This window comes from Ostrea edulis, chromosome 1, assembly GCF_947568905.1.
Source record: "Ostrea edulis chromosome 1, xbOstEdul1.1, whole genome shotgun sequence".
Taxonomy (NCBI): Eukaryota; Metazoa; Mollusca; class Bivalvia; order Ostreida; family Ostreidae; genus Ostrea; species Ostrea edulis.
Window position 1 is genome coordinate 9,596,925 of NC_079164.1, and position 72,089 is coordinate 9,669,013.

Genomic DNA, 72,089 nt, shown 5'->3' on the forward strand with positions numbered 1-72,089 from the left:
CTTATGTCATGTTGAAACCGAATAGCCAAACAAAGTGGAGATAACGTGATACGCGTGAATACATGTAAATCAAAAACAGACTTTAAGTGCAAAAGGGTCAAGTTTAACACACTAGTCAAATATTACAAGCACTGTAAACTTTATTTTGCGTTTTCTTTTTATAATTTACCATCCATGAGGAATTCAAAACCTAGTTTAAAAAGGGGGGGGGGGTGAAGTGATAGAGCAAACATACAACTTTTGACCCGCCATGTTTTAAGAAGAAAGAAAAAGCTATGTATATATACCATAAAAACATATAGACTTAATTCTATATTGAATTTACAGCACTCATCGATAGTCTCCTATACGGATTGGCAAAAACTTACCGAGATCAACGATCAAATCAGCATGGTGGCAGGGGGTGCAACTTTCCAGAACAGAAATCGGGAGTGCGACAACGTTTTAATCTTGATCACCTAGCGGTTTGACCGGCGGATTTAATAATATATCGTCGACTGACCAGTTTCGGTGACCTTAGTGATAAACCGCGATTTTTCATTAATCACTTGGATTAAATAAATAATTTACACACCTACCTTTAAAGTAATTAAATTCCTTTACTTTCATCCAAAAATTCCAAATTCATTGGTACGTTAATTGAATATATTTTCGTAACAAAAAACACGTCACTTTGTGGTCCTAAAACGGTGACGTCGCCTATTTCGGTGACCATTGTTGATATAGGTTTGCCAAAAGTTTGTAACTGTTAAAACGTATATATACAGGAGGAATGTGCAACTAAACGTCAATGAATAAAATAACATAGTGTAGAATTCTAGACTTTTGGTATACTTATATGAATTTGAAGGTTTGCTTGAAAATGTAATAAGTAAATGGGCTTATTTTGGGGGTGCTCGTGTTGATTTTTTGCGTACTCTCCTTCTAGTAGTTCATTTTCGGGGGGAATCTGAAGACGTACTCTATATATGTTTGCAAACACTACGGCGAAATTGATGACGCAATCTACACCCGGAAACGACAACGCGCATACGTAAACAAAAGGTCACCGATTCTGGTTAGTCACCGAAATAGGGCAGTCGTCAATATACATATTTAGCTCATTTCTTGCAAATAAGCGACTAAATAAATTTATAAAGCGGGTGTTGTGACCCCCTCCCCTTCTTTTTGTGAAATTTAAGCAAATGTTTAAAGCTATTCAACATATTTATATAACATTTGGGATTGACAGTCTGAAATATTAGGCTAGATACAGATGTGTATCATTTTCAAAAAGTCGAGGGGCGGATCCAGAATTTTTTGAAGGGGGGAGTACCATTAATTTTGGTTTAAAAAAAAGGGGGGGGGGGTCCATCCTCAAAATGCATTATTTTTACCCTTTTAGCAAAATTTTCTGACGAAATCGGGGGTTGCAACCCCGCCAATGCAGTTCATGCTAGATGGTTAATGTGAATTTTTACTCGAATGTTTTGAATTGCGCAATAAAAGTAGAGTGCTATATTATATTACTCATGTTATATGCGATACTGAATTGCATACATACATACAGGTTAATGGCACACAGTACCTGCCAAACCCTTACAACATTTCAAGACTAAGAAGGTTATCCTGAAACATACACGAAAACAAGAACTTTATTTCTATCCTAGACTCAGAAATATCCCTGTACATACATGTATGTTGTGCATCTGTATACTTATATTGTTAATATATATACATGTACATGTATGTAGTTTATGAACTCATGTTATAACATCTCTTCAAATGTTTATTTATTGTTAAAAAAATTTCTTTCATTTTTCATCTTTGTCATGCAACAAGGGCAAATGCAAATTAATTCAAGGAAACGGATTAATATAAGTTGTTACAACTTGTTTCCGAATCCTGTGTGCATGTCACTGTCTTATGATATAAAGTTTAAACTAAATATTCCATATAGCTATGAATTAGGTCACTGTGACGTCATGAGTTTCCGAAACGAACTTTTTGCTGACGAAAAGGGCGAGATATTAGGCACTCGGAACTACTCGGATGTCTCGCGCACTCATATGGAGCGTAGCAAACTCCCCGTCGAGGCCTCATTACGTCACCTACGAATAGACCTCTCCTATGTGACGCACCACAATATACAGATTTGTATATTGTGAGTCAGCGATTATCACGCAGACAAATTACACTAAAGAAGTAGTTCGCAGTTAAAAGTTTGAAGATATCAATATTAAGAGCATTAATATAAAAGTATGGATTTTATTTTAAACATAAAATGATCAAAAGATCATTATAAAGTAGGGAGACTCTGTTCAAATTATTGTGTAAAGTAATGAACTTGATGTTTACGTTCTTGTTTTGAAAGTTGTTTACGTTTGACGTTATGTTTTTTCGTCATTCTACAGTAACGTCACAGTATACGCGGCCTAAGAAATCGCTATCCCATAATGCCTAAGTGGAAGAGTTTGGTTTAGAACTGAGCAAACGAACTCTGGTGGAAGTTTGGGAGCGTAGCGGAATCACGCGGCCCGAGGATTGCCGATTGAGATATTAGGGATATTCTAGACCCATTTAAAAATATTTCGGGTATTTAGTTTGATGTTGACGGACTATATCAACTGCTTTGAATACACAGTCCAAGAAAACTTCTTTATGCATCAACATGTTTACATGTGTATCGACCTCGGGATGCAGACGATTTATTTGTATCGAATGAAAGGCCTAGATATTCTTCAGTCGTGTAGGAATCTGTTTTACAACATATATTGATGGCTGGTTCAAGTTGTGACATCTATGTACACCAATGTACGCAGTAGGGCACGAGTCGGTAACAGCTACAGCGAAGAATTTGAAGTTGGAGTGGGCGTCCATCAAGGATCGGTCTTAAGTCCCCTTCTATTTATCATTGTCCTCGAGGCTCTATCACTAGAATTTCGCACCGGCTGCCCGTGGGAGCTCTTATATGCTGACGACCTGGCAATAATTGACACCTCGCTTGAATCACTCAAGGTAGGTCTGGACAGATGGAAGAGTAGCATGGATGAGAAGGGTCTCAGAGTGAACATGGGTAAGACCAAGGTCATGATCGCTGGTACCAACTTCGACTTATTGAGGAAAACAGGCAAACACCCCTGTTCTGTATGTCTGAGTGGAACAGGCAGCAACTAAATCCTCTGCGCACAGTTCAGAATGGGTGCACAAAAAGTGCAGTGGCATAGAGGGCCCTCTCAAAGCAGATCCTCACTACAAGTGTTTGCGCTGCGCTGGTGCGGCAAGACCAATAGATGGCAGACCAATGACGGAGATTGTGTAGCCGTGTGAAAATTTTGTAAATAACTTTTTTAAGTTTTATGATTAAAAAGAATTGAATTTGCAATTGATAAGATTGTATAATAAAGTTCTACTAGAAACTTATGCCAAAACAATGGCAAGCAGCTTTGATTTTATTTAATTTCCAATTTGATGTAATTAGTATTTTCCCGCCAAAAGTTTGGGGAGCATTTGGCGCCTCTTATAGTCATGTGACTTTAGACCAGGGTTGGATTTTTTCATATTGTCCAGTGGGTTTGAATTGTTCAGACGTTTGAGTTTTAGTTATAGTTGGAGTTATTTCGCCATCGTGGTATGTCTGGTTTTTCTTTGTTTTTATGGAAGCAATAGCATCGCAGTTGGCGCTCTTAATTATATTGCTAATATCTAACAAAGTGCATGTTTAACTTTTATTGCAGTTGCACCAAAGAAGCTTTGAAATATAGTTTGCAGCTTTACTTTTGATAAATATCAAGCCTAAAGTCCATAACTTTGGTAAGTTATACTATTTAGACTGTTTAAGCAATATAAAAGTCAACTAAAGCAATAATATAAATATTTTGTTTTTAATCTTATTTTTCTCACTTATTAAATATAAATAAGTTCGGTGGATCACTTTTATAAAATTGTGATTAAAGTGCTTGAATATCATTTGATATAACTTTATGTTAAGTTTCAAATGACACAATATATGTATATATAACATGTATAAAATGTATATATGTATTTGACGTGATGTACATTTTCATGTCATTTTGATATGCGGCTTTCTGTTTGTTACAGGGCATTTCAATTTATACTATTTGAATGAAATATAAACACGAACTTTTAAACAAGGATTTACGCTGTTGTTGTATTTCTATCAACGCATCGTGAGTTACAATTGGTATTGGTGACAGCACGCTTGAAGTAGTGACAGACTTTTGCTACCTGGGTGACATGCTGTCATCAGGTGGAGGCTGTGAACTCGCAGCAGCTACACGTTGCAAGGCTGCCTGGAAACAGTTTAGAGAGCTGCTACCAATCCTAACCAACAGCTACTAGAGGGCGTGTATACTCCTCATGTGTCAGAAGTGTGTTTATGTATGGTTCCGAAGCTTGGACGGTTTCTGCTAACACATTTTCACAAACCAGTTGAGTTGGTCCGTAAATCGACAGAGCTCTGCAATTCTCAATCGGAACATCGCTCGGCTTTTTCGTCCAGTAAAGCAACTTGACGGAAAAAGCCTAGCTATGTTTTGATTGCGGTTTAATTTTTGAAACGACTGGAGTGCACGAACTGCGACACTGAAATACACCATCATCCATGTACATCATGAAGTGTGTTAGTGTTTCGTGAAAAGTATGCTGGCGTAAAAGTGTTGCTGTTCTGATCATACCCTCGTGAATTTTTTCAGAAATGAAACCGGGGATATTCATAACTTATACATCTCCGATTAAATTTCTTCTTATATTTATATCTTACGTTCATTTCTGTCGTAATTCCCAACCATAAAAATAGTCGTATTACATTTATCAAGATTCATACGAACGTAGTTCACATTCATGTTAGATTGATTGTATTTTGTTTAACGTCCCTCTCGGGAATATTTCACTCACTTGGAGACGTCACCATTGCCGGTGAAGGGCTGCAAAATTAAGGCCTATGCTCGGCGCTTACGGCCTTTAAGCAGGGAGAGATATCTTTATCGTGCCACACCTGCTGTGACACGGGACCTCGAATTAGCGGTCTCATTCGAAGAACCGCCCCATTTAGTCGCCTCTTACGACAAGCAGGGGGTGCTGAGGACCTATTCTAACCCGGAAATGGCTATCATTTCAATTGGTAATAGATATCCAACACAGATATATTCGAAATGTAAATATTTTCTTGTATCTGCATGCATTCTATACATGAAAATTGAACGGCAGATTGTACAATACACTCCATGTTCTGAGAATAGATCAAAAACATGTTGTACACATCAAAGAGTCAAGGTCAAGGAATAAAATCATGTCAAAGTTAAGAAATAATATCAAGTCAAGGTTAAGGAAGAAAATCATGTCAAGGTCATGCCATCAGAATAATCTGTTCAATTAACAGAATGACATGTTTGTGTCAGGAAAATAACTTCTTTCTGCGAGTGACTTCAAATTCTTAATTAAATGTCAATTAGCTCCATGCATGCCCTGATCTTGAATCAAGGTCATGTTGCCAAGGTCTAGGTCACTCATTAATGAGATGTCAAAATGACAGTTATGTACACGTGTATAGGCAATACCTCTGTGGAATGGCGACATAAAGTGTCCCAACTCGGAGGGGATATCGTCTTTCTGTTAATGGTTACCTCCCTCTTCATAAGTCAAAGGTTATTGATTCGTTACATCGCACTAACGGTACGAGATCACAAATCCATAACCATCGCACTAACGGTACGAGATCACAAATCCATAACCATCGCACTAACGGTACCAGATCACAACTCAATAACCATCGCACTAACGGTACGAGATCACAAATCCATAACTATCGCACTAAGGGTACGAGATCACAAATCAATAACCCTTGACTTGTGAAGATGGGTCACCTCATGATATTTTAACCCATATGAAATGGAAAAAAACCATGTCCAGTTTTGCAAAGTCTGTTTACTGATGTGCAAAAGAGCAATGAGAAAAATTTCAAATTGGTCCATTGAAGATGAGGTTGAAAATAAAACAGGTGAAATTATCCATGCATGCAGCACTAAGCATAACCTAAGTTGTGTGTGTGTGTGGGAGGGGGGGTATTTGATATCATTCATTCACAAATTAAATTTGTGAGATACTTCGCCTATTGGTTACATCATCTTTTCTTATGACTTTGTCACATGCATAACTTCATGTCAACATTCGAACTAACATGAACTAGCCTTAAGAATGTGAACAAGTCTGTCCTTGAGTCCTTCATTAGAGGTCATGCACTCAGATAAGCTGTATTCTTATCTTTTCTAAATTTTCTGCACCTTTTCCGCACTGCACGAGCTATTTGCATGTACCTACTACTCAAACTGTCTGAAATTACATAATTTTCTGCTTTCTGTTATCTATCTAACAACCATTCAATTTCTCTGCCACTATCCTGAATAGTAAACAATGTCTGACAAATGATTGCCCTTAAAATCCTAACAGTTTTATTTCATGTAACAGAAGGGACTCCATTCATCTTCAATGCACGACACAAATAAATAGCTTTAAAAAGTTTTTGTGGACAGGCTCTTCAGCTGGCGGGGCCGGGGGCGGGTTTGTCCTGGTCCTCTCCGGATTTTTTGGTGATGTCTGGCTTCATGGCAGGAAACAGCAAAACCTCCTACAAAGCACAGACACTTCATCAGGTACACGCGAATTAAAACACAGTGCATTACATTTCATCAGGTACACACAAATTAAAACACAGCGCATTACATTTCATCAGATACACGTGAATGAAAACACAGTGCATTACAAAGTAGACACTTCATCAGGTACACGCGAATTAAAACAGCGCATTACATTTCATCAAGTACACGCGAATTAAAACACAGCGCATTACATTTCATCAGATACACGCGAATTAAAATACAGTGCATTACAAAGTACAGACATTTCATCAGGTACACGCGAATTAAAACACAGCGCATTACATTTCATCAGAATACACGCGAATTAAAATACAGTGCATTACAAAGTACAGACATTTCATCAGGTACATGCCAATTAAAACACAGCCCATTACATTTCATCAGGTACATGCGAATTAAAATACAGCGCATTACATTTCATCAGATACACGCGAATTAAAACACAGCGCATTACAAAGTACAGACACTTCATCAGGTACACGCGAATTACAGTGTATTTAATATTCATCTCTCTTAAAACATTCCTATTAAAAACCACATTATACATGTAGCTCAACAGTTCAAAACAAACCAAAACACCTTACTGTTTCTTAAGTTTAAAAATCTTATCATTTTAGAGATGAAAACAGAAAAAAAGGAATTGCTGGCTCTCAGAATACAATGCTTTTCCGATTATAAACTCTCATTATACCACAGTGACTGACACTATTTGCACTATTTACAGTGATATGATGACTGTTTTTGAATCTAGTTCCTTGTCATGATCTCTATATCAACTACAGGAAGTTCAACACTGCAAATAATCAAAGATAACAGACTGGGACAAATATCCTGTCTGTACTTTGTAAGTCACATGCTGTGTGGTTCTCATTGGGGTGCTCAAACTAAAAAACTGCCATATAACCCCATCATCTCATCATTGTATGTACATACAGATTTTCTAGATGAAACTATATGGATGGCTAAAGAAATGACCCTTATTGTTTTCTGAAGTCCACGATCAAGGTCACCACATATTAACATACTGTAAGGAATTAATACCAGATAATATACGTTACATGAAGAATCTCCAAAAGTTGAGGACAAGTCCTAAGGCTTTTGAAGTCAAAAGGTCAAGGTCATTGAGCCACATTGTTAGTATCTCAGCATCAAGGTTTCAGAGGCCCATGGGCCTCATTGCTCACCTGAGTAACCTTGGGCCATATTTATTGATTTTCCCTATATCTTTGCATGTAAAACGTTGATCCCTATTGTGGCCCCAACCTACACTGTAGGTGATCAGAAAAGCTCACTTGAGCTTTCAGCTCAGGTGAGCTAAAACTTGACAAAATCTTCATGTATCCACAAAGCCGCCTGGAAAATACTAGATTCACCCTGGTTTTCTCTCGTCATTGTACATCAAAATTATCATAATGAATGACAATGCTACCCATAATGAATGCCAATGCTACCCATAATGAATGGCAATATGAATGGCGATGCTATGCTTAAAATACAACAAATTCTTATGCCTCTGTGCTACACTGTACTATTTTCACCCATGTAAGTAGATGTTACCACTCAAGTCACACGGTGTGAATATGCACATATACACAGCATGTCCATATCAAATACAAAGTTACACAGCATTCTGTTCAGCGGTTACTGAAGTTACACAGCATGTCCTTATCAAATACAAAGTTACACAGCATTCTGTTCAGCGGTTACTGAAGTTACACAGCATGTCCTTATCAAATACAAAGTTACACAGCATTCTGTTCAGCGGTTACTGAAGTTACACGGCATTCTGTTCAGCAGTTACTGAAGTTACACGGCATTCTGTTCAGCGGTTACTGAAGTTACACAGCATTCTGTTCAGCGGTTACTGAAGTTACACAGCATTCTGTTCAGTGGTTACTGAAGTTACACGGCATTCTGTTCAGTGGTTACTAAAGTTACACATCATTCTATTCAGGTTACTGAAGTTACACGACATTCTATTCAGCAGTTACTGAAGTTACATGGCATTCTGTTCAGCGGTTACTGAAGTTACATAGCATTCTGTTCAGCGGTTACTGAAGAGTACCAAATAGTATATGGTTGAGCTTCTAAGTTCAAAAGGGGCACAATGCTAAGAAAAAATGGAATAAGAATTTCCTGCAAATATGCTATCTACACTGTATGTCCATATTAACTACAGAGTTGCATGAAATTCTGTTCAACAGTTTCAGAGGAGTTGCACTGACAAACTGTTTCAGTAGTCCATGTTTATTTAATTTTGGCAAAATTTCTGTTTAAAAGGGCATGAGCCCACCCTATTTTTTGCCTTTTTTTTGGAAGGACAGATGGTCCTTTACTTAAGAAACTTTAATCCCCTTTACCCAAAGGAACTGTGTGTCAAGTTTGGTTGAAATTGGCCTAAGATTCTGGAGAAGATGATTGATTTAATGAATGTTGTTTAACATTCCTCTTGAGAATATTTCACTCATGTGGAATCCCAGTTAAAATAGGTCCTCAGTACTGCTTTCTTGTCATAAAAGGCGACTAAATGGGGCAGTCCTTCGGATGAGACTACAAAAACCGAGGTCCCGTGTCACAGCAGGTGTGGCATGATAAAGATCCCTCCCTGCTCAATGGCTCTAAGCGCCGAGCATAGGCCTAAATTTTGCAGCCCTTCACCGGCAGTGGTGACGTCTCCATATGTGTCAAATATTCTCCAGAGGGTCTTTAAACAATATTCAATCACTCATGTCGGTGAAGGGCTGCAAAATTTAGATCTATGCTCGGCGCTTATGGCCAGCAGGGAGGGATCTTAATTATACCACACCTGTAACACGAGACCTCGGTTTTTGTGGTCTCATCCAAGAGGACCAACCCATTTAGTCGCCTTCTACAACAAGCAAGGGGTACTGAGGACCTATTCTAACTCGGATCCCTACGGGATGGAGAAGATAAAATTGTAGAAAGTTTACAATGCTATCAAAAGACAATGGACAAATTTTGATCAGAAAAACTTACTTGAGCTCTCTGCTCAGGCAAGCTAAAAAGGTGATTCAAGTCTGCTTTTAGAAGAACCATTTATGGGACACGATTTTTAACATGTCTAACATCTTAAAAGATTTCTTAGAAGCTACTACCTACATGTGCAGTAAACTCGATGCATCTCTTTTGCAAATCTACCCTATTATTTGTGAATTATTGTAGAAAAGTCTAGAAATTAAAGTGATCCTGAACCGTTGCTAAAATGTTTGCATCGATCAAGAGCCACTGGATTTCTTTCAGCAATGTCTACAGAGGTTGAAAATATTTCTGACAAGTGGATTGAAAATCTGATCTCTCTGAAAAATTGAATCCAAATACCAGAGAATAATTTATGATTTTGAAGGGGAAAAAAATGTGTGCACACTTATACATGTAATATATTGATGTGTAGGGCCTATTGATTAGTTATTTGCACAAAAGTTCAGAATTTATCAAAATATGCAAGATAAATAAAAGTACAGTGAAATTGATTACCCGTCACGGATGAATGAATTGACGTGACCTACCTGTGCACAATGGCCAATAAATCAATAACATACAGTGCATTTAGTCAAGCGTATCTGAATTAAGTATGTAGCAACAAAAACAAATTTGAAATCGGCAGTATTTATACTGGATAATATTGGGTTAATATTTTCAATTTGTGATAAGCATGATAAATGGAAAATAAATGGAAGCTAACAAGAGGAATCTCTAGTAACATGTAAACACTTGAATAAAGCCCCTATTATTCAACTAAGTTATCCAAGTAAACTTGAAATCCCTTATTAATACCAATATGTAAAATATTATATCTCCAAATTACATATACAGTGAAACTTCTCCAAACCGGCCCCTCAGAATACCGGTTCTCCCTGAATATCGGCCGATTTTCAAAGTCCCGACAGAAATCTTAACATTTCCTTACAAAGAAAGTCTTACAAAACCGGCCACCCCTGAAAACCGGACATCCGCCACTTTTTAAAGTACATTTGTTAACAAACATGTGTAATTTACCCTAAACATACCAGCCACTTTTTGAAGACAAGAAAATCTTGGGCAAAGGTTAATTAAGATCATCCAGGTGTGCAAATTGACTGACCCACCAGCCAGGTATGAAATTATCCATTGGAGGTGTGAAAAACACTAATGGCCTCTTTAATTTCTATTGTTTACCTGTGTGGTCAAGGGTGTTAATTGACACTTAGCTAATCCAAGAGACCCTTCCAAATTCTGTACAAAATGTAAAACACAGTTGGGAAATTATTGAATGAATATTGTATCAAACGCCATATTGTTTCACCATACTTTCATATGGATATAAGCGGTAGTTAATAAAGAACAAACCCATGACTGTTAATAATAATTATTAAAAGATAGATTAATTTTCTTGGTTTCCATAGACTTAAAATTCCAAAGAAATATTCAAATTACAATTTCATATTTACTACTGTACTTTTTAAAAATGTCAAAACAAAATTGTTAATGACATAAGCGATGAATGTAAACAGAGTTTTTATAGGTAAGAGGAATTCCAATAATAGGCCTCTGTGTTTTCTTAATGTATCCTGTTATAGATTTTCAGTTTAAAATTAGATGATTTCAGCGAGAATATTTCTTGTAATTCATAATTATCTTTAGGTAAAAGCGGACTAATTTAATCTCCACCGATAATTGATCATAGATCACCAGATCAAGGTGAACAGTACCTACTTTGTGAATATTGAGATAAAATGGCTATAATTGCTAAGTTTTTTCCGGTCCGAGAGCCGGCCGGTTTAGAGAAGTTTCACTGTATATAGTGATAGTAAATTACTAAGCAAAGAAAGATAACTCTGATTTCCCATGATGACACCTTAAGCGACCTCAACAACTTTGCTAATGTTACTAAAATTAAAGCCTCGTTAAAACCTCTACTTACGCGGTACACAGTTTAGTTCAAGATATCTAAAACTGATGTAGTTGTTCAATTTAGCCTGTTTACATAATGGCTCCCAGGAATTTTTTTTTTATAAGAAAATAGAAATTAATTCACCACCAGCAAAACACAAATAGAAAAATTATGGAAGCATTTTGGAATTTTGTGTTAGTGATGATACAGATGGTAAAACAAAACCAGTGTCCAACATTTAAAAAACGCAGACTTTATTTTACTGACATGTCACAACTACCACTAAACTTGACATTTTCGTTTTTATTTATTTTCTTTTTAACAAATGACATGCATCGTGATGTACATATCGATATCATTAGCGTGATACATATCGATACCATTAGCGTGATACATATATATTATTACTACAGTAACTTGATCCGAAGAATTGGATCACGTCGAGTTGACAGGCGCGGATCATCAGATCACACGAGACGCAAAGCGTCGAGTTTGATCTGATGATCCGCGCCTGTCAACGAGACGTGATCCAACTCTTCGGATCAAGTTACTGTAGTAATGATAAATTTATTATATACCCCCTTCTGCATTTTAAATCCACATTTATAAGATAATAAATGTAATCCAAATTATCAAAAACACAGACATACCATGAAAATATGTTTTGTGTACACAGTTTTGTTTTGTGACGGGGTCAACATTTTCCACAAATAACGTTGCGTTTATGCATTGTGACGGCATCAGTTTCAGAGGATACTGATACGGAATCAGAAAACCACAGTGTGGTGATCCGGAAAACCGGATCACACGCTGTGACATCCACAATATCAACGAACGATACATTGATGGGTATATAATAAATATCTATATCATTAGCGTGATACATATATCATGAGATCAGTGTATCACTGAAGCCCTACTTGTGGGTTACAAAAATTTCACAGAAAACCACCATGGGTTGAACACGTGAATTTATGAGTCTCGCCTAACAACGACAACAGGATAAAGCACAAGTTACGGAGCGTGAAGATCGTCGCTAAACTCAAATTGTATCGGAGACATCATAATGAAAACATGCAGTTACAGACAGATATAAAAATTCATAAACACCTTGTGCATACACTGACCCATACCAATTTACATCAATTTGAAAAGTCAAGTCCTCTTTAAGGACTTTTAACATGAACCTTGCCAAGGTTTGGAAGCAAGGCCATTCACAAATGAGCCACATAAAAATTCTCAAATCATCAAAATTTATCAAAGAAGTGTTGAAAATTCCTTTTCTTATAAAACCAAAAGTAGACACTAATTTTACACGTAAGTGATACCTTGATATTGTTGGAGTCTGTGAGGAACATGGTCAGTCTGTCGATTCCCATGCCCCATCCTGCTGTGGGAGGGAGGCCGTACTCCAGGGACGTACAGAAGTTATCGTCTACAAACATAGCTTCATCATCTCCAGCTGCTTTGTCCTGAAATGTCACAAAAATTCCTGTACCGTGTCTGAAGTACTGTTCATTCACTGACATGATGGACACAGCTGAAAATTAGTGCTTAATTACAGCAGAAATCTTAAAAATGCTTTATATGTTCTATCTGAAGAATCACCAGGGGGCATATCCATCACTAATACACCCCCCCACCCCCACCAGGGGGCATATCCATCACTACTACACAAACTCACCACCAGGGGGCATATCCATCACTACACAAACCCCCCACCAGGGGGCATATCCATCAACACACAAACCCCCCACCAGGGGGAATATCCATCACTACTACACAAACTCACCACCAGGGGGCGTATCCATCACTGCTACACAAACCCCCCACCAGGGGCATATCCATCACTACTACACAAACCCCCCACCAGGGCACATATCCATCACTACTACACAAACCCACCACCAGGGGGCATATCCATCAACACACAAACTCACCACCAGGGGGCATATCCATCACTACTACACAAACCCACCACCAGGGGGCATATCCATCACTACTGCACAAACTCACCACCAGGGGGCATATCCATCAACACACAAACCCACCACCAGGGGGCGTATCCATCACTGCTACACAAACCCACCACCAGGGGGCATATCCATCACTACTACACAAACCCCCCACCAGGGGGCATATCCATCAACACACAAACTCACCACCAGGGGGCATATCCATCACTACTACACAAACCCACCACCAGGGGGCATATCCATCACTACTGCACAAACTCACCACCAGGGGGCATATCCATCAACACACAAACCCACCACCAGGGGGCATATCCATCACTACTACACAAACCCACCACCAGGGGGCGTATCCATCACTATTACACATACCCACCACCAGGGGCCGTATCTATCACTACTACATAAACTCACCACCAGGGGCCGTATCTATCACTACTACATAAACTCACCACCAGGGGGCATATCCATCACTACTACGCAAACCCATCACAAAGGGGCAAATAAACATCTTTTTTACTCTGAAAACACAACTCAAAGCAAATATATGTGAAAGCTCCATACCTTTGCTTGTTGTTCAAACCGTTCCCTCTGAACGACTGGATCGTTCAACTCCGTGTAAGCATTACAGATTTCCTTCTTACAGACAAAGAGTTCGAATCGTTCCGTCAGTCCTGGTATAGATCTGTGCCTATAAAATGAACAACACGCACATCTTAGTAGAATTTAATGTCTGTATTTCATATCTATAGATAGAAATCTTTCCAACTTCATCTCAACAAGTAAGACTGTCAATAAGCTTACCATTTGGCCAGAGGACTCATGACTTGCGGATGATCAATGATGTACGCAGGATTTATACACTCTGCCTCAATGAATTCACCCACTAACTGTACGAATGAACAGAGAATTATTCATAATGATCACAACATTGCTTTACACACCATCGTATATTGAACTCTGTAAATGTATTCATGAAAACTTTTTTTTAACGTGACATACCTTGTCCAGAAGTCGAGCCACTGTCCGTGGGGCAGGACATTCAACCTGATGCTTAACACATAAATCATCCAAAAATTTACGAGTGCCTGAAAGAATTATTCAGAGCTCATCAGTTATCATGCTCAATTCAGGTCTAGCACATATATCAAATGAAAACTAAAATCATGTTTTTATAAGAAAAATTACATTTGTTGTATGGGAATGCAATTTATTCCCATCCTCAATTAAATCCAAAATAGTGGGGAAATCTCTGTAGTTATAAAGAGAGGAGTAATGTATTTCAACTTTTTAACATAATAGAAAATTTACAAGTCCCTTTATTTTTTTAAGGAATTTTACAACCAAACTAAGCTAAAACATGTATATCAACCCATACATCCATTTTTTGGGTATCAAATGTCCTTAATCCTGAACAATTATCCTTAAATAAAATAGGTAACATTTTCATATACAATGCTATTGTATAGAAAAGCACATTCCATGTTAATTAAATGTTTGAATTGCACTTCTACCAACCTTCAGATTCAAACTTCTCGGTGTCAGGGAATGTGACCCCTAGCCTCTCCTCCAGGCCCTTCAGCATGCTGATGCGTTTGAAGGGTGGGGTGTAGTCCACCTCCCATGCCGGCCCCTCGGCACCCTCAGGATGGTACGTCACCTTGTAGCCTCCAGTGATATGTTTAACCATACCTAACATAAACCACATATTCATTCTGTATATGTTAAAATCTTCATATAAAAAGCATGATGATAAATCAAAAGTGCATCCAAAGGACACTCTAAACATTGGAATTTCAATGAACTGAAAAGTTTTCCATGACACACATACTGGTAGGTGGATTCAAGCTTCATCTTAACACGGGGAAACTTCATCTACAGTAATCCCATGCAATTTCTTTTCTGGTCCAACAGTTTTTCACAGATAGGAAATTGTATTTTGTTATGTACGATATTGTAACTAGTGTAGTTTCAGATAATGGTCGTAATCATAGAGATCAGGCCCATATCCTTATAACATCATCAACTACACGTAATCAGAGATCAGGCCCATATCCTTATAATATCATCAGCTACACGTAATCAGAGATCAGGCCCATATCCTTATAACATCATCAACTACACGTAATCAGAGATCAGGCCCATATCCTTATAACATCATCAGCTACACGTAATCAGAGATCAGGCCCATATCCTTATAACATCATCAACTACACGTAATCAGAGATCAGGCCCATATCCTTATAACATCATCAACTACACGTAATCAGAGATCAGGCCCATATCCTTATAACATCATCAACTACACGTAATCAGAGATCAGGCCCATATCCTTATAACATCATCAACTACACGTAATCAGAGATCAGGCCCATATCCTTATAACATCATCAACTACACGTAATCAGAGATCAGGCCCATATCCTTATAACATCATCAACTACACGTAATGACAACTAGTTGTTCACTGAAAGTTATTTCCTCGGTATCAAGCAGTCAAAGTGTTCTGTTATCAAATAAGTGCTACTTCAATCACAGAGAAAAACAAAAGCTAGTAAAATTGAATAGCATATTGAAGCCATTTTATGGTAGACAAGATGTCTGTTAAACAATGTGTCACCACTTCCAAGCAGGGGATAGTTCAAACTGTAGCAAATTTATGCCAGAATTATCAGGTAGTATAGATACAATTTCGTTCAAATCATGACACTCTGGACCTGGGTAGTTTCAAAACAAGGGTTTCAAGTTTCAGTCACTTAAATCTGACCTTCACCTTCAATTCACCAAATATGAAACCACTATCTTGAATACTTTGAAAGTCATGACCAAGGCTAAAGCTGCAGAAAGACAAAAAGACAGATAATGTGTCCCCTGACCAATCTCAATATAAAACTAATCCTGAGTATTTTCGAGACTGAAATATGAACATGATTTAATGCAAGCCAGTGACAAATCAAGTCTTCTAAAATGTTGTGGCATATTTATGTAATTATGTGATTTGCTGAAATGCCTGTGTAACTTCAGAGGGTCTCATAAGCATTTTAATCAATAATGTTCAGGCCCATATCCATACACATCATTAGTTACACAAGGACATTTCATTACAAAACTGTTCTGTTTACCACTTCCTGTCAGATTACCTGCAATAAGAGATTCCGTGATTGTCATCAGGTCATCGTAATCTGCGTAGGCCATGTAAAATTCACACGTTGTGAACTCTGGGTTGTGGGTCAAATCTATCCCCTCATTCCGGAATTGCCGTCCAATCTCATATACTCTATCAATACCACCAACTACCAACATCTACAATTAAGAACAAAGCAACTTTTATCACACTTATAATTTTTGAATGGCATAGAATGACAAAAATAATTTTCTTTATACCCCCTCCCAAAAAAATTGGGATATTTTTACATTATCCTTTACAAAATTCTGTCTCATCCACTTAATGCGAACCAAACACCGACTTTCAGATTATATATTAAAGAATTAAGAAATATTTCTCAACATTTTGTTCATGTATCAACTGCAAATTAGACAGAAAACGGCATCAAAGCATATATCACAGTGCTGTATGACCACTGTACCAAACAAAACTAAATGATACGACCGCCTTACTTTGAGATACAGTTCTGGGGCCACTCTCATATACAGGTCCATGTTGAGTTCATTGTGGTGGGTGATGAAGGGTTTAGCTGTGGCCCCTCCTGGGATCATGTTCATCAGAGGAGTCTCCACCTAAAACAAGTGTCAGACTTAATGACAGCTAAAATTATCCTGACCACCATACAGCTAAAAATAAAGTGTATCTGCCATTTCTTTCACAGCTTAAAATATCGGCAATTTTTTCCACAGCTAAAAATATCGGTAATTTCTTTTATAGCTAAAAAAAAAGACCTTTTTTTTCACAGCTAAAAACATCAGCCATTTCTTTTACACCTAAAAACATCCGCCATTTCTTTTACACCTAAAAACATCCGCCATTTCTTTTACACCTAAAAACATCAGCCATTTCTTTCACAGCCAAAACATATCAGCCATTTCTTCCCCAATCATTTCTGCACTCTAAATCTAGCTTTAATGTCAGCCACTTCTTCCCCAATCATTTCTGCACTCTAAATCTAGCTTTAATCTGGAGAAAGATTTACACGAGGGCCATTATATTTACAGCATAAAAGAGTGCTCATTATGATTTAATTTGCAACAATCATTTGAAGCATCAAAATTTACACTGTACGTTCATTAAACTGATTAAAATTAGATGTTAGATCCGCTCCCCTCCATGAGGATCTAACATCTAGATGGTACATTCTTGAGATTATGATCACGATCTAACATCTAGATGGTACATTCTTGAGATTATGATCACCAAGAAATGTATCCTTAACACATGTTCTTGTGATTATGATCTGGAATTGCTACTACAGTTGAATTTCAGTATCTCGAATACCGATATCTCAAATACCATGGATACGTCAAAGTGATTCGGAAGTCCCAACCACTTATTCTTTAAGTATTTTACTCTTGAATCCTCTGATATCTCAAAGTATTTTCGCATTCCCATCGATTTCAAGATAACGAGGTTTGATTGAATATAACATGAATAACTTTCATCATCCTTTCATGATTTTTGATGAACCTGTAGTGTAATATACCCAAAGAAAGATAACTCACCTCCAAAAACCCCATCTCGTCAAAGTATTTTCTGATATAGTTGATAATTTTGGCCCTTGTAATGAATTTTTGTCTCACGGGTTCATTAATGATTAGGTCTAAATATCTCTGACGAAATCTAGTCTCCTACAAAAAAAAAAAAAAATCATCACTCCGAAAGTTAAGTAAATGATTAGGTCTAAATATCTCCGACGAAATCTCGTCTACTACAAATAAAAAAAAATTATCACTCCAAATGTTATAAATGATTAAGTCTAAATATCTCTGACGAAATCTTGTCTCCTACAATAAAAAAAAAATAATCACTCCGAAAGTTAAGTATAAAATGATTAGGTCTAAATATCTCGGATGAAATCTTGTCCCCTACAAACAAACAAAATTATCACTCCAAATGTGAAACACAAAAATAACTCCAACCATGAAACAAAAATTTCAAAATAACTTCCAACTGTCGAACAAAAATCAGCTCGCAGATTAGGACAAAATCCATATGCAACAAGTTATGTGTACTTTATTGCAGACTTTGCACGTGATTTTCTTTTGCTTCTGAAGTCAATTCTAGAAAAACAGTTTTTAATTACAGTGAAAACTGTCTAATCTGAGAGTTTATTGTAAACTGTCCACACATTTTTGGTCCAGAGCGTACAACTCTTATCATCAAAAATATTCCGTATTCCAGAGCTTCCAACTCTATCATTAAATTTACTGTCTTGCGTAATCCACAATTCCTTCTGGTTCTAAGATTGTCCAGATTTCACTGTTCGAGAGAACTGACCTTGTCCTTGACCCCGTAGTAGAGGTGAGGAAGCTGATGCAGGCAGGGTGAAAGAAGAACGATCTCTGTTGGGATGATGCTCAGTTCCCCTTTCTTTGTTTTGCCTGAAAAAATACACAAAATTTGCCTTCTCGATCTGCTTCTTGTATATACAGGTGACTCTCGATGGCTCGAACTACGATGTCTCGAAGTGAAATCATGGTCCTGATTTTTTTCTCTATATAACAAAGCAAATTTACTATCGATCTCTCGAGAACGTTCAATCTCGAGAAGTAAAGTTGGGTCCCGTAAAACACATTTCATTGTTTTTCACTCTCGATCTCTCGAAGTGGTGGTAGCGTATATCGACCATTACCCAAGCGTGTAATACTTTCCCCCTTGGACCTTACCTGGAGGTTAGTGTGGCTGTGGTAATTAGGTGTTTACATGGGTGAAACATCACCTGTGCTTCTTTGTGGAGGTGACACACTTGAGTATATCATTGGCTAATTGGTCAGTTTACACCTTACACAGGGGTCTAGTGATGAGTAGAATTATATATAATCTGGCTATGAATAAGATCTATAATTTGTTTTGACTTGACAACAAGAGAGTTAAGTTTTATACATTAATTCAGAGATTCCACAGACCATTAAATTTCTTGAGATTGTTCTTTGTGTAAAGTTACTCTGAAGCTTCGTTTTACTCATTCGTTAGAATTTTTGCTTTGTGTAAAGCGACATAACATTGTGCTCTGTTTAGTTAGCGATAGTAAAACTTTATTGGAACTTGGTTTTGTATGCCTATTTAGCATGATTTAAGAGCAAACAAATATACAAACTTTGAAATCTTTTTATTAATGCAAAATAAGGTTCTTTATTTTAATATTGAATTAACTACCTGACAAATATGAAGGAAAACATGTCAAAACGATATGATCTTGTTGGTAAACATTTCCGGTTACTGTAAAATCTTAACCATATCGGCGGACATTCAATTTCCGAATTTCGATCTCTCGATTTCTTGAAGTTTTATCAAGGTCCCTCGAACTTTGAGTTATCGAGAGTCACCTGTATATTGAGAAAACAGTTTTGACCTACTTAAGCGGTTGTTGTTCAGTATTTACAGTTTTGACCTACTTAAGCGGTTGTTGTTCAGTATTTACAGTTTTGACCTACTTAAGCGGTTGTTGTTCAGTATTGATCACCTTCACTTTACAGTTTTGACCTACTTAAGTAGTTGTTGTTCAGTATTTACAGTTTTGACCTACTTAAGCGGTTGTCCTTCACCTTTCTGATTCCACAATACACACTACTCATTAGTTCAGTGCATTGTAACTTCTGAACTCATAGCACCCCTCCTCTTTTTGTCTGCCATCTTATGGCGTTTCTCACCTGGATTTCCTTTGATCCCTATTACATCGCCCCTCTTTTGTTTCTCTGATTATCATATCGCCCCTCTTTATTTATTGGTGTTTTTTTTTACATGGTTTTCCGGATTATTTGCCCCTCTTTACTTTATGGTTGTTTTCCTGATTATCATATCGCCCCTCTTTTCCTCTGATTATGTCGCCCCTCTTTTCCTCTGATCATTATATCGCCCCTCTTTACTTTATGGTGGTTTTCCTCTGATTATTATATCGCCCCTCTTTACTTTATGGTGGTTTTCCTCTGATTGTTATATCGCCCCTCTTTACTTTATGGTGGTTTTCCTCTGATGTTTATATCGATCCTCTTTACTTTATAGTGGTTTTCCTCTGATTATTATATCGCCCCTCTTTACTTTATGGTGGTTTTCCTGATTATTATATCGCCCCTCTTTACTTTATGGTGGTTTTCCTCTGATTGTTATATCGCCCCTCTTTACTTTATGGTGGTTTTCCTCTGATTGTTATATCGCCCCTCTTTACTTTATGGTGGTTTTCCTCTGATTATTATATCGCCCCTCTTTACTTTATGGTGGTTTTCCTGATTATTATATCGCCCCTCTTTACTTTATGGTGGTTTTCCTCTGATTATTATATCGCCCCTCTTACTTTATGGTGGTTTTCCTCTGATTGTTATATCGCCCCTCTTTACTTTATGGTGGTTTTCCTGATTATTATATCGCCCCTCTTTACTTTATGGTGGTTTTCCTCTGATTATTATATCGCCCCTCTTACTTTATGGTGGTTTTCCTCTGATTGTTATATCGCCCCTCTTTACTTTATGGTGGTTTTCCTCTGATGTTTATATCGCCCCTCTTTACTTTATGGTGGTTTTCCTCTGATTGTTATATCGCCCCTCTTTACTTTATGGTGGTTTTCCTGATTATTATATCGCCCCTCTTTACTTACCTGGTTTTCCGCGTACTCCCACTATGTCGCCCCTCTTTACTTTGTCGTTCGCCTCTATAAATGCCTCTTCTGATGAATAATGTCTACAAATATAACGAAAATTAATTCTACACACACTGTAAGGATGCAAATGATATGAAAGATCTACCTTTAAATTTGTAATTGTACATAATAATTATATAATAATCAATAATTCATATACCTCATATCCCCTCACTTTCCAATCATATTTAAATCAAAATACTCAATCATTACCTCTGCACACACAACATACATATAAATATCTATAAACAGTGGTTGTTTGTTCCTTATATAACTGGTACCGATAAATGGTACCATTCCCAATTCAAAAAAACATTGATTTTACCCATTTTTGAGACTAAATAATCCCAATCCACTTGCCGAAAAATAGACCACTGACATCATAATTTACTTAGGCCAAATAAAATGATATGTGTGGTTCCAGTTACACTCCCTTGAAAAAATAGGGTAGGTAGGTAGGGATTTTTTTTTTTTTTTTTTAATTTATTCTTTTTAACGATAGATTTTAGATGGAAACACAAGTTTCTTTTACTTTCACTTCTTTGCATGTTCCATTTATATATGGTGTAATATATACCTATCAAAATTGGTAGGGATCACCCTAGTTTTGACAATTCTTACATATATATTTCACATAAAAAATGAAATACAGAAAAAATATCAGTGCATTTACCAAAATCATGTTTTTGAACATGAAAGTAGGAAATGATATTTCAACCAGAGTACTGTTTTCAAGCTCTTTCAAGTTTTTAAAATCTATCCAATTTTTCAAAAATAAGGAGGGTGATCGCTCAGTATATTCAAACAACCTGACATTTGCACTATTGTTTATGTAAGCACTCTTTAGTTCTAAGTCACTTTCTGTCTAATGTTAGATGGCCTGAAGGAAGTGTTTACAGCTTAGCATTTTTGGGGTATCTATATATTGGCTATGAATAAACTTACAGTCAAGCTTCACCTAAAGGAAAACGGGTCAAAAACCTATATGTTTAGTGCAGTGTGGTATATGAAAGGTGAAGATAACAAACAGTGATCAATCTCATAACTCCTATAAGCATACAAAATAGTGAGTTGGACAAACGCGGACCCCTGGATATACCAGAGGTGGGGTCAGGTGCCTTGGAGAAGTAACCATCAGGTGCCTAGGATATTATGCAACCCTTTTCATAAAAGAAAATCTTGAAAAAAAAAGTGCATTATATTCGGCAAAATACAGTAACTGATTTTGGAAATAGTAAAAAAAAAGTTTAAGGTCGGGGGTAAAAACTAGGGACGGTCGGGTAACTGGAACCACACATATCTTTTTATTTGGCCTTAGTCTGAAACATTGTACGAGTTAACTAAAATGTTCAATTCCGGTATTAAATCGAAAGTAGATTATGGCAGTGCGCATGGTGTAGAGCTACTAGAACGAGCCTACAGCCATTCCTGGTGTCTTATTTTTTTCTTTTAGTTGAAATCATTTGCCAATACATTGGTAGAAAACTCCCAATTTGTTCGATTTTGACGCTATTTTTCCCAATTGAATGGGTTCCGGTACCAGTGGGTAGAAAGAAAAAAACAACACACTGATAAAACAAAAATTACCTCATACTTCCTCCGTTCATAAAGAAAATAATAACCTCATTCTACCTCACATCCACCATCAAATGTACATAAAATCAATAATGACCTCGCGCCCCTCACCGAACTTACTTGGCATTTGCCATGATCTGTATTTTGACTCCCTCGCCACGTAAGTCATAAAACAAGAGCTTGGGACCAGATTCTCTTTTGGCATGGATTCTGCCTGAAAAAAAAAGGTTTACCAATATTACCAAATTTAATACAAACACTGTGATTTACAATGGCTGTTGATTGCTGCTTCATATACCCGCTCCACTAATACAAACAAACCCTGGGATTTACATACCCGCTACACTGACGCTCTCGCCCTCCATTATGTCTCCGGCTGCACATCCATTGTATTTGTCTATGAACTCTGTGAGGGATATGTCCACCTGGTATTTGTGTGGGTATGGGTTATTTCCCTTGGCTTTTAGGTCTGCTACAGCCTTAGATCTCAGTGCATAGTATTCCTACATTCAGTAAGAAAACACAGAGTGGTCAACATTTTTAAATCACTGTCCGACATTTGGTTTGACAGAGTTAAAGGTTCTGTCAGATCAAAGTTTTGTCAGACCAGATACATGTACCTTGTATTGCACAGAAAGAAAGAAGAAAACAACTGCAACAAAATGCCTTTTATTGTTTTAACAGCAATGCATCTCCCACTCATATCCAGCTAAATACGGTCAGTTTTCCAACCATCTCCTAACTCATTAACACCACGGAAGCCTTCGTAATTTTTAAGTGGTCCTGGTTCAGCATTTTTTTCTTCTATTCTTACCAAGTTGTTTGTTTTACGTCCTGTCAGCAATTTCCCCCTCATATTGAGACGTCACATACTGTGGGTGAAATACCACGTATTTAGACCTATGCTTTGTAATCTGACTCAAGGCCGTAGTAGTGAGGGTTCTTTAACATTTTAAAACCTGCCACGACATTAGATGTCATATCTGAAAGACCTGGGACTCTCACTGCTAAATGCCGAGCGTTTGGCTTGGATATATTTACATCTTAGGTGGCCATGGCACGAGCAGCACTCACGACCTTCCAGTTACGAAGTGAACGCTCTACCACTGAGCTTTTTCTTCCTGGTTATAGAGAACCTTTCACAAATTTGATCGGCCGTACGGCCATATTGTTAGTGACCTTCACTTGTGCATCCCGAACCCAAGTTCTAAAATAATCGGATCACAGCCAATATTTTCAAACGGTCATTTGGACCGAAATTTTCTTGCAAGTTATCGGTCCAGGGAATTTTTTATGTGATGTACAAATTCAATTCAAAAATATATTCTATAAATATATATATATTCAATATAAAGTCATACTCCTAGAATCAATACAAAAACACATTCCTATTATCAATACATAAAAACATTCCTATAACAAGTCAATATGAAAATATATTCCACCTGTCACCTACATAAACATATTCCTACAGTCAATAAATAGACATATTCCACCACTAAGTCAACACACAAACACATTCCTACAGTCAACACACAAACACAATCCTACAGTCAATACAAAAACACATTCCTACAGAAAAACACATTCCTACAGACAATACAAAAACACATTCCTACAGTCAATACACAAACACATTCCTATAGTCAATACACAAACACATTCCTACAGACAATACAAAAACACATTCCTAGTCAACACACAAACACATTCCTACAGTCAATACAAAAACACATTCCTACAGTCAACACACAAACACATTCCTACAGTCAACACACAAACACATTCCTACAGTCAACACAAAAACACATTCCTACAGTCAATACACAAACACATTCCTATAGTCAATACACAAACACATTCCTACAGACAATACAAAAACACATTCCTAGTCAACACACAAACACATTCCTACAGTCAACACACAAACACATTCCTACAGTCAACACACAAACACATTCCTACAGTCAACACACAAACACATTCCTACAGTCAACACAAAAACACATTCCTACATCAACACAAAAACACATTCCTAGTCAACACACAAACACATTCCTACAGTCAACACACAAACACATTCCTACAGTCAATACAAAAACACATTTCTATAATCAACACAAAAACACATTCCTACAGTCAACACAAAAACACATTCCTACAGTCAATACAAAAACACATTCCTACAGTCAATAAAAAACACATTCCTTCAGTCAATTCTTTAGTCATATTACATATTGTCACTCACCAGGTCCCCTATTTCCTCCTCCTCCTCAGGTTTGGTCTTGGCAGTGCCAGCATCAGTTTTGGTTGGGGGTGGGGGCTGGCTGGCAATCTTTTCTGCCTTCTCCTTGGCTTTCTTCTCAGCCTTCAGCCGCCTCTTTTGCTCACTGTAAAGTCATAAACCTTAAACAAATGCTGGTTCATTCATTTGTTCTCATATGAAAGGTCTTAAAGGCATAGGGTCTAAGATATTGATAAAAATTTGCATGTTACAAAAAGGCGGAGAAATTAAAGATCATAACTAGAAAACCACAAAAAGTTCTTCAGAATATTTACAAACACATTGGATACGACAGTAATTACAAAATAATTTCCTTTTCTCATTTGCCTAAACTGGTACCCTGTTAACTTCGCATCCCTTATGTTTGTGTGTAGCCACCAATCAGCGGGGTACCAGTTTAATATATTGTCCTCCACACAAACATTTTATAAAGGGCTAAAACCAGGGCTCAAAATTAGCGAGAAATACTCGCAAAATGCGAATACATTTGAAAAATACCGAGTAAAAATAGTGTACACTCGAAAATCTTAGCAAGTGGTGATTTACAAACTATGATCGTATCGTATCCGTTTTATACGGTGATGCGCTATTCGCTTTTCTTGAACTTGCACTCTGAATCATACAAAGGCTTACATTAACGACTGATTTCAACAACCGTTTCTATCCGGGTTTTTCTTTTATGATTTTTTATGAAACTCGGAGTCAAACAAATGCTTTAGAGGTCGGACATCGGATATCGACATGTGGCACGAGTCCTGTTCACCTATAGGGGTGATTAAATTGAATTCCAAGTATGAGGTTTTTGTTATCCATTTATCTAAAAAAAAAATATCGGAGTCTATATTTTACCAAGTCTTCCTGTGGTTATTTTTATCAGAATCATGAGAATGTCCTATCTAAGTTTATTGTCATATTGAGGTCGGGTTATAGTGATGACACGAGTGCATTGCTCACCGCGTAGACGATTATCTAAAAAGTTCATGGGACTCGTGATCGTGCTGCTTATAAAACCATGAGTCCGGGATTCGCTTTAAAAAATCACTAGTGACAACCTTGATGTGGCATGAAATTGGAAGACTGGATCTAGACCTGCGGTAAACAAGTTGTGGATTAGAGGTGCAATAATCAAGAGACCTAAACATTGCACCATATGACTTACGTAACTTAGTGTCTTGTCCAAACGATGCCTGTTGACCCACTAGGCTCAGTAATGATGGGGGAAATTATTGATTTACAAAAATATATAAAAAAGAGCACTGCTTCATTATTTTTATTTTAGCTTGTAGTTTTTCATTTTAGCCTGTGGATTTTTTACCCACAGGCTAAAATTAGCCTGTGCTAGAAAAAGTTAATTTTGACCCCTGTAAAACATCAAAATGACTTCAATTTCAAAGCGCTGCAGCTATAGATAACTCATAATTAATACTACAAATTTGTTTTTTTAGAGTTCTTCTTGCAAAATATTGTGATGTCATTTTTGAGATAAAAGATAGACCCTATGCCTTTAAGATTCATTTTGTGTCTCTATCTTTAGATTCATTATAAGGAATGTAGCTCAAGGTACAAGTTAAATCATTATAAGGAATGTTCATCAAGGTACAAGTTAATCATGCATGAACATGTTGAACAGAATAAACTACAGGTTTAAAATACAACCAATTCCAAATAATGTTGCGTGTCATTACTGAATTCAATGTTTAAAACTCTAGTCAAAGGTCAATTCTATTGAATATTAAACACAGCATATTTTGTGTTATTCATATAATGATATCAATAACCACTTGAAGTTAAAAGAAATATATAAATTCAGGGGGGAAATATAGTTCAATTAAAATTAGATCTGAGAAAAATCTTCCCACAGAACCAACCCCTCCCTCCCCCTCCTTAAACATCTGCATTATGTCAGGCTGACCTAGAACAACAAAGTAATACTATTCTACACAATCATGGAATGATGGCCAGATCAATTACCTTGAGAGATGCAAGCCTATAGAAGTATGAAAATAGTTTGTAGACATGACAGAACCGCTGGGTAACAGAGTTCTCCAGTCTGTGGGGCGGAGTGTGTACCCCCTCTCTGAGGCCCTCAAGGTCCGGAGGACACAAAATGAAATCTTTTTAAGACTATTCATTTCTGAACATGCCTATATGACTTATAAATCTCTAGGGTCTTTTATTTTCTTGCCCTATTCAAGAAAATAAAAAGGTATATTACAACCTGATATTCTAAAGGCACATGCAGTATAAGATAGCATGATCAAAGTTTTCAAAATATCGTTCAAATATATCCCTGGATATAATCCTCAACACTATCGACTTAAATAGAAAATTTTCATATTGAAATATACCATTACCCGACATTCTTCGACATTTCAAAGGATGTATGTCACAATGTTAGTTTTCAATACCATTCTAAATATATATATATATATATATATATATATATATATATATATATATGCAGTAAAAAAACAATGATGCAATCTTGTGAAACATCGTTGGTCGTGTCAAATTTAGGTAAAAACTACGACGATCCATCGCAACTTTGCATTAGAAATAAATAACGAAGAGTTACATTACAATCTGATACAATTAGAAAATTCTTCAATAAAAGTATTAACAACGCCATCCACTTTCTGTTTCAATCATCCTGCATACTGCATACAATGATACACAATGTGGCTTAGTATTCAATGAGAGCCCAAAGATTTTTATTTCAAGCTCTGAAGACGAATACAAAACATTGTTCAGTAATGTTTTCCAACGTACGCGTTATTCAATAACCAATTGTTTACCTTTTACTCAGTTTTTCCCCGGCCTCCGACATCGCCACATGTGCGCCAATTACAAAAAGGAAGAATTAATTCCCTTTACACAAAATCTCGATCCCGATTCATATAACGTGCATAGTTCATGCAAAATAGCCGTGTTTCGAGTTACTCCGGAACACCCGGGATTTTTCGTATTTAGCCACGCCGGTCACGTGATATGAGCAAAATGTTCCACAGGGGTACTTCCGGTTAATTTTGTTTACACTGGTAACAAAATTGTTTTTGACAAAATATAGATTTTGCGGCACAAACTGTCGCAAATCAGATAAAGGATAGCAAGGGATATATATTTACTTGGGAAGATGTCAAAGTTTACCTTTTCCCAAACCCGGGAAAAGCGTTCACGCAGAGGAAACGATGGCGTCATTTGTGTAGAAAACCACGAGCAGCCGAAATTGAGTGCGATTATTACATTCCGTGAAAGCTGAACCAACAAAGAAACATCATTGTTCTAGCCAGTTTGCTTATATTAACTTTTAGGAAAACCAAGAGGTTTGTACTGACTCTTAAAAATATAATATAGACTGCAAAATCTTGTCAATCTTCAAGAATAGGTATACTTGTACCCTCATCTACATCTGAGCAGTGTATGTATTTTACAACGGTGTTCATATAACATTAAATAGAGAATTTCAATTATGAACTTATGGTTCAGGCTCATAAAAATTATGAAGCAATTTCACAATGGAGTGAGGGGGGGGGGGTATATATATCTGCTAATTAAATAAAAAATGAGAACACCAGATAATATATCCCTACGGATCTATACTAGAATTTGCATGATCATTTATTCAAGCTCCATACTGATGGTTCATTCACTGCAAAATTTTGAATTATATCAAAGAACATTGATCTTTTCTCCAACTTTTAATACCAATCAAGCACAGGCAATATGCATCGCTTGGGGTCGAATTTACTATTAAAGAGTACTCTTTAATAGTAAATTCGAACACAAGTGATGCATATTGCCTGTGCAATCAAGGTACTTTACATGTACATCAGATATGTACATTTCCACTCAAACTACTTGTATACAAGAATGGAACCAGCTGAACATGAGCCAGGTTATATATTATATATTTGCTCTCCTACCCCTTTGATTCAGTACTGTGTAAGGAAATATACTATTGAGTATATATATTTCTTAAAAAGAATAACAATTTTCATTCATATTTTATTCAACATATATATACACAGGTTGATAACAATGGCTGATCTGCATATAATGACTGCTAGTTATTGGCTGGTATGCAGTGAAAGGGAGCTAAAAAGGAGTAAAAAGTTCATATCAGCCAGGTGAGAATTAATTTCTTCTTTTTTGTGTGTTATACATATGTAATTCTTTTCTTTTGCTGCTTCAAATCTTGTGTATTTGAAAATTTTCAGTCTAATATTTGGCAATGTTATAGGTAGTGTGGTTTAAATAAACCAGTGTTAAGGAATATCCAGTAATGGCATGACATCATGAGAGTTTGGCATACTGACATTCAGATGATTAATGATGAAACTGAAGACCTCAAGTGAAAGGCATGGAAAATTATCCTGTTCCCATTAACCTGGAAAAGAGGAGGGATGCCACAATATTGATAATAGACTTTTGTCAATTTGAGAAGCAAAGATGTTAAAAAAAAAAAAAAAAAAAAAAAAAAAAAAAAAAAAAAAAAAAATAAATAAATAAATAATGCTGAAATTATAATTCATGTATTTGTTAAAAATACTGTTCACTGTACATACATGTATATTTTTTTTAACTTATTTGGAAATACATGAAGTAATTCATATTAAAACTGAATGTATGAGTTTTCATGAATTTTATCAATAAAGCTTACCATATTTATTGTACAAATATCTGATTTCCCCTATACATTGTAGTCATATGAGAGCTTGCTTGCATTCAGAGATATGACATCATGTATAAAGCCGAGTTAAACAACTTCAAAATCTACCCAACATGTTTTAAATGAACACAAAAGATTCTTCCTAATTTCTTCTCTCTTTTTTTCAATTTTGTTCATAAATTTATATTTAAGTCAATTCACCTTTTTCAAACTTTTGATGCATATGACGGATTTCCTCTGTATTGCTATATCTATCAGGCCCAGTACAATCTCTATATTTAACTATATAGTTTTATAAAGCTATTTCAAACAGCTTCATTAAGCTAGTTTCGATTAAATTTCTTAAGTGCAATGACACATAACAATATACATGTACTTTGAACTAACCACAACACTATTCTATGTATAGATCATATGTCATTTTAAGAATTTTCATGAAAAGAGAATTTCTTTTGTATTGATAACTGTCCACTGCCTTATGTGTGTCGAACCTTTGATAAGTATATGATGACTTTACAATGTGGAATCTGTAACAACTTAATAATCCTAAACATTTGACAATTTTGAATCAAAATTCTTCCTAAGGTACATAGTTTAAGAAGCTTTTTTTGTTTACAGTGTGTTGTTTCAAGTACAAGGATGAAATATTTTCACTTAGAAATTAAATTTTTATGCTTTAAAAATATATTTGATAGAAGATTTGAAATAGTTATATCAAGCAATTTCAATTAGCTTTAAAAAGCTATATAGCTTGATTAGCATATTTATATAGCTAATTATACTAGAGATTGTGCTGGACCAGTCTATGAGCACATAATTGAAATTATGTTGCTGAAAGGAATTATAATATTACCTTAATCATGATCAGATATATATTTTGTTCAGTGATATAACTATGAGCAGTAATCACAAATACCTACTGGATTGTGAAAAGTCAATAAAATGACTACAACAATAAATAGTCATGCTAAAAATTCTTCCAATTACATAAGTATATCATTAGAAGTCAAACTCCAAAGACTTAATTTGTAACACAAGTATTAGTTGAGAAATAATTATTTTCAAATTCAATCTAATTAAAATTAGATCTTTGATCCGCTCATGCAATCGCTACACAAAGGACTATACACCAGTTTCATAACAAGTGCAGTCTTTTCTTAGAGATCAGCTGAGCATAGTGAAGATTCAAGTAAATTAAAAGTCAAATCAATCTAATTAAAATTAGATCTTTGATCCGCTCATGCAATCGCTACACTTTGTGATCTAATTTTAATTAGATCGTTTCAAATTAGACAGCATATTGACTATACCCAAGTAGATAATTTTATCCTCACCCACATATGGCTATACCATTGCACTCAGAAACCCAGTCTAATTCAATTTAAACTAGCTTTAAATAATAAAGCCATTTCAAATACCTATAATATTATAGCTAATCTATTACTTTTCACTGTGTATTGTCATTATCTATATTTTATATCAATAATTATCAGGTCCAGTCCAAAGACTATTTCTACCTATGTAGCTACTTATAGCTACCTAGGTATTTAAACCTACTCCAGGTAGCTATTTTTACCTACGTTTTCCTTTACTTGCATTTTGTGGCCAAACGCAGGAACAGCGCAACATGGTGTGTACCAAATTTCTTGATTCACTTATACTTTTGCGGTTGGTAAAGAGTGTTCGTAAATATATTTTAAAAATACGATAAAAATGAAAAATTATACAGTACAAACGGAAAATATACGATACAAACGGAAAATATACGATACAAACGGAAAATATGTAATACAAATTAAAAATTATACAATACATGTAGAAAATATGCAATACAATTAAAAATGTAACAAACGGAAAAGATCAAATATTGTGCACAACGTTTGATATGCTATAGATGTCAGAGCGATTTTATGCACACTGATACCAGATCTAGTTTTTATATGCATCTAAGTATCATGAGTTAGTTTCTGAACATCGATATTCGAGTGAATTTTATAAACATCGATATCGATCATAGAGAGTTTTTGTATATAAATATTACATATCAGAGCAAGTTGGTTTTTTCTTATGCATATCAATGTCAAATTGAGGTTGTTGTTTGTTTTGTTTTTTCGTTTTTTTTTTTGTTTTGTTTTGTTTTGTTTTTTTTATTTATTAATTTATTTATTTTTATATATCAATACGAAAAGGTTTTTTTTTTTTTTTTTTTTTTTTTTTTTTTGGTACATCAACATTGGAGAGCGAGGTTTTTTTTGGGGGGGGTATTGAGTTTTTAATATGTGCATCGATATTAGGGTGAGACGGTGTACATCGATATGACTTATCAAAGTAAATTTTTGTGTACATCAATACCAAAGAGAAAATATTTTCCCATCTTTTTGGAAAATTGCTCACGTCATTCCTCTCTTTAAGAAGGAAGACCTGTCAATAGTATGTCTCGCTATTATCATGTGTTAGTAAAATTTTGGAGAGAATTATTTTCAAACATGTATATAATTATTTTCATAGTAATGATCTATTTTATCGATATCAAGCTGGATTTTTACCAGGACATTCTACAGTTTATCAATTATTAGAAACGTATCATATTAATGTTCAAAGTATTGATGAAGGAAAATCATGTTGTATGATATTTTGTGACCTATCAAAAGCATTTGATAGAGTATGGCATAATGATCTCATTTTCAAATTACAAACTTATGGTATATCTAGTAGTCTTTACATTGGTTCAGAAGCTACTTATGTCACAGATCACAAAAAGTAATGTATAAGGACCTCTTATCGTCAAAACTTGATATATTTGCTGGTGTACCCCAAGGTTTTGTTTTAGGACCTTTACTATTTTTGATTTATGTTAATGATGTTGCTGTAAATATGCTACCAATGTGTAGATTATTTGCTGATGACAACTCACTCCAGCAGTCCTCATATGATATGTTAGAAATTGAATATAAGCTTAATGATGGTTTACATACACTAGAAAAATTGTGAAATTAGTGGCTACTCAAATTTCAATCCATCCAAGACTAAAGCTGTTTATTTTTCGAAAAAAGATAACTCTATTTTACCGAAATTATTTTTAAAGGTGATTGGAGTGTGCTCCAGTCCATCGTCATCTAGGCTTATTATTGTCACATAACCTCAGTTGCTCTTTATACATTGATTCCATAGTTAATAAATCTTTTATAAAATTTAGGGCTTTTAAAAAAGCTTAAGTTCAAAATTGGTAGAAAACATCTGTCAAAATTGTATATAGCTTTTATTAGACCTACTCTTGAATATGCTTCAATTGTTTGGGATGGCTGTTCTGTTCACGATACTGATAAGCTTTAAAAAGTACAATTATGTGCAGCTAGAATTGTTACTGGTCTTCCTATTTTTGCATCTAGAGAATCCCTTTATTTAGAAACAGGCTGGCAAACTTTAAAAAGTAGACGTTATATTGCAAAAATGACTATCGTGTTTAAAATTTGCAATGGTAGCGCCCCTGATTATCTAAATGAAATCATTCCACATAAACATGAAAATATATCCCTTTATAATACTGGAAACAAAGATAAATTTTATATTCCAAAATGCAGATTAGAGTTATTCAAAAAACCCATTTGTACCTGACTCTGTAAAACAGTGGAATTTATTAAATGTAGAAGCCAGAGAAGCCATCTCAATCAATTCATTCCACAAAAATATAATAACAGACATTACAAGACCACCATCATATTACTCTTTTGGAAAACGATATATAAACATTATTCATACTAAGCTAAGACACAACTGTATACTTAATAATGATCTTTATAAACGAAATATTACAAATTCTCCGTTTTGTACATGTGGACATATTAATTAATGAAGATGTACATGTATATCATCTCATTTTTGCTTGTAAAAATTACCCCAGAGATAGAAATGATCTTTTTAATCGCCTTTTCATGCTTGACTTGGTTAATATTGATACAAAATTGTTATTATGAGGTCATGTCAATTTGCCTCTGCAAACTAATATAAATATTTTTTCAGTTGTTCATAAATTTATAGAAGAAACTTGTAGATTCGTTTAATCATTGTACATTTTACCTGTTAATTATTACATTGAATTTGTATGACATATTGTAATATTTCAGGAGAGGGATTTGTAAGTTGTTAGAACTTGTTCCCAATCCTTTTGATTTCATCAATAAAATACACTGTATGTTCAAAACAAAGAGACCTTTTTTCTTCTTTTTCTTTTTCCTTCGGTACGTCAATATTGTACATCAACTGGCTCAACAGTAGTATACGGACAAATAGTTCCTTTCTCAAATTTTATTTTATGAATTATTGCGCAAATATCATTTTTTAAAAAATTATTATTGCTGATTGGTTCAATGAGGGAAAGGTTGACGGTTGACAGGTCGACAGTTGACACTTTCCATGGTATCACTTGAGGAGGGTAAGGTTGACAAGTCTTATTTTATTTCACATCTGTAACATGGCCTTTGTGTGCAGTATATATATAGCACTTATTCTAACCGTTCCTCAAAACATTAACCACTATCTTGTAATATTTTATGTCATTCTAATGTGAATGTAATCAGCTAGTGTAAACAATATTTTTATCAAGGAATATCTGTATAAAAAAAGAACATTTCTTCCTACAAGAATTGCGATTTGTGTCATTATTGGAAACGGATTGTAGAAATTTGGTGATGGGGTTAAACTTATGTAAGTAGTGCAAGTAAATTTAACACCGTAAACATCAAAGAAATATGTGGCATTGAGAGGCCAGACCCTATCTAATTTCTATGGAATCCGGATAGGGCCACGTTGTTCACTATCGCACCATCGCACCATCGAGGTTTGGGTCGATGGTGCGATGATGCGATAATGCGATGACGATGGTGCGATGACGATGGTAAGATGGCGCGATAATGCGATAACGATGGTGATGATGCGATAACGCGATGTCGTTATAAAGCATCGCTACATCGTCATCGTGCCATCGCGCCAGCGGTATCGCGTTATCATCGCCATCGTACCATCGCAGTATCGCTCCATCGCACCATCGTTATCTAGATAAATACGTGGAACCTACAACATCTTATATCAGTATATAAAAAGTACATCTGTATAATATAGCAAAACCATAAAAATCTCTCACTTGAACATACAGTAAGGTCTAACCCCCCCCCTCCCCCGACTTTCAAGGTATGTTGAGTTTTAATGTGCTTGTAAACGAGTTATAGATGAATTATATCATACTGTATACATCTACCAGGGGCGGATCCAGAATTTGCGGTTACGGGGGGCGCCACTTTATTAGGCAGTGGGCCCAGCCCTGGTGGGGGTCCGGGGGGCGAAGCCCCCGGAAGCTCCTGAATTTTACAGATTTTATGGGGCTTGAAATATTTCTCCTATTAATCATTTGTACTATTTTCTATCATTTTAATAAGGTGAAATTAATAAAATGACCCAAATTTTAAGTTGTTGTTTGTTTTTAATTAAATTAAGTTCTCCCAATAAAGTAATTCAAGAAATCAATAGATTGTCATTTATTTCTCCGGGAGTGAAAGAAATTATTGCTTCTTTTATGGTTTAGTACATTTTCCGAAACAAGATACCGCGATTTACCGTAAATTTGAAAATTTTAGGGGGGGGGGGGCGCCGACTGAGCCCCCCCCCCCCCCCCCCCCCCCCTCTAAATCCGTCACTGTCTACTTAATTTTTTTTTCATGTGTCCTTTAATCTTGGCGGACCATACGAACCTCTAATGAAACAGACGATACATATGAACCCTGTTTCGGGGAATAAGTGTAGTTGTCCCTGAGAACGTTTTCTTTTACAATGTGAATGATATAGGAACGTAGGACGGAGGGGCCATGCAGGGGAGGAGGGGGGCAGGGGCGGATCCAGGAATTGCAGTCAGAGGGGGGCGCAACTTTATGAGGCAGGGGGTCGGGGTTCCAGGGCGAAGCCCTGGTGGGGGCTCAGGGGCCTGAATGTTACAGATTTTATAGGGCTTGAAATATGTCTCCAATGTAGTCATTTTTACTATTTTCTGTCATTTTCTAATGAGGTGAAATTAATTAAAATGACGCAAATTTTAAGGGTTTTGGGGGAAAAAATAATTCAATATATCAGAAGATTTTGACTTTTATTTCTCCAAAAGTGGAAGAAATTACTGCTTCTTTTATCGTTTACGTTTTCTAAACAAGAGACCACAATTAACCTTAAACTTGAAAAAAAATTTGGGGGGGGGGGGGGGCTGCGCCCTCTCTTAAATCCGTCACTGGGGGGGGGGGGGATAAAGATATAGTTGGTGACATCCCCTATTTTTTCAGCGTAGTGGAGAAGGGGAAGAATTTAAGACATGTCAGCTTGAAGTTATTAATAATAAAAGGACGAGTGCTTCCCCCTACCACTGGTATAGAAATAAAAGCATGAGCAAAGAAATTAGATAATTAGATGCTCTCTCCCTGTGATTCCCCCTCCCCTGCTTGTCAAGAAGTATAGACGAATTAACATCTAGATAGCTCCTCCGACTGCCCCGCCCCCTTGGAAAAGCGATGCTACGTGCCTGAATAGAGACCCGTGTCTGTTGGTTCCACATCCATCTTCATCAAATATTTTGTACTTTTAGTAACTGACATCTCAGCTTGTACTCTATCATGCGACTATGTTCACATTTTGTGCAGTGCTTCATGTGTTTGCTCTCAGTTACCAGACAAGAGGCTTGGAGTGGATCCCGCGCCCGATGTACCTCGCAGCTGTCCGTCCTCGAATATACTACAGTATGGGTTATATGTTTTCTCTACACACTTGTACAAATACTACCTACAATTCGCGAATATATTCCGGGAAATGCATGTAGAGAGAAAACTGCATAAAGTTGGAGTGCTTACTAAGATAACTTTGCATATATACAATACACTGCACATACACTTGTTTCATACATGCCCCCCCCCCCACTCCTTGATATTATTAAGGAGGGGGATCCATGCATGAAATAAGTGCCTCTGATACACTGGTATTGTGTTGAATTCCAAAGTTGATGAAATAAAATTTTATATGAACCTTTCCACAACAATTAATCTATACCTTGAATCACAGGAAAGAGTATTCTTTAATAATAATTCAAACCCAAGTGATATATTGCCTGTGCCTTAAAGTGTAGCAGACAGTGTATAGGGAACTTATACTGCCTCACTAGTGTGCTAGCCTGTGCCTTGAACTGTAGCGGACAGTATATAGAGAACTTATACTGCCTCACTAGTGTGCTAGCTTGTGCCTTGAACCGTAGCGGACAGTATACAGGGAACTTATACTGCCTCACTAGTGTGCTAGCTTGTGCCTTGAACTGTAGCGGACAGTATACAGGGAACTTATACTGCCTCACTAGTGTGCTAGCTTGTGCCTTGAACTGTAGCGGACAGTATACAGGGAACTTATACTGCCTCACTAGTGTGCTAGCTTGTGCCTTGAACTGTAGCGGACAGTATACAGGGAACTTATACTGCCTCACTAGTGTGCTAGCCTGTGCCTTGAACTACTTGCTGTGCAGCAGTGCACCAGTCACATTTACCGACAGTACTAAAGTATTTTTTTCCGGATTTAGCTGATTCCTGCTAACCGTTAATGTGAATCTATATACCATGAAGATACAAAGTACATGTATTTCTGTTAGGAAAACTATCATTTGTTGAGGATATTTTCTGAAACACTTGAACACGATTACAGGCAATAGAATGTTCGGTTGTCGATTACTGAAACTTACACGTATGCTACTTCTGCACTGCCGTAAAACGTGACATTCTTTCATTATATGTATCTTTTCTTACCCGTGATGACGTAACTGTCGATAAATGTGTTCCATTTAAAAAAAAAATTGTACATAACTACAAACATTTTGCTTTGGTACGTACTTTAAGTTAAAGTGACCTATTGTAATTAGTTCAAGGTGAAATGAGTGGTCCTCTTCATGGGCTTTCCTCCGGATACCACAATCAGTACTTTGTTAGATTGAAACAAAATACGACTTCATTCTACTAATTTCGAATTTACTAAACTAGTAATGAATCCCGGAGTTTCCAACGATCTGATCAGTCACCATCATTACTAACCTCACATCCGTGTGTACTTACTAACTTAGTAGACCAGGCATGTATAAAGGCTACCGTCTACTAAAAACACATATTTAACATCCATAAACGAAGATCAAAGAATATACGGTATATATTTATTCTGAAGTGGTCAGTAGACAGGATATAGTTTGAATTGCTTATTCCCTGTCAATTATTTTATTCCTCGTCTTCATCTTCCCGCTCCCTCTACAAGTATAAACAAAGATACGGACATCAACATGATTATACCTACATCAAACGCGAGGCATGGTATATGATAGAATGGCATTAGAATCATTTCAGAATCACCGTGGGATCCAGTGACTCACTGAATTCAGTGGCTGCAAATATATATATACGCACAGGCGGATCCAGGAATTTATGAAAGGGGGGGGGGTCTAGCACTTGATCTTTTAGGTACTTTTCACATCCTCCACGCCGACGCCATTTACATCCTTGTGCTTATGTACGTAACATCTTAGGGAGATCTTGAGACAGTTTTTTAAACACGAAAAATGTTCGAAATTTCTTTACTACTTGTTTCCAAAGTTCTAGTCACTCAGACCTTATATTTTGGCAATGAAATAAAAAAGAAGCTGATTTAAAGGTTACTCCTAATGGGCCGTGGGCCGCCTTGGCCCCCAGGAGCTCTAGAATAGAAGTAAATGATATACTGGTGGTGATAAATTTGAATGATGCAATTACATGTAAGCATCCACCTTTCATATCATTTTGACTCATAGAATCGTTAAAATTGAATATCTTTTAAACTTTTATTCCGCAAAAAAGAGGGGGGGGGGGTCCTGGACTCCCCTGGAAACCCAACCCCTGGATCCGCCCTTGGTACGTAATAAAAACCCGCATGTCATTTAATTGATTATTTAATTCACAGTACAGTTTTGCCTGGTTTGTTTATTGGTTTATTGAAATGGGTCATTGTGACATATTTTGTCAGCCTTGAAATTCAGCGCCTAACCTGTTCACATCGACCACGGTAATACTGTAATGATTGTAATTAAACAGATAGTTTATATTAACAACAGTGAATATAAATTCAATCAATGTTTATATACAGAGAGAGAGAGAGAGAGAGAGAGAGAGAGAGAGAGAGAGAGAGAGAGAGAGAGATTGATTACTTGGCAGAGATAGTCCTTATTCATCGTCAATAAACTAACGCCTATACGTACCCTTTGTTACAATTCTCAATATTCTTCCGCTTCTCTCTCTACCTGCAGATATTCACAATACATGGTGACGTGAAAGTTTTAACTATGACAAAGTTCGAGCGATTCTAACATATACATGTAAACATATAATTTTAACTAGATTATCCCGGTGTCCGCAGTCAATACAAGATAGGGTAATGTAACGAAGGCATTTCAATGCAGTGTTACCTTGGTTCTCTCCGTCTCGTCTGGACTCGATTGTGGCACGGGTCGTGGTACGAACTAAACAAATAGAAACAGTGACAAATTCAAGCAACAGTAACAGGAAATGTAAACTAGTTTTCAAAGAAGGAATATATTTTCCTTACTCGTTTTTCAGATGATTCGATTTCCTCTGGACTCGGTCTCTGTACGTTGTGAAGATAGAAAATGCATCATTTGGCGTTTTATATAATCAGTATATATTCAGGAAGAGGGCTAAATTGGGCTATGCCTATGGAGCACAAATTAACATAAACTCAAATAATTGAAGATATCTTCAATTATTTGAAGATATCATCAATTCATTTGATGCGCGCACCAATTGAATTAAAGATCTCTTCAAATAATTAATGATATCTTCAATTCTGAATTATTGCGCGCATTAAATGAATTGATGATAGCATTAATTCTTCTGCTGAATTGATGCGCGCTTTAATTGAATTAATGATCTCTTCAAATGAATTAATGATATCAACAATTGAATTGATGCGCGCTACAATTCAATTGAAGAGAGCAATAATTGATATAATGCGTGCATTAAATCAATTGATGAGAGCAATAATTGAATTGATACGCGCATTAATTCATTTGATGAGAGCAGTAATAGATTTAATGCGCGCATTAATTAAATTATTGCTCTCTTCAATTGAATTAATGATATCTTTAATTCATTTGAAGAGAGCAATAATTCTTTTAGAGAGAGCAACTAAATAATTAAAGATGTCTTCAATTCAACATATCCACAATTGAATTAATGATCTCTTTAATTGAATTGTTGCTCTCTTTAAAAGAATTGATGCGCGCATTAATTCCTTATACAAAAGCATTGTAAATAATTAAAGATATCTTCAATTGAATTAAAGAGATCATCAAATTATTCATACCGAGCTCTAAATCAATTATTGCGAGCAATATTTCTACGAAATTAATGCTCTCGTCAATTGAATTGAAGAGAGCAATATTTGAATTAATGCGCGCATCAAATCTATTATTGCTCTCATTAATTCAATTGATGCACTCATCAATTGAATTGAAGAGAGCAATAATTGAATTAATGCGCGCATTAAATCGATTATTGCTCTCATTAATTGAATTGAAGCGCGCATTAATTAATTTGAGGAGAGCAATAATTGATTTAATGCGCGCATTAATTCAATTAAAGAGAGCAATAATTGAATTGATGATCTCTTCAAATAATTGAAGATATCTTCAATTATTTGAGTTTATGTTAATTTGGCGCTCCATATATGCCTGCTGCCCAATCCCATTCATTTTGAATAAAATATTTTTTTTAAAATCAGTAATTATAATCTTTAATGTAATAAAGCACGTATTCAAGAAAAGAAAGAAAGAAAGAAAGATAGATAAATAGATAGATAGATAGATAGATAGATACTAGTAGTTAGATTGATTGATAGATAGATCAAATCCAACTTAAAAGTATTAATTGCACTGACAAAAGCTGGCTTGGTTTCCGGTTTCAACTCATTGTTGCGTCGGGCTGGTTTGGTTTGAGGCTCCTTCACCTCCCCAACTTCCTGGATTCTCTGAACTGGTTTGGTTTCTGGTTCCAGGTCTTCTTTACTGACAATTTCCGCCTGTTGTTCTGAGTTCTTTGTTGATGGTTTAGTTTCCGGCGTTAGTTCCTCTTTTTCCGGTGTCGCCAGTTTGGTTTGTTGTGTTAACACTGATGGTTTAGTTTCCGGCGTTAGTTCTTCTTTTTCCGGTGTCGCCAGTTTGGTTCTTTGTGTTAACACTGATGGTTTAGTTTCCTGTTTAGCATCTTCTGGGAAATCCGGAAGCTGTTGTGCGGTTTGTCTCTAAATGTTATTACCATAAAGCATAAAAATAACATTTTAAGGGGCGAGATCAAAAGATCGATGTCAGATAAAAATCTAAATTCAAATTAATAGTTAGGGGGAGGGGGATAAAATCTCCCGTAAGCTTATGTCATCCGACATGCGTGGAAAAGGTTTAAAGAGTGTTTTTATAATCGTATGTTTTTACTTGTTAATCGATTAGTTTCAACATTTATCATATTTAGTTTTAAAGGGGGTGGGTATCTTGGTAAAAACTATGTGAATTAATTTTTTTTGCCAGACATTGAACTTTTGATCTTGCTCCTAAACGAACGCAGTCGGCACAAATGAAAATACAATATACTTGTATTTGGTTTATGAAAATATTTACGTTATGATTTTTAAGATTACAAAAAAACAACCATAATTTTGCAACACTGGCAAATCCCTGTACATTTTATCTAGTAGGAAAACCAGTCTTTAGCCAAATGTAGAGATTGAATAAGCTTAACGACAAACAAACTTTGTACACGTCACAGAACTTTGTCACATGTACTAATGTTTTGTGAAAGTTAAAATTAGGTTAAATATTGCATGCCTACCTCGTTATCAACATAGGCCAATGTTCTCGTGAGAGGCACTTACCGGCTTCAGCTCAGGGAGTTGTTGAATTTCGTCTATCGGCGCAGCACAAGCAGTGACAACGAACACGGCCAACAGCAGACTCTTCATCGTCTGTCAATATCGCCAGCATGTAAAAATAACGAGAGGTCCATAAGCCACATCGCACACCTGGGCACGAAGAGGCAAGGAACGAACAAATTCGTGTACGCAACATTATATTATTCATTTAAACAATACGAAGAAAGCACCCTCTTATAGCTTGATTTTTTAAAAATCCTTTTGCCACCCCCGGTCGTCACAATATGAACAAACCTCAACATTGGGATACTAACATATTGATTTGACAACCTACACTCTTCTGGTTCTTAAGAAGACAACCTACACTCTTCTGGTTCTTAAGAAGAAATTGAAACATTTTCAATTATAAACCATTTTCAATTTGAGACCCCAAGAATGTGGTGTCACTATGACTCCGGGGTCATCTTTTATTTTATTTTTTGGTAGTTGAGGAAAAAATGTTTTTAAAAAACCCACTTTACTTCATTTTCAATATTAAAAAAGAAATATATAGCTCACCTTGGAAAAGGGCATGCCACTTTATTTAAACAACTTCCAAACCCTTTACCCAATGATGCTTTATGGCAAATTTAATTGAAATTGGATGAGTAATTCTTGAGAAGACGTCAAGTGAAAATGATTTTGTTATCTCACCAAATATTAAACTGACTCTCTGCATAAACTCAAATGAATTTCACCCATAATATGTAAAGAACTGGTATTTTTTAAAACAATTTAGATATTTTAATTTTTTAAATATATTTATACTCACGTGTCAAAAAAATGGTAGTCTTGATAAAAGAATTCTGTACGTGTTTGCCATTCGACCCGAGTATTTATGTAATTTTTTAGTACCATTATAAAACTATAAACCCATCCGATGGACCGCCCAGATCTACAGCTGTGCTCAGCAAATACCATGCACCCCAACCAATCATTTACTGAAAATACTGATCACGCCATTAAAAAGATATACGATAAGAAATGCACAGACGCTGTTTAAATAAAGTAGTGCAACTGCTGCATGCAAGCAGATATATTGACCAAGGTACATGTGTGTACAGCCGGTCATCATGGCCTCGTGCTCTGACAAATGAGCAAAAACTAGTGTTACATTGAAAAAAAAAAAAAAAAACTCGAATCCGCAAAAGGAACATTGCCATTTTGATATGATTTAGTGCGGTTCTGCCTTTTTTGAAAAGAATTTGTTTTAGAACCTGTAGATATTCCCAAATCAGACTTTGATCTCCTTTTATGACCCCATCCTACTCCTGAATTGAACAAACTTGAATTTACACTACCTGAAGATATTTGCATATCAATATGACTAATCATTAACCTGCTGTTCTTGAGAAGAAAATGTTCAAAGACATTTCCCTAAAAATTCCTATATCATACTTTGATCCCCTATTGTTACCCCATCCTACCCCTGAATTTGAACAAACTTCATTCTACGCTACCTGGGAATTCATGTTCCTGCTGTTAATAAGAATTTCCTACGTATTTCCATGTAAAAAGTTTCATTCCCTATTGTGGCCTCACCCCCCCCCCCCCCCCCGAGACCACTTTGTCATTTTGTTCTTGAAAATATTTTTAGAGATTTATCCTATATATCCCCATATAAAACATTGATTCTCACTGCGACCCCATCCTACCCCCAGGGGTCATGATTTGAACAACTTTAACCTGCACTACATGAGAATGCCTGCTGTAATATTTAGATTTTCCCTACACATTCCCATGTAAAACTTTGATCCCCTATTGTGGCCCCACCCTCCCCTGGCGGACCACAATTTAAACACATTTGAATCTGACTACCTAGGAATGCTTGAGTATGAATAAGAGCAATCATGACCCTGTTGTTCCTGAGAACAAGATTTTTTCCTATACATCCCCATGTACAACTTTGATTCCCCTATTGTGGCCCCATCCGGGGGGGGGGGGGGGGGAGGGGAGGGGGGCGGGGCATGATTTGAACAAACAGGATTCTACTGTCTTTAGACTTTGTCAGGAAGCTTTCATGTAAGTTTCAACTATTCTGGCTCAGTGGCTCTTAAGAAGAAGACCTCACCCTATTTTCCCCATTTTCTTGATTATCTCCCCTTTGGAGAGTATTTCCCATCTGTACTCAATGATGATTTCTGCTAAGTTTGTTTGAAAATGGTTCTTGATAAGAATATTTTTAAACGATGCCACAATTCACTAATTCTTAACGATCTCCACTTCAATAAGGGCGTGGTACATGTACTTCATTCGAACAAACTCTTTTTACCCAAGCATGTTTTGTGGCAAGTGTGACCGAAATTAGCCCTGCTGTTGTGAGAAGAATATTCGAAAATGTTAAAAGTTTATTAACGGAGGGAGGAATGGACGGACTGACGCCGGATAAAATGTGATCAGAAAAACTCACATGAGCTGAAAGCTAATAGATAAAAAAGACTATTTTAAAACAGATAATATGCCCACCCTCGAACTTTGATCCCTTTTACTGTGGTCATACATGCACATAGGGGGCGCTGTTTAGCAGACTTTTGTTTCATTGTCTATTATCCCCAAGGTTGAAAGCACATTGTAAAGAGCAATTCATTAAGAATGTTTTCAGCGATAAATATTGCATAAGGCTTGTTTGTAGTTAGATAATAAAAAGAATTTAAAAATAAATGTATTATATAATTCTTGTAACAATGAAAAGAAGAATTTAAAAATAAATGTATTATATAATTCGTGTGACTGGTTCCTGTTTTCATTTTTATAGACATTATTGCAAAACTGTTACAAACGTACGTAGTGATTTTTTCCCCCAAATGTAAACTGTATGAGAAAAAAATCCTTTGAAATGTTATTAAACCGGTTGCAGAATATGCAGGAAATAATACCTGCAATGTCGCCTTCAGCTAATTCCTGACAGATGGCTAATTTAGTGAAGCAACCTTGAAATGCATGCAGTTTTTTGTTCTTCGTACGGTACATATTTTAAGAAGGCAAAAACTAAAAGGCAATATACTGCCAGTTGTAAACTCAAAGAATTCAAAGTTACAAGTGCTGCTCCTACAGCTTGTTTACAGCGGCAATTATCTTGAAGATGAAATCCGAACTGCATGAGCTCACGGAATGTGTTTAGATGTCATTTACGAGACAACGACAACCAGTGTAAGGGTACACAGAGCTTTCGTTATTTGTAAAAGTTGACATGCACGAATTATGCTATACACTAAGAATTAGTAATTAGCATATAACCATGGCGACTATAACGCAGTTGAAAGTTCATTCAAGAAATTCCACTTTTCCGCCGATTATACTACTCTTTTACCTACAGTACACTGGGACGAAAGTTCCCGCCGATTATACGACTCTTTTGCAATGGCGGATTTAGAAGGGGGGGGGGGGTCAAGATAGCTGAGTATTTTGGCTAATACTTGACTTTTACATGTACCCCCTTTTCGGAAATCTTGGATCGGCCAATGTTCTGTATCCGTGTCACAACTAGAAAACCCCCAGTCCGGAATGAATAGTGTATGAAAGGTTTAACCATTTTGGTGGATCAGTGGTCAATAATATCGAGCTATCGGTACATTGCAAAATATAGTCCTAAATATATTGTATTGCAAGATTTCATTACTAGTATATTGACTCTCACACATTTTCCAATTTTCAGACAAATAATAGAAATAATAGGTATTCTTTATCGGTTAAACTACACAAAAGAATTGTTCTGTAAAACAACACTTGGTGTCAGGTGACTGGCATTAACATGCACAGTGATTAGCCGAAAGAATTTTCACTTTCTAGACAAAAATATCAGAAATATTCGTCATAGACACTAATAACAGTTCCCATGAGAAAAAAAAAATTTTTTTGGACATATACATATACATGTAAATTCAACTAGAATATAAATCCCAAAGAAAGCTTTTAAGCTCATGGTGAAAAGGTTCATATTGCCCCGGTCTTTTAAAATATGTAAAGAAAAGTAAAGATCATCATACAAATTATGGAAATATATCATTTTCTCTAACTTTCTAAGTCCGCAGGGATCCGGGTTAGAATATATTCTCAGTAACCCTTGTTTGTCGTAAGAGGCGACTATAAATGGGGTGGTCCTTCGGATGTGACCGCAAAAACCGAGGCCTCGTGTCAAAGCAGGTGTGGCATGATAAAGATCCCTCCCTGCTCAAAGACCGTAAGCGCCGAGCATAGGCCCAAATTTTGCAGCCCTTCACCGGCAATAGTTACATCTCCACACGAAGAAGGACGTTAAACAATATGCAGTAAGTCAAACTTTCTACAAGGCAGACAACTCCCATAAAAATCTAAATCTCTAGGAATAGAACTGGGCATCATCTACTTTCTCCATCACCTCTAGATATATCAGGCATTCTATATTACATAGGATTTAGTGCTTGCTTTTGTAAAAAGTAGGCGTTTCTATGGATCGGATACCTTATAAGGCTATTTTGTCATTACATGTACATGTATAAATGTTGCAATGTTATATTACAGTTTTCTCGCGATTCAAACAACCCAGATCTAAGTTGAATGCATTGTAAACAAAACAAACCGGTGCTCGTCAGGATGAGAGGTATACTGTCAATTCTGAGTAAGAATAATTAGCTTTGGAAATGATATATCTGCATCTCAAGTGTATATCAGTCTAATGCACACATTTCATGCAGTCATTTTACTTTTAGAACGAGAGAAATCAAGTATCAGTAATGTCGACAGGTTTTGTTTTGTTGAACTTGTAAAAAGATGCTACAAAAAACTAGGCTTATCTGGGTGACACCACTTTCTCAAAGATTATTCTAAGAGATTTCACAAAAGTAATTGTGTTGCAATGATTAATAGGCTAAGAGATCCGCCTTTAGGAGTGTCTCCATCTTGATTCTTAGGGCACATGATTTGAACAAACTTAATTAAGTTTACACTGTCATACACAGAAGCTTTCGCATAAGTTTGGATCTATCGGCACTGAGGGTATGTTCAAATGACCTAATTAACTTAAGGAGTTATGCTACACCAGAGAAATTTAATATGGATGAAAAGTGGAGGATATGTACAACAATATTTCGAAAGTGAAAACTTTCAAATTTACTTTATGTAGTCAAAAAATGCAGTTTTAGTATAAACCAATCTGATTTTTTTTTAAAAGCCCTGCTGGACTCGAACACATGATCTACAGTTTAGCAGTTGACGCCCTAACCTACTGAGCTAATCGGCTAGGCAATTATATTTTAAATGAATAGACAAATATGGCTGATATTTTTAGTTTCATACATGTTTTAAAAGGAAGTCAGCCATTATGACTACGTAGAGTACCTCCTTAACTTTACGATAGGGTAGTTCCCTTTATTTGAAAGTGATTCAAAAACACTTCGTGTCAAGTTTAGGTGAAATTTGCCCAGTGATTTTGTCACAGAAGTCGTAAATGTGAAAAGTTAATTTAGATTTTATAATCAGACGAGCCTTTAGCTCAGGTACGCCAAAATACTCCCACATTTCTTCACGACAAGCCAATTAATTTCCGTCCTTCTATATGACTATGCCTGACGGGGAGAAATGCGTTCTGAATAGGACAAATGTCTAAGACTATCAAGTAACAATAAAGTCACAATACAGTTTCATTTGATTATTGTTACTGAAAGCCTTCCTGTTTTGTGAAATAAAGACGCTTACTATATGAAAAGAACAATAGGATATTGCATCTTTATTACAGTACAATCGACGAAACACGGACAGAGGGATATTTTGACGATGAAGATAGTGATATCGACTTCATCAATAAAATAGACGCTATCAATATTTGTGCACAAGTATCCAGCTCGTCTAGTAGCGGGCTCGGTTGATTAGTCTTGATTTATGGGTCAATTTCAGTGATAAACTAATATCCGTGCCATGAGTTTATCAAAGACAAGTGGGCGTCAACCCTTCTTATTTGCAACTGCGCCTCTGAAATTGACATCGCACCTGTTTCTTGGCAAACACCACAAAACTGTCATACAATAGTTGCAAATCAAAAGGTTTCCCTCCGCATAAAGATATGATATAGCCATAAGCACTTGCATTTCCGCCGTCTGAATGGTGTTTTATGCATTTAAAGCAGGCATGACCCTGATCTAAGAATATTCCTGGTTATGCAGAAATTCAGAGTTTGTTAATATGCCCCTTTTTTATTCGACAATAATTTATACATGGCATATAACTATGTGTGTTAAACATCAATGCATTATTAAGTTCATATACATACACATTATATATATACATGTTATAAGTCTGGAGAAATCACGTGTTAATTACAATATTTTTGTACAAAGCACCAAGTGAAATACAGTGGAATATATCGTATTATGTTAATATTCTTTATTTAGATATACGAGTACAACATTTAATTAAATGAAATGTACAACAGAGCTACTCAGAAAGGATTTAACGCGGTGTACATTCACGATAGTATATCTCATAAATCATAGAAACTGTCTGTTTTAAAATACTCCTCTGCAGCCAAAAAAGCAACAAGGATCATTTTATTTCAAGACACACATAACAATGGAATGGTATAATATGATGGGATGGCCGACCAGTATTAAATATTTCTTTACAGCATCGCTTAGTTCAGCACCCTCTTGGTTTTATTTTCATTGCATTTTCCGGCAATTTTCATTCAAATGAAGAAATACAAACGGATGTTTATTAAGAATACCTTACCCTGGGAAACTTATTCATCACATTAGTAAAGTAATATGCGTTTTATTAGAATTACTCTAACAAAAGCGTTTACAATTGGTGCTGGCAGGGCGGTGAAACCCTTGTTACTAAATGAATGTATTTTTGTTGAAGTAAACAGCAATTATTTTGTTTTTCACTGAGATTATCTAATTAAAAGAAGCAAAGTATGCAAGCAATGAGAATCTCGCGATACCTAAGGACTTCACCGTCACTAAGCATACATTTAAACAAGTGGATAACGTCTATTTCCATTAGTCGTATTACAACCGATGTCTGCGCGCGAGCCATTGATCAATGGTTATCCGATTGTCGTAGCTACACGGACTCAAATGTCCACCCTCAAAACAAGTAACATATTGCAGACCATAAAACAAAATCACCATAGTAATGCTGCTCTATTCATTACTGGACTGCTAGGCCAGAATCACCATAGTAATGCTGCTCTATTCATTACTGGACTGCTAGGCTAGATAATATTGTCTCTCTGTAGACTACACACAGAAAAATACAGTACAACAGAAATTGAAGTTAACAGTAACAAGGAAACTGCTCTCGTCAATAATTCTTGTCTTCCTTTGATGGCGGCCGTCAAAATGATATGAAAATAACTTTTGATTACCATTTCTCTCTGAGAAATTAAGAAAACGAACTTCCTCTTCCAAAGTGTATATATATATATATATATATATATATATATATATATATATATATTAGAACTTCGGTGATTTCTTGTTCCCACGTCTAAAAAGCCTACTGAAAAATTCAAATGGTCTTTTAAAGGATGGAACACGCAAAGAATGTGACTTCCGGGTATCTAGTTTTAGAACTGGTTCCGGTAAGGACGGATTGAGTTTGTAACGGATCTGGTCTATGGTGCCCACCAATAGTTCGTCCACGTTGTGATTGAGTGCCGCCGAGGTCTCCGTGTACTTAGCATCAAACTGATTGGCTACATCCAAGGCTTCTGAAAAAAAATTAAATTAAATTTAAATTTATAAAAAAAATACATGTAACAAAAATTAGTGATTAACATTAACTGGTGCCCGTTTTACAAAACAACTTGTGACAAAGTCGTAAGTCTTAAATTGTATTGCACAGTTATTAGTTTAAATGAATGAAGTAAAACTTTTTTTAGACTTAATTTTCAACATTTAAAAAAAAATAGTTTGCATTTGGAGTGAATGATCTTACAAAAAAACCCCGGAAAATTCCATTATGTAAAGTTGGTCAAAAGTCGTAAGTTCTTTTGTAAAACTCACTGACTCGCATCTAAATAATGTGTAAAACTTAAAACTCAAAATAACTGTTCATTTCAATGTCTTCAACTGTAAATTTCCCAACTACATGTAGTGTAAATCCATAACAGATTTACAGAAGAGTAGGAAATAATTACATAAAACTCACATTACAAATACATACAAAGAGAAACATTTGTGACCAAAAAGAAATAGTGGTCTTAGTCATAAGATCGCTTGTGTTTTATTTAAAACTACACATACACGCTTTAGCTTTATAACATGCAAACTAGTACACGTAAAGCTTCAAATAGTATCATACTAGTGTTGTATCCCGACATTGCTGTAGGATATAAGTACTTAAAATGAGATCATCCGACCCACGAGTAAATGGATTGAATGTTTTCTTGGCCCTTCTGCTAAATCAGTTGATGTAATATTTGGCAAACACAGAAACAAAATTTTGAATGAAAACATTATAAAGAATATAATTCAACGTGAATTATGTAATTGAAAAAAAGAATGAACAGTTTTACTTTCAAGCCACCTGCATGTGAAATTAAACTGGCACCCACAGAGATAATTACCCAACAGTTTCTACTTAATTTGATATTTTTCTTGAATTTCTCCATCACGCTGATTAACTTAAACCAGACTTTCACTTTCACCTGTGAAATACACCTGGGGCGATGAGTTGCCAAAATGTTAAGGGTACTCAAGAGATCCTCCATTTTCTTTGGCACTTGAAGAATCACGAATGCTTTCGTGGTACTTACTAGAGCTTGCAAAGGGGAATTGTTTAATCTTTATGTATAAAATTATACAGAGAAGTCGGTTTGTAGAAGTGCTTGTTGAGATATAGTGAGGTAGACTACCAACGTCAGAGGCTATACGGTGATGGATGTTTGTTTTCAAATATAAACTATCGACCTTCCTCGATAAAGATTTAAAAGGCAACTGTGAACAGTGGCATTTCCACCGCATTTATCATATGTATATACATATAGATTATATTATATGTATCACAAAGCCGATTGAGTATACAGGACTAGTTTCTTTACTTCTTTAAAAATAGCATAATAATACTCCTGAAGGTGTGAAGAAATTAAAAGCGAGTGTACTCAAACCGCTCTTTGTGATAATTTTACTATACCATTATTTGTGTAATGTAGAGAGAGAGAGATAGATAGAGAGAGAGAGAGAGAGGGGGATTTGCTTACGATTATTTTTTAAAAACAAAAATCTTTATATTCACAATCGTCCATGAAATGAGTACGGTACTTGAAGTAAATTTTTTTTATTAAATCTCGAGAAACACATCTCAAACCATAAAAAGATTGTAAAGCCCACAAAATTATTATAAAATGCCGGAAAAGCAAAGTAATTGCTCGACCTGCAGAGGTTTGGAGGGAATATAACTACAAAAGAACCGCGGGGAACCCTCAACTTTACACTGAATTCTGCCAAACCTGCAGCATTGTTCTCGCCGAAACGGTCTGTGAAAAGTGTCTGATGAAGAACATGTTTAGGCTAATTAGTTCAAATATTTGACTGCATTCCAAACTGATCTTCATTATCCTGAACAGAAACATTATACAACAAATGTTTACATTGGAGAGATAAACATGCTCTGAAATCTTAACGGCTAAAATTAGAAATATTACATTTTTTTCTGACAGAAGTTCTTTTTTTATTATTATGTACTAGAAATCTGTTATGTGAACGTAGTGGATTGCCTATAGTGCAATGAATGACAATAAAATGTATATTAAACTCATCTGAAAATCCCAGTTTCTACGAAAACAATTGATTGCTAAATTGCTATCTTAGATATAATAGCTGCTCTTGTTGTTTTATCGTGGTGTGATTGAGTACATTCGTGCTTATTACGTGATAGATGTGGTTAAAATGTATTACGTATTATTATTATTATATATTTTTTTGAAAAACACCTTAAAATTATTACAAAAAATATGTTTTTATTGTGTATAGTTTTATTGGAGTGTTGAAATAATGGACGAATGACGTCACTTAAGGAGTAATAGTCAACATGCTTTAAGAGATAAGCAGACGACTTTTTTTCAGTTCAGATCATCTTCGGATAGACAAAGATGTCAGCACGTGAAATAACTCCACTATGCCAGACATTCAATCAAATGTAATCACCCTTCAGTGGAAGGGTTCTGCCTGATTATGAATTTATTTCAGCATTTATCATGCAACTCTTCCAAGGGATGGGCACTGCCAGCCACTGGGGCTATCAATCAGTTTGTGTTAATAGGGATGGGCACTGCTAGCCACTGGGGATATCAATCAGATTGTGTTAATACTGATCACGAAACCATAACGTGAAGTTCCACCGGTACCGAAATACTGCAATTAGGAAGTTCCACCGGTACCGAAATACTGCAATTACGAAACTGAAATGTTGCAACAACAAAAAACAACAACCAAAAAACCAACAACAACAAAATGTCCAGTTGGGCAACAGGTCATATTTTCTTGAATTTTCCTTACAGTATCTCATCTTAACCGAGATTTGAATTCATGCAGTGATATTTGCACATCGAAGTTTTACTCTATGTTTCTTAGACTATCAACTGTCGTACTACGTTTTGTTAAATCACGAGCTTGCCCCATCCCCTATCCCCCAGTTTTTTCTAGGAGAAAACGTCAACCGAGTTTCTCGGGTCAAGACCTAGGTCACGAGGTTTTCCCAATACTATCACAAAAGTTAAAACAAAACTGATTTTATTTTTCTCTTAATCAAATATAGTGAACTATGTGGCTTTTTTAAAAACCGAATGCACCCCCATTACACGTGTTGCTATTCATGCAAGTACACTGTATCACGCACATGACTACTGCCGAATCCTACACCGGTTATTTTTAATTAAGGAAAGTATCAGACAGCGAACAAAGGTTCGCAAACTCCGAGATCGTGGACATATGTTCTTACGTTTATTCTCAAAAATATTTTAGAAAATGACAATAAATATTTCATAAAAGAAGAAAAACAAAAAAGAAATTTACTTAGTAATATTTCATTTCATTCTGTTAAATATAGCACACTAGAGAACGGTAGTATATTAAAAAAATCTTTACCCCCCCCCCCAAAAAAAAACCCACCACGCTTAGCCGTTACATTAACTCGTATAGAATGGCCATAAAACTATATATTTAAAACCGCGTGATACTAGTACTAGGTTTAGACAGGAAGGCACGAAAATAGCTAACAGCGAATTTAAAGCTACGTTCAATGACGTGATCATTTTTGTGCAGCACGTTCTGGGCGTACGGGAACGGATGAAGGGGGGGGGGGGGGGGGGGGGCTGGAGAACACCAAGAGCATGACCTCCGTTCTGGTCGCATTCTGTCTGGTGTCGCCCACCAGCAGTAACGGAATGTTGGGTGATGGTCTTCTGGTGTTTGTCACACCAAAGTCAGAAAATACCACGTTGCCTGGGTAACTCCATTCCACTTATACAATCTTGAAATGCATAATCTGTTACGATATGAGATAAACTAAACGATCCTTGTAGAGGAGCTGTCTATCATTTCCTTGAATACAACTTCAAAGGAAGCTGTATTTAGATTTTTCAGAATACAACTTCTGGTAACCCCCTATGTAATATCTGTGTTCATGAAGAAAAACTGCTAACATTTCACAGAGATGGATTTTTTTTAAAAGTCCCCATTTGTGGGCGCAATGTCAACCTTGTTTCTCGCGCTCATTCCATGAAATGTTATACATGTATATGTAATTATATATTTAAAGAATAATGAATTTGCTCTGTGGAGATAAAAATAAAAGATATCTATTTACACTGTAATGTGATTTTATATACCTAAATCCTTCCCTCCATGAGTTGAAATTGTGTGTATATTAACGAGGCTATGTACAGAGAATATGATTACTCAGAGTATACACAATTTTAACGAGGTTGCTAATTATAGTAACAGACAAGTTGTACTTCTGTTATTATGTCATCGCTATGATAGCCTTCACCGGATAAGTCTGCACAACTACCTACAATGTAATGCACCTTTATCTAGAGGGTACTGGCTAAAGCTAAAGGGTATCCGAGATGGAAACAACACTACGACAAAACAAGCGTGGGATGTAAGCGTGAAACAAGCGTGAGATGTAAGCGTGAAACAAGCGTGGGATGTAAACGTGAAACAAGCGTGAGATGTAAACGTGAAACAAGCGTGAGATGTAAACGTGAAACAAGCGTGAGATGTAAGTGTGAAACAAGCGTGAAATGTAAACGTGAAACAAGCGTGAGATGTAAACGTGAAACAAGCGTGAGATGTAAGCGTGAAACAAGCGTGAGATGTAAGTGTGAAACAAGCGTGAGATGTAAATGTGAAACAAGCGTGAGATGTAAGCGTGAAACAAGCGTGAGATGTAAGTGTGAAACAAGCGTGGGATGTAAACGTGAAACAAGCGTGAGATGTAAACGTGAAACAAGCGTGAGATGTAAACGTGAAACAAGCGTGAGATGTAAGTGTGAAACAAGCGTGAGATGTAAACGTGAAACAAGCGTGAGATGTAAACGTGAAACAAGCGTGAGATGTAAGCGTGAAACAAGCGTGAGATGTAAGTGTGAAACAAGCGTGAGATGTAAATGTGAAACAAGCGTGAGATGTAAGCGTGAAACAAGCGTGAGATGTAAGTGTGAAACAAGCGTGAGATGTAAATGTGAAACAAGCGTGAGATGTAAGCGTGAAACAAGCGTGGGATGTAAACGTGAAACAAGCGTGAGATGTAAGTGTGAAACAAGCGTGAGATGTAAGTGTGAAACAAGCGTGAGATGTAAGTGTGAAACAAGCGTGAGATGTAAGCGTGAAACAAGCGTGAGATGTAAGTGTGAAACAAGCGTGAGATGTAAGCGTGAAACAAGCATGGGATGTAAACGTGAAACAAGCGTGAGATGTAAACGTGAAACAAGCGTGAGATGTAAGTGTGAAACAAGCGTGAGATGTAAACGTGAAACAAGTGTGAGATGTAAACGTGAAACAAGCGTGAGATGTAAACGTGAAACAAGCGTGAGATGTAAATGTGAAACAAGCATGAGATGTAAACGTGAGATGTAAGTGTGAAACAAGCCTGAGATGTAAGTGTGAAACAAGAGTGAGATGTAAGTGTGAAACAAGCGTGAGATGTAAATGTGAAACAAGCGTGAAATGTAAGTGTGAAACAAGAGTGAGATGTAAGTGTAAAACAAATGTGAGATGTAAATGTGATACAAGCGTGAGATATAAGTGTGATACAAGCGTGAGACATAAATGTGACAGCACTTTATGACCTTACCTTCGGTAGCGACCTTTCTTTTTCTGACCAGGTCTGATTTGTTTCCCACTAGAATCGTAGTCCGGTCCGTCCCGAGATCCATACGTAACTCTTGCAGGAGCTGGACCGCGGCCTCGAAAGTATCCCGGTGTGCAATAGAAAATATCACCAAGAAAGCATCAGCCCGAATGTCCTCTAGATTACTCTACAATATGCAAAAGTCAAACATACTAATCTCGTAGAATGAAAATAGCAATCTAGTATCATTACTGGGTGTAAGAAAATGCATCTCATATATATATATATTTATGTCTCTCAACTAATTTGGTAAAAAAAAAAAAAAAAGCATGTTCTGCATATGATGCATTTTTAAACCGAAGCAGGCTTCTGAAAAAAACGTTACTAGGGCGCCTGATAGCCTAGTAGCTAAAGCACTCTGTAGGCTAGTAGCTAGGGTGCTCGGTAGCCTTGTAGCTAGGGTGCTCGATAGCCTAGTAGCTAGGGCGCTCAGTGGTCTAGTAGCTAGGGTACCGTACTCAGTATCCTAGTAACTAGGGCGCTCGGTTTGCAATTGAGAGGTCTGGGTTCGAATCCCGATCCCAGCCACACGTCAAACTTAAACCTTCGTCAAGCGCCCGATATGAAAAGTGAAAATTACAGGTCTTTCAGATATGACCATAAAAATGAGGCTCCATGTCACGATAGGCGCTGGCACGATAAATGATCCTCAACGCTACAAACTTGTGAGTCATGCGTAAGTCAAAATCTGTAGCACTTTACTTGTAGCTGATGACGTCTCCCTACGAGTAAACAAAGTTTCCTGTGGGATGTAAAACAACATAAAATATACGTTCCAGTGATTTTACCTTTAATGTCTAACAATGGAATCAACCATGATCTTGTTGTAAAATAGCATGCATGCAAGTATGCAACATTTCATTGCAAGTATGCAACATTTCATTGCATGTATGCAACGTTTCATTTTTTTTTTAAAGTTTCGTCAAACTGAATCAGAAAGGTAATGTTAATCTTTCGAAATTTCCCTTTGAACAATCTTGACCTCTAACATTTAGCCTTGAAAGTCAATGAAATATATTAGATCTTTATGCAGTTACTGAAAGCTGGGCACAAACCAATAAGAACTATTTCTGAAATCTTATCTTTAAGAAGTTGGGGCCCTTCCATTGATACCTTAACGCTTGATCTGCAGCCTTGAAACCCATAGAAATTAAGGTCTTTATACGAGGTATTGTTTTGGCTGGTCCGGCAAAATTTGGATGAAAAATGGAACTGAATTTACCTTTCAGTGACATTTACCTATATACAATTTTTAGCATTAATAGCTATTAAAAACCAAGAATAAAGGTAGCATTCTGTGAATCTTTATCTTAAATTTTGCGCAAAACATCGGACTCCCCTTTCAATGATCTTAATATCGATCTTTCACAGGAAATCAATAGGGATCATGGTGTTTATACAAGATAATGGAGATATCATATCTGCAAGCATATAAAATGCGAAGGAAAAATGTACATTATTTCCCTAAATCAGGCATTAAAAAATGTGGAAGAAAATGTAGCTTATGGCCCGACATGTTAATCAAGTACACCACAATGGTAAGGAAAAATGTAGTTTCTCTAAATCAAGTACACCAAAATGTGGAGGAGCAATGTAGTTTATTTCCCTCAATCAAACATACCAAAAAGTGGAGGGGAAAACATAGCTGATTTCTATAAACCGCGTATACTAAAATATGGAGGGAAAATGATGGGAAAATGTGGTAGTTTACTTTCCAGTGACCTTGGCCTCTCGACTTTAGAGGGGCATGGGCACGATTTGAGCTGAAAATTTTCAAATTCCAATTTTAATGTTTAAAATGCTTACTAAGGTATCTCTAATGGTCACCAAAAGTTTGAATGTCAGTTGTCGGGGTATATGGGAGATACAGCATTCACAAGTCTTTGTTATGTAAACAAGGCTCATGCAATGTTTTTGTTTACATTGGTTAAATATACTGGTAAAAGTTCATTTAAAGCAGATTTTTCAATTCCCAAGTTAATTCTTAACACAATTGAATAGTTTCTAATGTTTAGCACATCTCATTTTGTCTTAAACACGCTATTTTCTATTAAGCAATCTATATGTAAACAAAAACATGGCACAAGCCTTGTTTACAAAGCCAAGAATTGTGAGCTCTGTACCTCACTGGTAACTTAAAAACTTATATTCAAATTTCGGTTGACTATTAGAAATACTTTTAAGACTTGTAAACAATAAAAATGGAAAAATAAAATTTGAAAATTTTTCTGCTTAAATAGCGTCCATGCCCCTTTAAACTTGAAAATCAATGAGAATTAACGTCGTCATACAATGTATCATTTCAGCAAGCTTCATTGTAGAGCAATCTTTGCTTAAATCTTGTACTCAAACCGGAACAGACGAACGAACATAGAAATTACTTTGTATAAAACCAAAGAACGAACGGACAAGTTACCATATCCTTTGCAAATTCGTATAACGTTCGTTTGACGCAATTTTTTAAAGGGAAGGAGGGAAAATGACAATACAATAATTCTCCTAGATCTGCATTTAAGCATGCTTCAATAACGATGCCTCGTCTGATCAATAGTGTTTATCCAAGGCTAAAATTTAGTCAGGAATACAGATCAGAGAACGGTTAGAAGCTGGCATGAGGTCTCAAACGATGTCATCAAGTACACATAAAAAGAATCCAGATATCATGTGTATACTTAGAGACTCATTAAATGTTAACTAAGATCTTTTTCCTTTTTTTGTATTTGTATACATTGTTTTTGGTATATATATGTAATTTACTCTTGTCATTATATGCTATGTATATTGTGTGCGCTAAATAGTGTGTTTAGGATTTTGTATATATGCTATGTAACTAATGGGAAAATTGCTCAAAGTAATAAAGTATCGTATCGAGAATTGTTGCTCATTTTCTAAGCTCAGTCGATAGTATGAATTTGTGTCTGAATATCATGTCCCCAAACATTCTGTATAATGAAGTTTTAATTTTGAATAACATAGGCCCATACATCCTGTATAATGAAGATTTAATGTTGAATAATATGGCCCCATGTATCCTGCATAATGAAGTTTTAATTTTAAATAACATGGCCCCATACATCCTGTATAATGAAGTACTAGTAACATGGCCCCATACATCCTGTATAATGAAGTTTTAATTTTGAATAACATGATACCATACATCCTGTATAATGAAGTTTTAATTCTGAATAGCATGATCCCATACATCCTGTATAATGAAGTTTTAATTTTGAATAACATGACCCCATACATCGTGTATAATGAAGTTTTAATTCTGAATAATAAGTTTTGATATGGAATAAGATGGCCGCATACATTCTGTCTAATGAAGATTTACTTTTGACAATGTAATACCTGGACATCCATGACGTCCAGAATCTCCACTGTAGATTCAACACCATTCAGTAATACAGAAATTGTCTTCTCGTGTTCACTTTGATCTGCAATGAAACATATCAGAACTATATAGTCCATGTTAATTCGAATGTTATTGACATTTCTGTCAAGTATAGATACATAGACTACATATATTCAAACTCATCCCACAGATCTGTCAATTGTTAACGTTATACTGTAGCGATAGAATCCAAACAAATTGGTAATATGGCAAGAAAATATAGGGCTTTGTCAGAAGCAGACAAACCGCTTTCTGTCTGTTGGTAACACTTCGATGTTTGGAGACACTTGTCTGTCAAACTGTATTAGTTTAAAATGATAAAACAATGTATTGTCTGATTTACTCGCTGACTCGGGCCATGTTTTGTGGATATTCGGTGTCAGAAACCTGTAAATTGACGGCGTATTTACACGAACGCGTCGAGCAGAACACCGAGAGCTTTTTAACGCTGGTATTTCAGAAATTCCAAGTAGAATCATCAGTCATCATATATTTGTAAAAATAATCCCAAATAAATATATGTCAATGTCACTTTAAAATTCCAAGAAATCTGTTTTGCGCATAAAGTTTATTAGGAAAGTTTTTTGAAAAACATTTGTAATACTAGTACATGAGCTAGCTAGCTAGTGAGATAGAACTGATTAAAAAAGAAAATGATATGTATGTTATTCCAAAATTGATTGAACACATTAACAAATCAACAAGAACTTTCTGGATTTAACATCCATCTAATTTTGAAAGGTATAAAATTATCACCATTCACTTTTATGTTTCATATTTTGGAACTGGACTGCAAGTACTTCCTTTTCATTTTGTATTTAACTCTCTCTCTCTCTCTCTCTCTCTCTCTCTCTCTCTCATATACGCTCGAATATGACGCGGACAAAACAATGGGCGTCCTGCTTTTCGTGTTTAAAATGAAGTGCTAAACATTTAGCGCCTGATGTAGATCAGTGGGTCATTACGCAGTAGTCTTCTAATCTTCCCAAAACCGAATTGATTATCCCTGAGGAAAATCTCTGATTAGAATTACAGTTATTTCTTTATAACCGGTTTCTTATTTTGACTGCTGGATGTCGAAAGTGGAAGAAAAGCTGATAGAGTTTGAAGATTGCTAGCATGCGTCAAATTCACATCGTCTAATATCTAAACTTAGAACTCAATCAACTGAAATGTACTCAGCTCCAGATGTTCGCAGATCCGTTGAACCTCTTGGCCTCTTTGGATCGTTTAGTTCTCGTGCAATTAAGAACCAAGTCTTCTAATTTCAAGCATGACATACTTATTCTCATTAGGTCCTCGACTAATGTCTGCGATGGATATCGGAAAGAATGTCTGCATTCTGAACTAAATCATGAAAATTAACTTAAAGCTTCCGCAATACCGTGGTATCATTTATTTAAAGTTTTTGTAGTTTAGAGATTTCCATCCATTCAGCGAAGAATCAGTTCGGTTGTTATTTATATCAGGTAGATACACGAAACCGTTCCTTGGGTGATGGGTGACACGTGGCCCGACAACACGGGCATACTATAAAACCTGGCCTGGCCCCATTGGCCTGGCCTGGCCTCAAAATTGGCCTGGCCCCAATTTTGGCCTCTAATTATGCTCCATCTCAGATTTTGGCCTGGCCTCAAAAGTTGGCTTGGCCTCAAATTTGGCCTCTAAAAATTTTGTTGGCCTCCACCAAAAAAAATTTTTTAATTTAAAATTTTGATTGATTTCATTGATTTCTTATGGGTTTTAGTTTTTCAAAGTCATAGCAGATAAATGATATGTTTCTGTTGTTTTGTAAATGTGCAATTTAAAATAATCATGAACTACCACCAATCTGATTGATTTTATTGAAAGTCTATTGATCAGTTTATTGAATCAATCATTTTCTTTTTCTTTAATGTATATCTGTATGTACTAGTACACACTAAAACAGATTGCACAACTAATGAAACAATTGGTGTACATGTATTGATTTGTTTTCTTCAGAATTATGATTGATTTCATTGATTTATTATTGGTTTTACTTTTTTAGAGTTGTAGAAATAAAATGATTATATACATGAGAATAAACATGAACTACTACCAATCTGATTGATTTTATTGATTATCTATTGACAAAATTATTTGCTTTTCCCTTCCTAACTTATGTACTAGTACACCAAAAAGCATACTGATGAAATGATTGATTTATTGATATTTTTTGTATTCAACAGAATTCAATTTGATATCAATTTACAAATTATAAAAGTTACAACTGTGTTGTCATAATAATGAATTCGATTTTAAGATCAGCGCACATTCAGAACAGAGCATGTGGCCTTAATGTTTTCAATGTGCAGATACCACACATTTAGTGTTACTTGTTTAATTTCCAAAGCATGATAAATGACATTTTTAAAAAATCTAAATAAACACAGTGAAGTGTTTGCTAGCATAATGATAACAGCCAATAAACTAAGGATTTTACATCTGTATTTCAGTGTTCACTTATCTAAACTTTACCTTGAATGAACAATGTAGATCAAAACGGATATGATGTATTATAAATATTTCTTTCTTGATTTCATAATTAATTTTCAATACTCATTGTAAAAGTGACATAGCATGGGAACTGAGTTCCCATGCTATGAAGGCCTGCCCTGTCAGGATAAAGGGAATATCTATCACCATATTAAAGGATGGTGATGAAAACATTTGCTTAAGTTGGAAATTCCATTATACAGAAACAATGGAGCAGTCCAACATTTGCAAATAGGGTGTGTTTGATACAACAGAAAATTTTAATAAGTAACTCATTTTATGATTGTGCCTAAACTAAATAAGGTATACAAAACTGTCTGTCTGAGTTTTCAAATTGTGATGTACCTCTACCTAACCACTGCAGCAGCTATATCTAAGCAATTATCAGATACATGTAATACTCATACCATTGTCTTAATTATGATGGAGAAAAAAGGTTTATGCATCTACAAATTCACAAAGTGCAGCTTTAATTTTGTGCTTTACTTCTTAACGTTTTTAGACTAGTCATTAAAATCATCTTTCATTCTGATCATTATTGAAAATAAACGTTCTGTGCAGAGCTGTGTGACATTTCAAACCGTATATCATAGATTAACCTCAACCTTGACTTCCCGTCAAGACCCGTGCTGTAGAATAATAATTTGTAAATAATCTGATATCCCATTACAGTACTAGTGATACATGTTTATTTCAAATAGTTTAAACAGATATGAACATCCTTAATTTATCAAAGTTGTAGTTTCAATCTGTATGATTTATAGTAGTATTTTTATACCTAGATATCAAACTCATTGTTCTTATCAATGAGAGTGATTAATGCGGTACACTACATTGCAGTGTGTGAAGTGTGATGATTCATCATTAAACTAGTGTGAATTTGTTTTTTAAATTCATTATCAATAAGTGAAGTGGATCATTAGTAAAATGAGAGTTTTCAATGTGCATATTTACAAAACAACACAAATATATCATTTATGTTCAACAATTTTGAAAATTCAAAACCAATAATAAAACAATGAAATCAATCATAATTCAGAAAAAATCAATAAGCCAATCATTTCATTAGTACCGTATACTTTTTTGGTTAATGTGTAATAGTACATAAGTTAGGAAGGGGAAAATTGTAAACTGATCAACAGATATTCAATAAAATCAATCAAATTAGTGGTAGTTAATGATTATTTTAATGTGCACATTCACAAAACAACAGAAACATATCATTCATGTTCAACAATTTTGAAAAAACAAAAACCAATAATAAATCAATGAAATCAATCATAATTCTGGGGGGGGGGGAGGGGGGGAATCAATATGCCAATCGTTTCATCAGTTGTGTATACTAGTACATACAGATATAAAGGGAAAAGAAAATGATTTGATCAATAAACTGATCAATAGATATTCAATAAAATCAATCAGATTGGTGATAGTTCATGATTATTTTAAAGTGCACATTTACAAAACAACAGAAACATATCATTTATCTGCTATATGACTGAAAAACTTAAACCAATAATAAATCAATGAATTTGATCAAAATTTTTAATAAAAAAAATTTTTTGGTTGAGGCCAAAAAATTTTTTAGAGGCCAAATTTGAGGCCAGGATAAATTTTGAGGCCAGGCCAAAATTTGGGATGGAGCATGGTTAGAGCCAGACCAGGCCAGGTTTTATAGTATGACACAGGGTCCGGCAACACGATTCAGACCCACGACTAGGACACAGGGTCCGGCAACACGATTCAGACCCACGACTAGGACACAGGGTCCGGCAACACGATTCAGACCCACGACTAGGACACAGGGTCCGACAACATGATTCAGACCCACGACCCTTCAGACACGCAGTGTGACATTGACATCTATGAAGGAAAACTTTGTTTATGTTTCCTATCTAATAATTCAAAAAATTCGATATAAATCGTGAAAAAGACTGTTGGAGATAAAAACAAAATTTCTGACTCACACGACACAATAATTTAGACTGACTATATATATATATATATATATATATATATATAAGTTATAATTAACTGTGCCGATTTCTTCATTCATCATTTTTTGACATTATATATAACACGACCCAGTAACTTAAGAGTCTGAAACACTACTAAATTTTATATATATATATATATGTGTGTGTGTGTTTGTGTTTTATGACAGAGTAGAAATTCTCCAATTGTAATTTGCAGCATTTTCTTCTCCAGAATGTCCTTGTTGGATTGCCATTGATAGTGATGTATATCATACAGCGGCTTATGAAGCACAAAGCGTTCTTCCTCATTTGCATAACGTAAAACTAATGATTTCTTTCCTTTGCCAATTTCTATTTTCGGTCTTCGTTGCTTTGATCATGTTCTTAGTACAAAAGGATTTTCTTGAATATTGCGACATGATAAAACGGTACTTCGCCAAATAGAAGAAATTTTCTGAATGCAACAATAAATTGTAAAAATCGACGTCAGCATTCAACACCAACGCTTGAATTAAAAGCGGCAACCTTTAAGCCAGGATAATTATCCAATGTATTTCGCTTTTTTATTTGTGATGTCATTAAGCAATGTGATCTATAGGACGTTTAGCAAAAACATGGAACTGCAACAAAGCATTTATTTTATATAACTGTACTTTATCCATTAGATAATTGCTTCTTGCATACGTCCGTAGGTCTGACAGTTGAGATAACATGTCTATCAGCCAAAGTCAACCTGTCAGTTCGTGAGTCGTCACAGGAAGTAGTATCGAGTAAGCCAAAGTCTTCACAGGAAGTAGTATCGAGTGAGCCAAAGTCAGTCTGTTAGTTTCTTCACAGAGTATATTGAGTGAACAAAAGTCAGTCTGTTAGTTTCTCCACAGAGAGCATATCGAGTGAGCTAAAGTCAGTCTGTTAGTTTCTTCACAGGAAGTGGTAAGGAGATCGTATGGGGAAAATGAAAACATAAACGAAAACTCCCACAACACAGAAAGGCGTGAAAAGACAAGCGATGGGAAATCTGGGATTTATATCAGATTCAGATCAACATAATTCTCCGTCAAATGAAGATTACCCAGAATTCCGTTAACAGACACAAGGAATATATGATACTGAAACAAAGAAAACGGACTAGTACATTTGAATAAGCATGCACAAATCTTTCATCCTAATAGGTCACAACATTTCTTAGCGAGAAATGCGATAAAAGAATTTCAAAAAACCCTTTGACATCATTTAGGTTTGATAAGTAGTATTTATAGAGAACCTTTCTTCGCAGCGTTCAGAAACCTGCACTTTAGCCATCCCGATTCAGCGCTCCCCCGGTGCGTTATTGACACGGTAATTTGGCAATCGTTTCCATACTTTGCGGCTCGCCATTAGTGTATTTTATCAACTACATTGATACATTCAATTAATAATTTAAATCCGATGCCTTAAATTTAATTAACAGTTGTGAACTCCTGCAGCGAATTGAAAGATGACGTTATCGCTGCAGGATCCCATGCTAATCGTGAAGAAAATACCAAAATGTGTCGTCATAGATTGATAAAGCTAGCCAGCGATTAACACTCATGATTTGGTAACTAATTTGATCTTGAGGAGCATTTGGTTGGTGATTGGTCGATTTCTGAATTTAGTTCCTGTAATTATGCTCAAAACTGGTCAGATTTATCAACATGCTTTGATCAATCTTTCTCCATGTCTAATTAAATACCCCAACGCAGTTGGAAATCCTGAGCGTAATTTCTACACATTAGATAGCTATTAGTACTCAATCAATAAGAGTTTCATTGATTGGTTCCAATTGTGATCAAATATCATCCATATGAAAGAGCAAATGTACATGTATAATAATAAAAAAAGTTCTTCGTTAATAAAAATCCAATATTCATTTACACATTCTTTTATAAAATGTCACAGTATAAAATATGTTTAAAGAAACGTTAACATGATAAGATTTCATGGTATTTACAACTTTTGTAAGACTTCGTCATATATGCAAGTAATAAGCCAATTTTACTTACCTAAAGACGAGTCAAACGCTATGTACTCTGACGTCATGAACTGCTTCGTAATTGCAGTTTTCCCGACTCCCGGGGCTCCAAGAGCCACGATTTTGAAATAGGAAGAGTTGTTCTCCACAACAGGCGCAGGGGCCAAGCGTGGGTTCCCGGACAAGTGTGGGCTGACATTGGGGGTCATGCCGCGGGGTGGACTTTCCTTTCCCAACCCTCCACACCTAGCCCCCTTTTTACGAAAGGAGTCTCCTCTGTTTACAACGCCTTTTGATGTCGTCTTAAATGAACGCACCCTACGAAGGTTTGCATCCGGTTTACCACGCGAGATGTCTTCATATGACACAGAGAGCAGATCCGGAGAACTACCCGGGGGCCCTCCTGGGTGAGAATCACGTGTATGAGGGCCATTCTCTCGATTCTTATACTTTTCAACTTTTTGTCGCAACTCTCCAGGTTCTCTGAAGGATCCGCCCCTGATGACACCAGGCGTGGGGGGTAGAAGTCCCTTCGAGGAGACGAGTCCTCGTGCACCCCTTTGTTCTCGTACACTACTGGACCTCGAGTGTGACCCTCCACTGAAATCGCTGGGCTCCAATAAATGAGGCGTGATGGGCTCCATCCCAGAACCGGTGCTGGAGTATGAGGAAACACTAGCCCCGCGTGGCTGACCAAGTCCCCCTGCAGAGCTGTGGATAGTCATTGTATAAAATCAAAATCTATAAATTATTCCGCAAGGTAGAAATATTCACATGATTTTCTGTTAGTTTCCAGAAAGCAAGTGTATCATTGTACGTTATCTGATGCGCAGGATGAGAGCTGAGATACAACCGAGATATTGGCCTTCCTCTGGCAAACTGAACACACTAAGACGGCGTCTCTATCACTACGTAAACTCTAAATGCCATATACAAATTGGACGTGGTATCACGTGCTGCGAAGTTCTGCCTTACAGTGTGGTCTCCAAATAATTAAAATGAACTTAATAAACAAACAACTTGATTTTGCTCCAGGTATTGAAAGAGTTGTAAAGAAAAACGGTTTTACTCCATCATTCTCAAGTGTATCTCTGCAAGTAAACAACAGCACGCTTTTTTACTTACAGATTGATGTAATGATTTCGCAGACGTATACTAGTAACATGGGAGTTGAAGAATTATCCATTTCGAAGAGCATTTTGTTTTGTAACTCTACTCTTGGTCATCCATTAATTTATCTCTGTGAACATAATGGTATAAAAGCATGCCATTAGCAATGCTAAAGAATTATAAATCAGGGAATCCCTTGATAGACTAAAAATTGTATTCAAGCAAAAGAAAATTGTAAAATAAAAGAAATATTACAGACTATCTTCATAACTTTATTGGGGGTTTTGGGGTTGGTTTTTTTTTTTTTTTTTTTTATTTTATTTATTTTATTTTTATTTATTTTTTTTATTTGTATTTTTGTTGGTGGTTTTTTTTTTTTTGTTTGTTTGTTATTTTTAATTACTTTAATTTTCTTATTTTCTTTTTTTTTCATTTCTTTTTAAAACGATGAATATGGCTGTTTTTACCGCTACCAAAATGAAGCAAATAAGCCGGATTGCTGCTAATACATAGCATGTAGGAAATCGAATGATGTAATTCGTACAGCTTTAGTCAAATCTTGCCAAAATTTAGAAGATGTTATTTCATGATACATCTTTATTATTTACAGATACGCCCAGTTATTTAACGGGACGGACATATGTGACGTCATGACCGGAAAGGGCCGTTGCACTGCGGCCGTATAAACTCGATAACAACTGATGCTATATAAATTTGACAAATGCCCCGTTAAAAAAAAACTCAAAGATATTTCATATAAGTGTGCTATTTGGTCGTTGCTGCATATATTAGAATAAAAAAAAACTCACTTCAGCATTTTATGCCATTCGTACATTCGGTATACGTGCGTATAAGTATAGACATATCCAGATTTAATTTACACGAAACCATTTGATATCGATGTGACAGGTGAGTGTTACTATAGTGATATTGACATTTGAAAAACAAAAATGACGTTGACAAAGATGGGGGTATAATTTTCTGTCTCCGTGGGTAATAATATGGCATGTTTTGCAGGGGAGGGTGAATCGAACACATTTACTCGGCAATTAACACGATTAGCAGGGACTAGGAAATTTACGCTCCCTTGACGTTCGGCCGCGTGCTTTCGTCACCTACTCGCAGTCCCGCTGTGCTGAGAGATTTGTTTGTTCCTTTTTACTCCGTCGCCGACTTGCCCACATTTGCATTGCGTTTATTACGCTGTCTTTGATAAAGAAAATTTATACGCCGAGTTCAAAGTAAGAAACAATTTAGTAGTTTCTTCAGTATATTAATGTTAGTGTTAACTGGTGCTTCTGTCGAATTGCTGAGACATGATAAAGGAATATTAATTACGCATAATATACATCATGGTTGTTTTTTCCTCTTCCTTTTATAATCTTTGTAAACAAAACACGCGAGAACTTATATACTGCACACCTTTCCCCGTCACGGCAATTCTTAAAACACGCGAGAACTGTGTACCCTCCCTCATCTCGGCAATTCCAAAACACGCGGGAAGTTAACTTTTCACCGTCCCTCATCTCGCCAATTTCAAAACTCGCGGGAACTAGTTGTCCACCCTCCCTCTTCTCGGCAACTCCAAAATATGCGAGAACTTATTGCTCATTTTCCCTTACAAGTGTCCACGGCATCCAAATCAAACTGGTTTCATGCACAGGGGCTAAGCCCGTTTTGGGCCCGAACCCTGTGATGCCATAAATATAGATTTATGGTATCACAGGGTTCGGGCCCAAAACGGGCTTAGCCCCTGTGGTTTCATGGTGGATTAAAAAATATACAAATATTGGGCCGAACCCTGTGATGCCATAAATATAGATTTATGGTATCACAGGGTTCGGGCCCAAAACGGGCTTAGCCCCTGTGGTTTCATGGTGGATTAAAAAATATACAAATATTGGAATACTTAGTTTTATTTCACTAACATCATAACTATGAAGAATTTAACCTAGTTGCACTGAATTGACGATACATTTGCTGTATTTAAATGTGTGGTTGAATTTCAGTGTTTGCAATAATATTTTGCTTTATTCATTGTATCATTTAGTCATATCTTCAATCATTCTGAAGGAGAGGTAGAGACTAAAGTAGTTGCCCCCAAAATGGCGCAAGATAAACTTTTCTTAAATTATTTCTACTAAAGGTGGGTTGGGTGCTGACCTTGACCTCCTTTGATCGGCGAATGTCCTCATATGTTTTCTCTGGTACAGAACAGTTGATATTCGTCATTGGAAACCTGCTACGCACAATTTGGCTTTTCATAGTTCGTGCTCTAAACAGCCATTGCATTTTGTGAAGTTTGTGAAAGTTCTTTCTGTATCGCTCGAGAAGTTAAATTATTTTTTGTGTTTTCGTTTGTTTAGGAGCGATCAAATGTCGAGCATTTGACGTAAGAAATAAAAATTCCGTATGTAATTTTTCTTTCGACATGGATGTACGGAACAGCTGGTAGCGACATTAATGGGAGCATTGTCGCTGTAACTCGCCACTTAAATTTCTTAAGACCTCGGCGGTCGGCTTCTGCCGTGAGAGAAAATGTACTTTCCCCTAAGTACATCGTAAGTACAACGAATATTGCAAATCGTTTTATCATTTATTCGAAAAACAGACATCTTTCTTATATAGAAATTGTTTTCCCCTTTTTCCTAAAGATTTTACTTCTTACGTTCAAGATATACATTTAACTTCTAGAGACATCCTGAAAAAATTAGAAAACTCGCGGTATTTTTTTTCTTTTAATTTCAATAGATATCTTGGTTTTTCTTAAGTAATACTAAAACAAAAAATGGTATCATTTTACAATTATAACAGATTAGCAACATGATTAAGATGGAAACCCACGGTTCCTGTAATCTGGGAGTACTCACCCCTTCAAATGTCTGGTACCTGTATTCTTTAAATAACCATCAGATCTAGTATAGAAAATAAGATGATTAAAGTTTAGTGCTCTGATGGCAAAGGCATGCCTAGCGGGAGCTCCAATTATAAAGATTACTGCTAATATAACATCAGAAAAACGTTGTTCAGAAATAAAAATGTGAAATCCTTTCAAAATTACGAAAGTGATGTGACTGTAAACACGATGTGTGAGTAATATATACAAATCCTTTTTTTTTTTGGACAATACCAGACTGAACCAGGGGTCGACCGCCTGCTCCCTTCGAAGATGAATGTACCTCATTTTCCGTGATTTGTTTTTAACTCTCGAAATATATTAAATTGATTAGATATGAATAAAACAAAAACACGTTTACACATGGACAACATAGCCAATTAGATATTGAAATTGTGTGCGGGGGTACAGTTAGCTGTTGTGTTATTTAATTATCTATCAGTTTTCTGTGCTACGTGGTTGGATTTGGTTCACACAATCACAAAAGATGCAATTCGGCTGATTTTGAGTCGATTTGAATAAGATCGTTTTAGAAAGTCTTCTTTTTTTTTTTTTTTTTTTTTTTTTTTTTTTTTTTGGCATTTAGAAAGTTTCTTATTTGAATATACTTCCAGAATGAAGTTTTATTTCATAAGCCAAAATATGACGTAATCTTTCGATTTCAAGTGTTACGAAAGATATTTGTAATCGCAAAATATCTTAGGTTCTTGGTGCATTCGTGATCTGGGCGTGTTTTATCAACTATCTGTAAATCTGTTGTTCGATACTAACCAGATATATAACTATCAAATCCAGAATGGTTATATTTTTTTAACCTTCACATCAGACAAAATACAAAATGAATCATGCTACCAACGACAATAATGTGGTCAATGTAAAAATAAGTGTGAGGGGATTTAGATCTACATATATATATATATATATATACTTGTTGAAGCGCGTTAGCAACACAAGTCAACATCTTTGTGACACGAGATGTCTTAATTTTATCAAATACAACAGTAACTAATGGTTGAATAATATCTGTACGTTATATAATAAAGAGTCAAGGTCACGACAGGGTCTTACAGGTTACATAAATAATATGCGACAAAACAAAACATGTTTTATAGAACATGCCAGCCCCCCCCCCTTTCTCCAAAATTGAAACCCACGGTTTTAAAACTCCGCAGTAGATCTTTTTATACTTAATCACCATTGGTTCGATGATAATCCATTTGCTTATGAAGTTTGATGATTATTCAGTGAAATGTCCTTGAGTTGTCGGTGGACAACAGTTGATGCATGCATGCTAGAGAGTACAGCGGTCACTGCTAGTCATAGGAAATCCGACCTGTGATGTTTGATGACTATCGTCAAGTTAGGACTAACTAGTTCCGGTCGAACAACACTTGCTGGACACATGTATAAGATTTAAATATCACAACGTTGAATTTGACGGTTTGACTTGCAAATAAATGATTTATTTTCAAACTCTAACTAACCTGCATATGAAGTTTGATGGAGCAAAAGTTTTCAGGTATCAATAAATTGGGTAGGAAATTAATGACTTTAGTCCTGTGACCTTTAGGCTTTTCAAATTCAATAGAGGTCATGTACTGGTCATGAAGCTTCAAGACTATCATAGAAAAAGTTTGTAATTACAGGTTGGACAACTGTTGTATGCATACTAAAATGCCTTTTAACCCTTTAATATGGAAAGCATTAGGGTCCATCCACCAGTCCTGCCCAGACTACTCGGTTTAACTTCTTCCAGATTAAAGATGTGTCAGTAATCGATCGGTCAACAATTCTAGAAAGTCTTTTGACCTGAAATTCTCAGACATCTACCAGACAAGACAAACCTGTTTATGAAGTTTGATAACCATTAGTGAAAATGTTCTCTAGTAATCGATTTGACCATTTGTCCTATTGCTAAGTAAAACAGTGCACCCATCTGAAAGTCATAAAACGAATATAAGGAGTTGTACCGTGTTGGTGCAATGGGTGTTCTTTCAAACTCATCGAACTAGGTGCTTCATTTTCAGAATCAAAAGGGATTTTCATTGCTTTTAATTTTCTTCATCCTAAACTGACAAAGAATGCCCCGTCAGCCCCCCACATAGGGTTTTAAAGAAACATCACATTTATATAGCCCCGCCAGCCCCTGACATAGAATATTAATGAAACAACACATTCATATAGCCCCGTCAAATCCTGACATAGAGTGTTAAAGAAACATCACATTTATATAGCCCCGTCAGCCCCTGACATAGAGTGTTAAAGAAACATCACATTTATATAGCCCCACCAGCCCCTGACATAGGGTGTTAAAGAAACATCACATTTATATAGCCCCACCAGCCCCTGACATAGAATGTTAAATAAACATCACATTTATATAGCCCCGTCAAATCCTGACATAGAATGTTAAAGAAACATCACATTTATATAGCCCCGTCAGCCCCTGACATAGAATGTTAAAGAAACAACACATTCATATAGCCCCGCCAGCCCCCGACATAGAATGTTAAAGAAACATCACATTTATATAGCCCCACCAGCCCCTGACATAGAATGTTAAAGAAACATCACATTTATATAGCCCCGTCAAATCCTGACATAGAATGTTAAAGAAACATCACATTTATATAGCCCCGTCAGCCCCTGACATAGAGTGTTAAAGAAACATCACATTTATATAGGCTGCCAGCCCCTGACATAGAGTGTTAAAGAAACATCACATTTATATAGGCTGCCAGCCCCTGACATCGAGTGTTAAAGAAAGTTCACATTTATATAGCCCCATCAGCCCCCGACATAGGGTGTTAAAGAAACATCACATTCATATAGCTCTGTCAGCCCCTGACATAGAGTGTTAAAGAAACATCACATTTATATAGCCCCACCAACCCCTGACATAGAGTCTTAAAGAAACAACACATTTATATAGCCCCGGCAACCCCTGACATAGAGTGTTAAAGAAACATCACATTTATATAGCCCCGTCAGCCCCTGACATAGCGTGTTAAA

The 72,089-nt window shown here is 36.0% G+C and overlaps 3 protein-coding genes and 2 long non-coding RNA genes across 7 annotated transcripts; 1 reads left to right on the forward strand and 4 right to left on the reverse strand.

Annotated features, from left to right (window-relative positions):
• Window positions 1–6,426: 6,426 nt before the first annotated feature.
• LOC125664160 (lysine--tRNA ligase-like) lies at window positions 6,427–28,072 on the reverse strand. 2 transcript variants are annotated; one of them, XM_048896737.2, is made up of 16 exons: window positions 27,980–28,063; window positions 27,156–27,370; window positions 25,149–25,290; window positions 23,238–23,403; window positions 23,021–23,114; window positions 21,284–21,366; window positions 18,970–19,073; window positions 18,195–18,320; window positions 17,139–17,258; window positions 16,661–16,823; window positions 15,039–15,212; window positions 14,523–14,608; window positions 14,325–14,410; window positions 14,085–14,211; window positions 12,876–13,019; window positions 6,427–6,625 (listed from the first exon to the last, which is right to left on the reverse strand). In XM_048896737.2, exons 2-16 carry the CDS (start codon window positions 27,314–27,316, stop codon window positions 6,536–6,538), a joined length of 1,866 nt encoding a protein of 621 aa, XP_048752694.2. In that variant the 5' UTR covers window positions 27,317–27,370; window positions 27,980–28,063; the 3' UTR covers window positions 6,427–6,535. The 2 variants fall into 2 exon arrangements, with proteins under 2 accessions (XP_048752694.2, XP_048752696.2); XM_048896739.2 differs by lacking the exon at window positions 27,156–27,370 and having other exon boundaries at window positions 27,980–28,072.
• A 40-nt stretch (window positions 28,073–28,112) lies between these two features.
• Window positions 28,113–29,434, forward strand: LOC130051196 (uncharacterized). Its single transcript, XR_008799568.1, has 2 exons — window positions 28,113–28,507; window positions 29,213–29,434. It is a non-coding gene; the product is annotated as an uncharacterized LOC130051196 (long non-coding RNA).
• On the reverse strand, window positions 29,176–31,365 carry LOC130051197 (uncharacterized). The gene is made up of 2 exons (XR_008799569.1): window positions 31,188–31,365; window positions 29,176–29,571 (listed from the first exon to the last, which is right to left on the reverse strand). It is a non-coding gene; the product is annotated as an uncharacterized LOC130051197 (long non-coding RNA).
• A 6,686-nt stretch (window positions 31,366–38,051) lies between these two features.
• LOC125664182 (protein TsetseEP-like) lies at window positions 38,052–42,724 on the reverse strand. Of its 2 annotated transcripts, XM_048896763.2 has the most exons (7): window positions 42,632–42,724; window positions 41,824–41,913; window positions 40,837–41,199; window positions 39,487–39,525; window positions 39,347–39,400; window positions 39,140–39,181; window positions 38,052–38,159 (listed from the first exon to the last, which is right to left on the reverse strand). In XM_048896763.2, the coding sequence occupies exons 2-6, from the start codon at window positions 41,908–41,910 to the stop codon at window positions 39,155–39,157; spliced, it is 570 nt and encodes a 189-aa protein (XP_048752720.2). In that variant the 5' UTR covers window positions 41,911–41,913; window positions 42,632–42,724; the 3' UTR covers window positions 38,052–38,159; window positions 39,140–39,154. The 2 variants fall into 2 exon arrangements, with proteins under 2 accessions (XP_048752720.2, XP_048752721.2); XM_048896764.2 differs by lacking the exon at window positions 39,487–39,525.
• A 5,282-nt stretch (window positions 42,725–48,006) lies between these two features.
• LOC125664174 (GTP-binding protein REM 1-like) lies at window positions 48,007–69,248 on the reverse strand. The gene is made up of 4 exons (XM_056152612.1): window positions 65,103–69,248; window positions 58,543–58,628; window positions 55,135–55,318; window positions 48,007–49,546 (listed from the first exon to the last, which is right to left on the reverse strand). Exons 1-4 carry the CDS (start codon window positions 65,794–65,796, stop codon window positions 49,293–49,295), a joined length of 1,218 nt encoding a protein of 405 aa, XP_056008587.1. The 5' UTR covers window positions 65,797–69,248; the 3' UTR covers window positions 48,007–49,292.
• Between the last annotated feature and the right edge of the window lie 2,841 nt (window positions 69,249–72,089).

Coding starts and splice junctions, on each gene's coding strand:
- LOC125664174 (XM_056152612.1), bottom strand. CDS start 65,796: ATGACTATCCACAGCTCTGCAGGGGGACTTGGTCAGCCACGCGGGGCT. Junction 58,629..65,102: donor AGCGTTTGACTCGTCTTTAG/GTAAGTAAAATT, acceptor GTTTCATTGCAG/ATCAAAGTGAACACGAGAAG. Junction 49,547..55,134: donor AAGAAAGGTCGCTACCGAAG/GTAAGGTCATAA, acceptor ATTTTTTTTCAG/AAGCCTTGGATGTAGCCAAT.
- LOC125664182 (XM_048896763.2), bottom strand. CDS start 41,910: ATGAAGAGTCTGCTGTTGGCCGTGTTCGTTGTCACTGCTTGTGCTGCG. Junction 39,526..40,836: donor CGGAAACCAAGCCAGCTTTT/GTCAGTGCAATT, acceptor CACAACGTACAG/AGACCGAGTCCAGAGGAAAT. Junction 39,182..39,346: donor ACGAGACGGAGAGAACCAAG/GTAACACTGCAT, acceptor GAATATCTGCAG/GTAGAGAGAGAAGCGGAAGA.
- LOC125664160 (XM_048896737.2), bottom strand. CDS start 27,316: ATGAATAGTCTTAAAAAGATTTCATTTTGTGTCCTCCGGACCTTGAGG. Junction 14,609..15,038: donor CGAGAAGTTTGAATCTGAAG/GTTGGTAGAAGT, acceptor TAATTCTTTCAG/GCACTCGTAAATTTTTGGAT. Junction 14,212..14,324: donor ATGAGTCCTCTGGCCAAATG/GTAAGCTTATTG, acceptor TTCATTTTATAG/GCACAGATCTATACCAGGAC.